Source organism: Glandiceps talaboti, chromosome 17 (assembly GCF_964340395.1).
Source record: "Glandiceps talaboti chromosome 17, keGlaTala1.1, whole genome shotgun sequence".
NCBI classification, from domain to species: Eukaryota; Metazoa; Hemichordata; class Enteropneusta; family Spengelidae; genus Glandiceps; species Glandiceps talaboti.
In genome coordinates, this window is record NC_135565.1 from 23,376,929 (window position 1) to 23,441,654 (window position 64,726).

At 36.1% G+C, this 64,726-nt stretch overlaps 6 protein-coding genes across 7 annotated transcripts in view; 1 reads left to right on the forward strand and 5 right to left on the reverse strand.

Moving 5' to 3' along the window:
• The window catches only part of LOC144448414 (1,25-dihydroxyvitamin D(3) 24-hydroxylase, mitochondrial-like), a 7,841-nt gene extending 2,308 nt beyond the window's left edge, over positions 1-5,533 (reverse strand). The window contains exons 1-6 of the mRNA XM_078138653.1: positions 5,085-5,533; positions 3,768-3,958; positions 2,228-2,437; positions 1,354-1,526; positions 912-1,078; positions 93-171 (exon numbers count right to left, since the gene is read on the reverse strand). Coding sequence (XP_077994779.1) covers positions 93-171; positions 912-1,078; positions 1,354-1,526; positions 2,228-2,437; positions 3,768-3,958; positions 5,085-5,533 — 1,269 coding nt within the window. The remainder of the gene's footprint in view (positions 1-92; positions 172-911; positions 1,079-1,353; positions 1,527-2,227; positions 2,438-3,767; positions 3,959-5,084) is intronic.
• Positions 5,534-7,845: 2,312 nt separating this feature from the next.
• On the reverse strand, positions 7,846-10,383 carry LOC144447930 (uncharacterized). Its single transcript, XM_078138031.1, has 3 exons — positions 10,310-10,383; positions 9,120-9,272; positions 7,846-8,327 (listed from the first exon to the last, which is right to left on the reverse strand). The coding sequence occupies exons 1-3, from the start codon at positions 10,361-10,363 to the stop codon at positions 8,124-8,126; spliced, it is 411 nt and encodes a 136-aa protein (XP_077994157.1). The 5' UTR covers positions 10,364-10,383; the 3' UTR covers positions 7,846-8,123.
• A 2,516-nt stretch (positions 10,384-12,899) lies between these two features.
• On the reverse strand, positions 12,900-24,298 carry LOC144447963 (1,25-dihydroxyvitamin D(3) 24-hydroxylase, mitochondrial-like). The gene is made up of 9 exons (XM_078138085.1): positions 23,820-24,298; positions 21,374-21,564; positions 20,183-20,386; positions 19,365-19,534; positions 17,953-18,119; positions 17,326-17,404; positions 16,021-16,177; positions 14,836-14,879; positions 12,900-14,185 (listed from the first exon to the last, which is right to left on the reverse strand). Exons 1-9 carry the CDS (start codon positions 24,245-24,247, stop codon positions 14,075-14,077), a joined length of 1,551 nt encoding a protein of 516 aa, XP_077994211.1. The 5' UTR covers positions 24,248-24,298; the 3' UTR covers positions 12,900-14,074.
• Positions 24,299-25,193: 895 nt separating this feature from the next.
• On the forward strand, positions 25,194-32,930 carry LOC144448215 (1,25-dihydroxyvitamin D(3) 24-hydroxylase, mitochondrial-like). The gene is made up of 9 exons (XM_078138369.1): positions 25,194-25,618; positions 26,482-26,672; positions 27,320-27,523; positions 27,999-28,171; positions 28,457-28,623; positions 30,191-30,269; positions 30,824-30,980; positions 32,081-32,124; positions 32,742-32,930. The coding sequence occupies exons 1-9, from the start codon at positions 25,194-25,196 to the stop codon at positions 32,850-32,852; spliced, it is 1,551 nt and encodes a 516-aa protein (XP_077994495.1). The 3' UTR covers positions 32,853-32,930.
• Positions 32,931-46,054: 13,124 nt separating this feature from the next.
• Positions 46,055-53,378, reverse strand: LOC144448408 (1,25-dihydroxyvitamin D(3) 24-hydroxylase, mitochondrial-like). Of its 2 annotated transcripts, none has more exons than XM_078138642.1 (9): positions 52,666-53,378; positions 51,843-52,033; positions 50,992-51,195; positions 49,624-49,793; positions 49,185-49,351; positions 48,574-48,652; positions 48,210-48,366; positions 47,538-47,581; positions 46,055-47,010 (listed from the first exon to the last, which is right to left on the reverse strand). In XM_078138642.1, exons 1-9 carry the CDS (start codon positions 53,115-53,117, stop codon positions 46,897-46,899), a joined length of 1,578 nt encoding a protein of 525 aa, XP_077994768.1. In that variant the 5' UTR covers positions 53,118-53,378; the 3' UTR covers positions 46,055-46,896. The 2 variants fall into 2 exon arrangements, with proteins under 2 accessions (XP_077994768.1, XP_077994769.1); XM_078138643.1 differs by having other exon boundaries at positions 47,538-47,577; positions 48,206-48,366.
• A 5,991-nt stretch (positions 53,379-59,369) lies between these two features.
• On the reverse strand, positions 59,370-62,011 carry LOC144448216 (melatonin receptor type 1B-like). The gene is made up of 2 exons (XM_078138370.1): positions 61,599-62,011; positions 59,370-60,138 (listed from the first exon to the last, which is right to left on the reverse strand). Exons 1-2 carry the CDS (start codon positions 62,009-62,011, stop codon positions 59,370-59,372), a joined length of 1,182 nt encoding a protein of 393 aa, XP_077994496.1.
• Between the last annotated feature and the right edge of the window lie 2,715 nt (positions 62,012-64,726).

Here is a 64,726-nt window from a genome sequence, read left to right on the forward strand (position 1 = left end):
ATACATACATACATAAATACATACATACATACATACATACATACATACATACATACATACATACATACATACATACATACATACTTACTTACTTTAGCTGGTATCTTATACCCACGAATAACGATGTCCTGGTCCAAAATACGACTGTTTCTGGTAATGACGGGGTACAGTCTGAAAACAAGGGAGACAAAATGAGAAGAAATGCATCTAGTCTATAGAGTGAAGTATTTCATAAAATATTCATAAAAATAAGTAGGCATTTTTTAAATTGATATATCGTGACTATTGTCCATCAAAGTCCAATATTCCCCATTGCACATGTCTCTATAAAGAAACTTTTATATGTTGACAAACACGATGTGTTGCCTAGTGACCAATGAATAAGTTTTTACCCATCCAAAATTCGGACCTCACATTGAATGTGCTTAATTATTTGTATAACAGCAGAGTTCATTTGGGGAAATTGTCTGATTTTAGTCCGATTATATACAGACATTAGACAGACAAAGAAACATTTAAGACTGAGCCATATCTTATCTTTAATTGCATAACTATCAACGTCAAAAATGGAGTTTTCAAGTTTGTGTTATTTATTCGAATACAGAGTTAACAGAAGTGTTCACACAGCTGAAATATGAAGTATAGCGATTGCACAGAGGAATACTGTGCAGTGTATAATGTTACACTAGTTGCACTCTAGTCTGTCTGTCTGTCTGTCTGTCTGTCTGTCTGTCTGTCTATCTATATATGTCTGTCTGTGTGTGTCTGTCTATATATGTCTATGTGTGTGTCTGTCTGTCTGTCTGTCTGTCTGTCTGTCTGTCTGTCTGTCTGTCTAGATCTGTGTTAAATAATAACTCACTTGGGTTCTAACACATTTAAATCATATACATATATACACACACACGAACCTCATTGATTCCTTCAATACTGCTCTAAGATACGGCATTTGGTTTATATGTTTACATGTTGGAGTTTCTCCTCTTGGGACAACACGACAAACTTCTTCATGAAGTAAGTTTTGTACATGTGGATGTTTCGCTAAATTATAGAGCGCCCAGAGGGTTGTGTTTGATGTCTGTTCGTAAATAAACAAGTTAAACATCGATTAATTTCACAAGGCCGACGGATACTTTGTTAACTGTATGGGGAAATAAAAACAAGATGTTAAATTCTCAAAGTACTTTCATTATTTAAAATAGGATCAGGAACAAGCTTTCACGTGGTGACTGCTGAGCTAAAACCTTGAATTTTGGTTTCCAGTGAAATGTGTTCTGGGCCCGAGGAGCTTTTTACCTTAAGTTATACGTTGAAGCGAAAAGAACAATTCAATAGGATATTATATTAACTTACGGTATCAATGGCAACTGCTAATAAATCAGTAACATTTCCGTAAATTTCTCCTGCATCCAATGTTGCCTGGGAAACCATGTAAGTGAGGAAATCAGAATCTTCTTCATCATTTTCTTGTTTTTCTAGCAATCGTTTAGTCATTTCATCCATCCTTCCATCTATCAGTTTCTTTGCTAAATGTTGATGACAGAACACACACCAATCAATATTTTGTGATTGAGAATATCTGACGCGTAGACTTTACCACGTGATCAGGCCAATCGTCCCAAGAACAACTGCCCAAGGACAATAGACGAACAGCAGAAAATAAATAAATGTAAACAATATTGTCCGTTGTCCACGGGTGGAGGTAGTTGCCCAAGAACCCTTTGACAGCATACAATATGCAGTCTATTTACGAATATATATTATTATGATATGATATATAATATATGATGTGAACACGACTATATGTTTTTTTTCAAAACTCTCTTACATGATTCATTCTGATGTAGCTCAAACCTGAACTTGAGTACAAATGACATACTCTCTGGTGTGCAAGGACCTATATGTATGTGTACTACTATGTTAGATGACCCATTGCAATCAGAATGATATCTACATATGTATGCCCATATTATGTAACTTGCATACATTTCATGTGAGTGTGCAGGTGTACTAGGTGAAGTTCTAAGTGTACGGGTCTGGTACACAACCAAGTTCCATCCCTGTAACTGCTGCTCAGCAATAAATACTTCTGCTTAAAATGCAATTTCACACAACTACGAAAGCATTATATTACCAAGAGCGTACGTTCGGCTAGAACGTCAAATCGAGTTGTTCACTCGCTGCCCATAGATGGCATAGTAACTCTGCTTAAATTAATAATATATACCTGTAGCAAACACTATGTCCCATTCTTTGACATGTTTCTTCCAAATCCAAGTGTTCAGTTTTTGTTGTATCGAGGCTGGAACCAAAGACATCCATAGCAGGTTCGTTGTCTCACCCAAATCATGGACAGCTTGGATGAATTCTTGTGCCTCTGGATGTGGTTTGTCATCTAAAAGATTCATCTTCTTATTAAGAATGATGGCACAGGCAGCTGTCAATTAAGATAATACAAGTATATGCTGTAATATTGCTATGGGAAACTGGATGTCAATGTGCATTTATTGTTATCAAAGCTGTTTGAAAAGTTGTTGTAATTTATGCAGTTGTTATACAAACATAAAACACGTGTTCATGAACATGTGATTTAGCAATACAAAAGGGGATTTCTGTAGGCAACGTAGACAAACCTGCAGTGTAAAGTATGTGGACCACCGTACAAAACAATCACACCAAATTACAAAAAAGTTTCAAGATCAATATTGGTACCATCCACACTCTATCATTGGACCTGACAATGTTATGAATACAAGCGATTTTGTAGTATTGATTGCTCACAAAAGTAAATTTGTGGAAATAGGCGTGTAGACCATGCTGGTTGCAAGAAGTCCTGGGATTTAAGGAACAGTAGTAAGTTAGCTAGCAAACAAACAAACAAGCAAACAAACAAACAAACACACACACAAACAAACAAACAATAATCATCCAACCACCCACGCATACATACATACATACATACATACATACATACATACATACATACATACATACGTATATATACATACATACATACATACATACATACATATTTACATCAATACATACATACATGCATACATACATGCATGCATGCATGCATACATACATACATACATACATACACACATACACACACACACATACATACATACATACATACATACATACATACACACACACATACATACATACATACATACATACATACATACACACACACATACATACATACATACATACATACATACATACATACATACATACATACATACATACATACATACATACATGGACCGAACAAATACAAGTAAACAAATATCTCTCAAACTATGCATACTGACTCTGAGTAAACTAAAGTTTATTTATAAGTTAGTAATATAAGAAAACTTAATGTATTATAGAAATATAGTAGTAGTAGTAGTAGTAGTAGTAGTAGTAGTAGTAGTAGTACTGTAGTAGTAGTAGTTGTAGTAGTAGTAGTAGTAGTAGTACTGTAGTAGTAGTAGTAGTAGTAGTAGTAGTAGTAATAGTAGTAGTAGTAGTAGTAGTAGTACTATAGTAGTAGTAGTAGTAGTAGTAGTAGTAGTAGTAGTAGTAGTAGTAGTAGTAGTAGTAGTACTGTAGTAGTAGTAGTAGTAGTAGTAGTAGTAGTAGTAGTAGTAGTAGTAGTTTACTATTTACTCGTTTGTTTGTTGGTTTGTTTGTTTTGGTAGCTTGTTTATTTTTCGTTTGTTAATTTTCAATGCTGTCCTGGGCTCCCTGAGTTTGAGTTAATGTATTCTTACATTCCAGTGACCAGGTGAACAGTATGTTTTCAATATCTGGTACAACATTATCAGACTGTCTGACTCTGACAACTTTGTTTAACATTTCAGTGACCACTTCATTGACTGTGTCGTTGTAAGATGCCACTTCTTTTGGTCGCATCATACGTTTGTTGAGGACAGTTCTGTGGCGATGCCAGTCAGCACCTTCACTGGAAGAGAACACCGATAAAAGCAACGATTACAACCGAACAGTATTCAGAATGTTCTATTAAACACGGCTAACTTTCATAGTAGAATGCATCCCCGGGACCAATTCCCCTGAAAAACAAAGTTCTTAAATTCTCTCTAAATTTTGCCATATGAAAACGTGATCCTGATCATTTGAAATAATAACAGAATTTGTGGATCCATCGTCAAGGATATCGATAGTCTTTCTCACACAGAGGTAACCCACGGTATTCGGTAGCCATATTGGATTCTAAAATATATTAACTTTGATGTCATCCTGACCGCTATTTTGAAAAATGTGTGTAGAGGGACATACATTTTTCTTGATTTTACACTAAGAATGAGATAAAGTTTTCTTGAACAAAGTGATAGTAAAAATTTAAGATTTTTATCTCCGAAGTTCATACAACTTTAACACAAATGTTACATATTAATTGTATTCTGGTGTCTTCTTTGAAGTGACGTCACATTATAATTTATGCTGGAACATTATTTCACGTTTAGCGGAATTTGAAATAAAACGAAAATGTTACATCGCATCTCCTAAATAAATGTTGCATTCTATTGAATGGCCTCAAATCGTTAGATGTACAATTAGACTATAGTCAGGCTAGACTTTGATAATGCCCTTGGAAATATGGAAATATCGGAATGTTCCATCTGGAGAATATAACGAAGGTCCTGAACATTTGGCATAAGCCGAATTCGTTGGATGGTGTGTGTGTGTGTGTGGGGGGGGGGGGTTGCGCGGCATACTCAGAAGTACTTGTAACATTCAACCATAGACGTTGTCTCTTTCCAACGTACATGATTCAACTTACTAACTGAGAAGAAATATATCATTGCTGTCAGCAGAATTTAAATCTTCTCTTCAACGATCTAACACACAATTGATTCAATGGTATAATTTAGAATACGTGAAGGCAACCCCTATTATGCCACAAGGTATGCTAACAACAGCACAAGGTGATTGTAATGTCATTGAGGGAATGCATCGCCTTGAACACTACAGAATAGTTTAATCGCGGTTTTATGAAAGCATTTTCACACGAGTTAAAAAACGCCATATCAACTCAGCTTGTGACATTTTCACATATGTTTACTTACTGCAATACAACACCACACGAATACCCACGATAATTTCTATATTGAATCCATGGCTGGATAGGTATTCTCATGGGATACTTTCCTTCATTCTGATAAACCTTCTCGAGATCTTTAGGATCACATAAAGTGACCAGAGCAAGGGAGCCAATTTTCTGTTTCCACATCGGTCCATATTCTTTCCTGAACTTGGCAAACTCTGGCCACGGTTTTCTTATTGACCCTGTTACAAAGGCAAGAATACTAGAGAACACTGTTTTGAGTTCGTTAGGCCCAGGTACTTCGTCAAAGGGTTTGATTTCCCCAATGTCTTGTTTTCCGACGGTTTTCTGATTAGTCGAACTTGGTGGAGTTGAAAATCGAACCGAAGAAAGCAGTCTGATGTTTTGTTTGGTGTATATCTGGAGCAAATCTCTGCTGGCCACTTCTAAGGTACATACATGACTCGCCATTTTGTGTATTGGAGGCTAACAGCCAGGTAACACCCACGCACCTTAAAAAACCTTTGAACTGCTTGTGAGTTATAACCTTTGTAAATCACGTGATCTACAAATTCATCTGATGGATATTTTGGTCTTACTTAATAGTTCGCGATAATTAATAGCAAAAACAAATTGCATGATTTGGCCACGCTTGTTGGTACAGATATTAGGGGGTTCGATTTAGTTAGCTTTGTAATGGCCGACCTTCAGGTTTGCCGGCCTATTCCGGCTATAATACCTGAATACCCCTACAAATCCCAATGCCCCCGGTGATGGCCTGAATCCGAACTTTAAAAGGTCGCGATGCCCTGGTTTCTTCAAGAGATGCGAAGTAGGGCATACCCCTGTGAAAAGGATTGCTAATTCAACTGGAGAATCACAAGAGAGCACCTTAAATAGTTCCACAGGTTGATAGCATCAAATAATTACACATCTTTCTGGTCTTATTGTCATGATTCGAAGTCCCGAGTAAATCATGTGTATAGGCCTCGCTGAAAAAACAACCTTACAATATGAAAATATATACTTCATTTGACACTAAGCCTGTTTGAATAATTTTTGAGATCAAATAACACCGCTAAACATTTTAGTTCATATTTTTTTAAAACCTGACAACATCTTTTCATTATTCATTATCGTTCTAGACACTTTTCAATCATATACGTCAAATCACATGTTTTTAGAACTTTGAGAAATAAATTTAAAGTACACTGTGTAAAAGGAAGGTAAACAAATACTTTAGCTGGACTGAAGAATTGTCATTTAAATCTTGATTAATTTTTGAATAGTATTCCAAATATATAGTTATTGGTGAAGACCATATGGAATTGTCCATAATGAGTTATCACTGTAGTCTATAAGCTAGACCTTGTCAGGGCGCCCTCACACATCGGTCAACCCCTCCGTTCAGGCCGGTGTGACATTAAGTAGTTTAGTTTAGGATGTATTCTTTTAAACTCATAGTCTTATTTCATCAATGTTATAAGACCAATGTTTCAAATATGGCATATTACATTGACATCGTTACGATTCAGTACGAAAGTATTGGGATAGTTACCAACTTATATTGATATACCATTGCTTGGATAGTTACCAACTTATATTGGTATACCATACAATTGATACCTTTCTAAACTTAAATATATTTCTATATCTATTTTATTCATTTGGATTCCAAAATGTTTTATTCTATAATGTAATTCGTTTTAATTTAAAGAAATTTAAGTATAATTTGTGAATAATTTGTGCAACCGCTTAAATAACTGTCGTGTAAAAAATCAACAGATATGCTGACATTTCTGATAAAGACACTTATTTATAAATTGAAAAAAAGGTGGAATATATGCTACGGTTTAAATTTATAAAGAATGTCATCACATTAATACATTTTGATACAGTGAATAAAGTAACACAAACGTCGAGTTATTTCGTTTTATCACATCACCAATTATAACATGTAAATATTTGGGTGACAAAAATTCATCCTTGTTCATTTAATTTTGTATCTGGTGATGAAAGAGTACAAAGTTGGCTAGCTGCGATATAGTATATCATAGTTCTTACCATTTCATTAGCTTCAAAACCGTAACAATTTGGCCTGGTGAAGGGACAAAAATGAAAAGTCAGTGTAGGTGCGGTCTAACAATAGAAATGAAAAGTTTATGTTTGCACTGAAATAATTTGAGGAAGATCCAAAATTAAAAGGACATGGTGTAAAACGTGTTTATATTTTTCGTCATTTTTTCTTTTGAAATAAAAATAGCTGTATTTTACTACTTACTAAAAATGCCTCTGCACAAGTAGTCACCGGGAATACTCACATTTATAGATCTGATAAAAGACTTTATTGGTGTGCCATATGTCAAATGTTACAAATAAACTGCTCAGACATAATATCGGAATCCATAGTAGTCACTCATCTCGATACACTATTTAAAATATAGTGAGTTGTGTGCATTGCATTGAGTGTAGGACCGCTATTATCTGTTGGTACCAAAGCAACAAAAAAGCATCACAAAAGCGTCCATAAACTATCACGATATGTTATATGTACGAATAATTGAAAACTGACCATTGCGGTGTCAATAAAGCTGTGATTTGCTACTGTGCGAAAGATACTCAGATGATCATGTACAATAAATTTGAGAGTAATCATTGTAGAGGCCGATAAAAAAGCATGCAGTGATATTATTCACCTTGATGGATTGAAAACTTTGTTTTCTATAAGCTTACTTAACAAGGAAAAAAACGTCATTTAGTTTTATCAGATTCACGATTACTATTGGCTATAGAAAGTAAACATCCCGAAATACAAGGCTTGGACATCATAAGCGTGACTTAGACTTAGAGTGTTTAGCTTTCGAGATACTCTTCGGCGATGAAAGTAAACGTGAAGGATCTTCTATTGTATTCCAGACGACACCTGCTACGATTCCTGCAACGGCACCACTCACAGCTCCTGTAAATAAATGAACGATCGGCCCAGCAGTATCAATCGCCATATCTGGAATGATAGAACGTACGGCTATTCCTGCTACTCCTCCGAATACTCCTCCAGTGATTACACCTTCCTGATGTTACCATATTGGTTGATCATAGTCACGTCGTCATGTCCTAATCTTTTGCTGCAGTGTAATGTGGGTTCACCAGATATTAGGTAAACCTTAAAAACGTTACGATTCTGGTGGCGCTTCTGATGATGGTGAGTATGAAAAGATACATGAATTAATTCACCAACAACTTCGACAATGGCGTTATTCATAACCTGAAATTGAATTGGATTTAATCGTGATTAGTGTATTTCATAAAGTCGCTCTAAATTTAATTCGAAAATTGGAAGTATTAAAAAGTTACAAGCGGTTGTATTTCGTTTACTCAAACGCATGCACACACATATACATTCATTGGCGTTGTGTGGTGCAGTCTGGTGTGGTGTGGTGTGGTGTGGTGTGGTGTGGCGTGACATGGCGGTGCAGTACAGTGCGGAAAAACAACCTCCCAGCACAACTGACTTATTATTTTATTGTAAAGTAATGTAACAACATCTGAGTGAATAAATTAAAACATTTACATGGCCCTTCAATTTACAGTGGTTTGCCGCCTTCCTACCATGTACACCCATATAGGTGACATACAGTGGCTGATCTCATTCAGAATATTTCATTTGTTCATTATATTTGACCCTGACCTTGACCTTTAGGTTCATTGACAAATGACAGTCATATTTGTCATTAATAAAACACACTATCTCCATACTTAGACACCAAATACTCGGACACGGTTTTTTGAGTGTCTACCTCTACATAAGCATATGATTTTTCTGTTAGTGTTATTATATTTTACTTCGACATTGACCTTTAGGGTAAAAATTTCAAAACCACGTCCGTGTTATTGATTAGTTACACAGAAATACAACAATGAAAGGGGTATATGTCTTCTATGAATACTTGCTAAATACTTCCATATTTATAGATTGCACATATTCGGAGTTGAATGTAGTTCACACTGTACAACAGTTGTCACTGTGAATTGAAATATATTAGCCTCGAGAACTTACCCCACGTCCTTCCTTCGATACCAAGGCAGCTGCTATTTGAAGCAATAACATATCGATGCCGTTTCTTTTTAACACAGATCTGTTTTCTTTAATAACTCGCATCACGTCCTTAGCTTTAATTTCGTCCTTACAGGGTATTTGTAACAAGTGCAACTACAGATACATAGGGAATAACTCTGTTAATAATACAAACAGACGAAATTGGAGAGATTTTATCTTTAATTGAAAATTATATTATTGTTTCCATTTTTACCTTCCGTAAGGGAACGTTATGTTATGCTTTTGTATGTATGTATGTATGTATGTATGTATGTATGTATGTATGTATGTATGTATGTATGTATGCATGTATGCATGTATGTGTGTGTGTGTGTGTGTGTGTGTGTATGTATGTACGTACGTACGTACGCACGCACGCACATACGTACGTATATATGTGTTGTGTCTGTGGACACGATATCTCATATAGTTTTTAGTTTCAGTGAGTGTGTTGCATAATTAATGATTTTCAGTAATTAGGCTATATTAAGAATGCAAGCTTTAAGAGAAACGTCCAATCAAATACGTTTGCACTTTTAGATGGATTTTCTTTGTGTATATTTAATCGATACATACGTGCATTTTAGAAAATGTCAAAAATTATGTGTGCAGCCATTTTGGGAAGCTTTGCCGCATAGGATACTGTTTAATGTAGTTTTGTCATTGTGAGATGTAATTTGCAAAATATTGATTTTTGATTATTGGGCAATATCTTGTTAATGCAAGCTTTAAATTAGTTTTAGTGCACGCATTGTAAAGATGTACATATGGCATTTAAAACTTGTTGATGTAGCTTACAATCGTAATAGTTCATTTATATAATCAATTATTTTTCGATAATTAGGTAATATCATAAGTGTGCAAGCCTTGAACTTCAAATTGGATGAAGTTTCAGATAATTATTTTTACAATTAAGGCGTACATCATGATGAATAGCTATAGTTCAGAATTTTGCATTCCAATGTGTGTCGGACCAAAAATCTATGGTTTTGCCCTTATGGGATGCATTCAGTTTACATCTGGTCAAATCACATAATCAAACAAAATAGGGCCTTTGTCGAACAGTGTCATTTAAAGGTAAGTTCTATTCAAATTCACTACAAAGATATTCCACAAAACAATTAAATTATAACAAAAAGAGTAATTGGTACCTTAGCCGCCTTTAGGATTTCCGGTCTGTCGACGGAGTCAACACCCAACTCCATGAGACTATTATTCGTTAACTGCTCTAGTCTCTTTTTTTCCACACCATTGCGAAGAAAGGAAATAGCATAATTTTTAGATGCTTCTTTAGATACCCCAAGTCTCCCGAAAAAAATCATCCATACTTTACCAGTCTTCATTATCGCTGCAATGCGCTTTCTGTCGTCCTCAGCAACATTTAAATTTGCCAATAACTTACTATAGTTGGCATCATCCTTGAGAAGAAGATCCTTTGCCGTAATGTTCTTAGCGATAAGGACGCGTTTGCACGATCTCGAGAAATATTGGCCTTGACAAACAATTCCGTCAGTTGCAGCAGTTTATCCATCATTCGCTTTTATCTGTATTTATAACCTGAAAATTGTGTAAACAAACCAATCACAAAAGGAAAGGATAAAACAACACAGTGTGAAATCATTGTTTTATGATATTCCATCTGTATGGAGTATGTATGACTATTTGTTGTATTGGATACATGTAAGAATTGAACATTGTATATCACCCGTGAGCATGATGCACTCCTATAAGGGAACCTTCAGCAATATACAAGGGGAAAAATCCGGGGGAATTGTGTGTGTGTGTGTGTGTGTGTGTGTGTGTGTGTGTGTGTGTGTGTGTGTGTGTGCGCGCGCGCGCGTGCGTGTGTGTGTGTGTGTGTGTGTGGGGGGGGGTGCTTTTTACAAATCAGTTCTTGAGGAGAGCCATATTATCTATAATAGGATGGATTATGTGAGGGTCACATTTTACTTTAACTAACTGTATTGTCTAGCTTAGCGTTATTTTGTGATTTTGGCATCCTATTGCTCCACATCGTATGCAAACTCCATGCAATATAGCCAGTAGGTGCACACTTGGTGACCCCTCAAACATTAAATATTATTTTGATTGTTGACACTGTACTTTGCATTGTTATGAGCCATTGGTATTAGGACTTCAATACATGTTTCACTTTTACTATAGCATTCTTGTAACCATGGTAATAAACAGTCCAAAGTTGAAAATATACGAAACAGTTGCTACAGTCAAATTATTGTGTACTGAATTGATGGCCCGATGCAAAAAGGGCGTACCACTAAATGTTTAACACAATGGTTACACACCCCCTATTGCACTCGCACTAAATAACGGCGGCCATCTTGAATAATACTTGACTGCTAAAGTGAACAACATTGCTTGAAATAATTAGCATACGAAATATGCATTTGCTAATGGTAATAATTGCATGATAATCTATGAAAGGTTGTGTCTCATAATAGAGTTATCAGCTTCAGTTCAATAATTATATGTTTTTGTAAAAAAAAATCCCATTATGTACTTCAATGTATAATTACCTGTACGATTACGTGTATGTCTGGGCGTATGTACAAAGGTGCCATTGGCGTTTCATTTATATGTAAACCGAACAAAATCTAAGTGCCCCATAGTGATTTGACATACGATTCCTGTAAAATGATCTTACCTTATCGTTTTTAAAGCTTTCCTTTTAAGTGATACTATGTATACACCCTGTGAAATACAATCGTCCAGTGTTTACAAGCTTAATTTGAACGATGCACAAATATTGGCACAATGATGGATTATATGTACTGACCCAGGGCAATGACAGCATTGCACGATTTACTGGCTTCGGCCATCAGTTCAGAACATGGCCGGCCATATAAGGTCGTCTCAATGACAATAGATTTATGAGATTAATTTTCAAACTCAAGAAGAGTCGTCTCAAGTGATGAATCTATCTGGATATCAAAAGTCGTTGTTTCATAATGCCTTAGGGAGCCTTCAGTAATTACAAGGGTACATTAGGAGGGGGTCACTTTTCACAACAACAACAACAACAACAACAACAACAACAACAACAACAACAACAACAACAACAGCAACAAAGATATTGGACGATATGATTCTAGGGTTTGAACGCCTGGAAATAGGGACACTAGTTGTACTAGCTGCAATAATTTTAGCGTTTAATGTGATTTTGAGGGCTTTTTCGTCTTTTTTGTGCCTTTTTTCGTTCCGAAGTTTAACCCGAATCAAACGCTGCAATTCCTCTAACGCAAACGCAAATAGATGGAACCGATTCAGATATGAATCGCAAAGTTGGGCGGATTTTTCTGCTAAATAGCGCCTTACATAGCAAAATATCGGACATTTCCAAGACCCAAGAAGTGTTCAGAGGTACCCCAATTCCGTCAAAATCGGTAAATGTAGCAACGCATACAGCATTTTGCAACCCACAGTGTTGCAGCTTTAATGTGAAGATTTCCAGATAAATTGTAAAATAGAATTGAATAGAAAGAGAGCATAGTTCATATTTTGTAATTATCAATGAGAACATGTTTCATTTACATATTTGATATACTTTTATGTGTTGGCTATCTGAGTTTACACCTTGCATTGTTGCAACTACTCACACTTGACTATTATTTTAGGAGTATATTACTTTGATGTTTGCTGCGTCACATCTCAAGCATTGTCCACAGAAAATGTAGGACACAAAACACCTCATTGTTACAGCTTTTAGTTCAATATCATTGTTGTATATATTTATTTCCACTCATAGTACATGTATATTACATTTCACTTATATTCTTATAACTCCATATATAAAGGTAAAACACAGTCCTTCTAATGTAACTGTGGCTAAATCAAAACATTGTACATTTTCCCTACATGTATTTATGATTCAATTGTGAACAGTATGAGTGCCTGACAGACTTACAAGAAAGCCTGGCTGGCTAATCACGTGGTTCAATACAGCTCAGTAGAGTAATTAAAAACAGAATCAATACACATGAAAAGGATAAAATTGAATGATAAGCCTATATAATTGATCAGACTGTAAGATAGTTGTGTTGTTAAAATCTATGATATAATGTTGACTTCAACCTTTCACCAACAACAGTGATGAGAAAAAGCTTTAAATATAGGACATATGTACCAAATTATATTGAATTTGAAGTACTAGTATGCATTCTTAAGATTTAACCTAATTACTAAAAACCATAAATTTTGCAAATGATAATGTTCACTGGTCCATCTGGCTAAGTAAAGATAATCATAAGGGGTCCAACTGGCTATGTTTCATCTTGAATAATCAAACCATCATGACTATGCTACCTATCTCTTCATCAACTGCCTTGAAGGACACTCATGGGGTGTATTGTTGTCTGTACTGTATTATTATTTCACAAATTCCACTACCCTAAAGTTGACCACAAACCTGTCCTTTCAATTCAGCTGAGAATATTTGCTTTGAATTTTATTGCTTTTGAAGATGTGTCAATATCTTTATGTCGAAGCACCTTTCAGCAATGTCAAAAGTTAATTTTGTTGATGGAGGCAGCCATATAAGCAATCAACATTGATAATATAAAAGGAACTCAGTGATTGGTCAATTTCTTTGATGATGACAGGTTGTAACCATTCAAGGGCGATCTAACATATGAGTTTCAATGACATTCCTTCTAGGCAGTTGACTGGATATAATCACAGTGTCATGAAACCTTGATTAATTGGAATTGATGTGTTACCATTGTATCACACATTACATGGTTCTGTTGATAAAACTACAACTTAAGGGGTCTATCAGGCTGTGTAATATCATGAACAGCGGCAGGGAAACCCCTGTCTATGCATGGTCATACATTACTCGCTTTTATTGATAAACATTCTGCTATGGGGTCTATCTGGTTGTAATATTGCTGTGTCAAGAATTACACGGCTCTGTTCATAAACTTCAGGTTAAGGGGTCTATCTGGCTGCGTAATGGTTGTGATCATTGGTTCAACATCAGTTGTTGCTTCCAAGGTGAATTGTTGTGAGATCTGGAAAAAAAGAAGTACTTATAACCAAAGTACATCTTGAACTCTGACATAGGATGTCTGAAGTACTTAAGTCCATGAACCGAACACTTTCGTTATGTGGAATTAAAGGAAATATATATCCAATAATTATGTTCTCTATCTGATCAGTTTGTGTAGAAATTTTGTTAAATTCAGATTTTGATTTTCAATAAATGTATTCACAAATATCTATTTATACTATTAAGTTGAGTTGTTAATTTAATTTAGATGTTTTTATTGAAGTTTATGTATATATACTAAATATGTTATCTTTATTTCTCTCAAACCACAGAATAAATATTAGGCAAGACCTGACAGCATGTCTTCAGAGAGAATCTAAACATCACTCCCTGAAATAGACATTTGTGTAAATTTGGCATGCTTGAGTCATTCTTGATGATTTTGCATCACTTACATTAAGTGTGATTGCTGAGATCAACTGTACTTAACACAAATGTTCTGTTATTCTCGGAGCCTTCAACTTGTAACTATTTAGGATTCACTAGATTTCTAATGGAAAGTGCCATTCTATGAATTGATTGATTGATTGATTGACTGATTGATTGACTGATTGATGAAAAATCATATAAAACATATTTCATCTGAAGAATCAATATTGTAAATATACTCACTCTGGCTAAAGCTAAATGAATCTCCAATTCTGCCAATCTTTTTCCTGTGAACAGACAATCAGAATTTGTTGTCAGTGACATTGCTATACAAAGGTACTGGTGCACAAATTAATAATGATAACTAAGATATACCTACGGATCATTTTGGTGTCAATTTAAAATGAGAAGACTAGATCTCAGTTATAATCTAAAACAATCTTCTCTGTAGTTGGACTGACCTTGGCAAGCTTCGTTTATTCAACAAACTGATAATGTTGTACCTAATATTGCAACTATACTGTTCATTTGATCATTGGAATGCGAAGATACATTTAAACTGTTACTTTCTAAATTTGGGAGGCCATATTTTATTCTATGATTCTCATGACCCGACCAACCCTCTGTTTCTTCAATTTGGTAAAATAATGTTAAAAATTGATGCTCTCTACGTCAGGATTAGAAAAGAATCACAAAGTCACTAATTTTATCTGGGTGAAAATTATCGTTTATTGCTGAAATTTGGGAACTTTAATGAAACAAAGTGTCCTTCTGATCATTACAGAATCAAGAAGTGGGGTCTCTTATCTTTCTTATCACTGAATAATGTTTAATGTTTATTGGCAATATTTAAAAATGTGATAAAGCAGTGTTACATAACACATCAGGCCAAGCTAAGCTCAATATCTAAGTGTGAAGCCCCTAATGTCATATCAGTTGTTATCAGTTTTACTGACCCATTATCAGTGACATTGCAAATAGCTTTAGAGATGCAAACAATTTTTATGACACCCATCTTGCTGGCTCACCATGTTGGGAAAGTCGCACTTGAACCGCTAATGCAAAAATCCGTCATATTGACTGTAATTTCTAAGTCATTCAGATTAGTAAAGTACAATAGTATCACCAACATTTGCTCATACTTTTGTTTTTTTTATTAATTTTAAAAAATATTTGAACCGACTGACTGCCTCAATATTTACGATGAGAAACATAGAATATGATACACATACACATATGGATACTTTGTTACAATGAGAAACTTAGAATATGGTACACATACACATATGGATACTTTGTTACAATGAGAAACTTAGAATATGGTACACATACACATATGGATACTTTGTTACAATGAGAAACTTAGAATATGGTACACATACACATATGGATACTCCATACATTTCTTTTAAACAGTATCAGACTTACCAATACACATTCTTGGTCCAAATCCAAATGGTAAGAATCTGAATCCATCAAAATGTTCATTTTCATCTCTTATCCATCTCTCTGGTTTGAATTCTAATGGATCCTCAAATAACACTGGATCTCTTCCCATCAACCAATTTGATCCAATTAGACCTGTCTAAATTTGGGAAACACCACAATTTAATTAAAGACTTTTGCTTATTAAATGAGTTTTATGTGCGAGTACAAAGAATTTGAAAGGGTCATTGTTTATTGACAAGTGTTTTGCCCCTAAAGTGGCCATATGGATGAGAATTCGGTATTTATTTTGGATTTTTATTTGATAAAAGAGCTTCACCATGTTTTTCTACTTGAAAAAATAATGTGAAATAACATACCAAGTCCATGTTCATAACTCAATACATTGCAAAAAGATGCACAAAGTGTAAAAAGTTTGTTATTGTACGTACAATAACAAACATTTTACACATTGTTTAATGTTTTGCCGTTTATTGAAATGTGACCATGGACTTGGTATATGTTATTTCACATTATTTTTTAAAGTAGAAAAACATGGTGAAGCTGTTTTATCAAATAAAAATCCAAAATAAATACCAAATTCTCATCCATATGGCCACTTTAATCATTCCAGTATATAACCCTTTAGGGTTAACACAAAACAAAACAAATCATAAGGGATGGTTTATACACAGGCAACATCAACCAATTAATAATGTTCATTAATTTTTTCATGGACTTAAGTTGTCTGCAGTAATAGTGTGATGTATGTGTGTGACATATGTGTGCATGGGTGTGTGTGTGTGTGTGTGTGTGCCTCTGCATATGTATATGAACATGTGTGTTGTATTATTAGGGGTTAGAACAAAGCACCAGAACACAAATGATCCTTTTCAGGTTCTTTCACTCTTTGCTATCTTTACAATATAGAAATTCTTTAACTGGCATTCACACTAACACAAACACCATGTCATCTATGTCAAAGGACATATTTTCATTCTTACCTTGGTTCATGTAATGGTTTCACTGACTAAGTCCATTACACAAGGTCTTTACAATATGTATGTGCACACATATTATTGTTTATGATTTGCCAAATTATATGAACAAATAATGACAATAGCTACTTTTATCACTTGATATATTTCAAGGTTCAGTATATTGCAAGATTTAACATTGCATAATAATAAGTACTGCCAGTATTTTTATTATCTTATAAAGTACATATCATCTCAGTTGGGAAGGTAAATAATCCTAAATTTGTGTTGAGTATTCAGATAAAATCACACATTATTATTGACTACTCACTTTGGCTGGTATATTATATCCACGAATGACAATATCATTTTCCAAAATGCGACCATTATTGACAACAGTCGGGTACATTCTACAAGGAAAATATTAAAATCATTACTACTTTATAAGCAATAGTCTATTTAGTATCATTGAAATACCTCCAAAATCTTTTTCTTTCTTTTACAACTAAAAATCACACTAAAAATCAAATTAAAAAAAAAATCAACACTGCACATTTATGATACAATCATTTGGCTTTCAAGAAACCAGCTACTTATGGTGTAGATGTCGTGCGATACCTCCTGACCCCATCCTGAGCCACTCCTCAAAATATACATTGTGATGTAATGAAACTTCATTTAAGTTATCTTGACACACAGTTTCATTCGATTTTACATAAATAACAGACAAGGAATAATACTTATCGACTGAAGCAACAGAATAAAGTCAGAACAAAACTGCAAATATGTTATGCTACGATGGGACCAAGATCAGGAGGCTTTCAGGACAGAACATGTCCACAAAGCACATAGGATGAAGTCAGGAGGGTTTCAGTTTCAAGCCTGGTTCAGTACATGTTTGTGTCTACATGGGCTTCAAAATTATCCTGAATCCTGGGTCAAAGTTCATATAACATACCTCATAGATTCTTTCAATATTGCTTTCAGATATGGCATTTGGTTGACATGTTTGTGTGTTGGTATTTCTCCTCTTGGGACGACACGACTGACTTCTTCATGAAGTGACTTCTGGACCTCTGGATGTTTTGCTAAACAGTACAGAGACCAGATAATGGTATTGGATGTCTGTGTATCAAAATACATACAATTTGTATTAATTTTATTGAACATCACTCTTCATTCTGGATTTTTTCAAGAAATAATTGGAGAGAAATGCAGATTGCTTCCTCCAATATTTGTGTTGATTAGAGGACGGAATTTACTTTCCTTCCAAAATGTACGTATGTATGTACATACATACATACATACATACATACATACATACATACATACATACACACACACACACACTCATACATACATACATACATACATACATACATACATACATACACACACACTCATACATACATGCATGCATGCATGCATGCATACATACATACATACATACATACATATATACATACATACATACATACATACATACATACATACATACATTATACATACACACACATACATACATACATACATACATACATACATGTACATACATAGTCTGAGTCATAATAATACATACATACATACATACATACATACATACACATATACATACATACATACATACATACATACATACACACACACACACATACATACATACATACATACATACATACATACATACATTCATACATACATACATACATACATACATACATACATACATACACACACACACACTCATACATACATACATACATACATACATACATACATACATACATGCATACATTATACATACATACACACACACACACACACACACATACATACATACATACATACATACATACATACATACATACATACATACATACATACATACATACATACATTATTATTATTATTATTATTAACTTTATTGCCATAAGTATAAAAGTATACAATGGAATTCGCTTTGGTTATACGTAGCTCGGTTAAAACACAAACGGTGTGGATATGAATAACTATTAAAAGTGGTAAATATGTACATATACGCTAAAACACATACATACATACATACATACATACATACATACATACCTACCTACATACATACATACATTATACATACACACATACATACATACATACACATACATACATACATACACACACACATACATACATACATACATACATACACACACACATACATACATACATACATGCACATACATACACATACATACATACATACGTACGTACGTACGTACATACATACATACATACATACATACATACATACATATATTATATATACATGAACATGCAATGAATTTAGAAGAAATTTTTCAAGAGTAGAATAAATTCAATGTCTTTATTTACCGTGTCCACTGCAGCTGCTAACAAATCAGTAACATTGCCATAGATTTCTGCTGTTTCTAATGTTCCCTGGGATACCATGTATGTAATAAAATCAGTCTCCTCTTCACTCTCTCCATCCTCCGGTAGCTTATGAGTAATTTCGTTCATCTTTTCATCAATAAGTTTCTTTGCTGAAATGTCAAGTACAAAATGGCATCTTTTGATTATGTTGAAACTACATCACCCAACAAGCATTACATCATTTTGTGCAAATGAGTTGATCCTACGTCTATAAGAAATAATTTCATTCCATAATGTGGCTTTGCAATTTTTCTCCCAGTAATAATGTCAATAAAAGGTCCCCTGATGCACAAGACCCAGTGCAGGTACTAGCTCCAGTGTATTTTGCACTTGTGCTTGAGGTGTTTTCTGTTGCACTTTTATTGGTTCCACTTGTGAAAGTATAGCTGTAGAGAATACAACAAACATTTGTGGAAATACTTCCAGTATGCCACACTTACACTCCTCAGGCCTCAAGGGGTTCTGTCATGTACTGTATATCACAATATTAGATGCATATTTATTTTCACGCAAACAGACTCTTTAAGCTTTTTACTCACACTGACAAGAAGATGTGTATCAAATTTCATTTGAACTGAGTCAGCCTTTTTTGAGAAAACTATGAGGCAGACAGACAGAGACTGACAAACATACTGACAGACAGACAGAAAGACAGACATCCCATTACTAAATATAACCTTCCCTTATGGAAGGTAAAAATATTTTTAAAATCAGTTATCTTAAGTAGTCAGTATTCAGTTCTTATCAATTTTTCTCACCTGTAGCAAATATGGTGTCCCAAGCTTTCACATGTTTTTTCCATATCCTTGTGTTCAACTTTTTCTGTAATGGTGCTGGTATTAAAAACAACCAAATAGTTGTGCCAAACATATCATGGACAGCTTGGATGAATTCTTGTGCCTCGGGATGTGGTTTGTCATCTAAAAGATTCATCTTCTTATCAAGAATGATGGCACAGGCAGCTGTCAATTAAGATAATAAATGTATGATTCCTAATTTACATCAAACTACATCATTTGGCAAGTTACAACTGCACTAGCTGTAATGGAAGTTGAATTATTTTTTGATATGCAGAAAAATGACAATACATTTATTCATTGGAAATAAATGTCAAGAACCCATAGTTTCTGAAATTGCCTTTCAAGTGGCATTCACCTTTTAACTGAACAGTTGTGGGTAAAACGTTGACTTGTAGTATTTAATAACATTGATTACATTACTCAAATGCTAAATGCAAAACTTTAAAAGGATTTCACACTGTGGAATGATTAATATAGAATGGATTTCAAAATACCATTCAGTGGCTCTGTCTGATACAACAACGCAGATATCAAGCTCATGCTGCACTTTAATAGCAAGATTGCAATTTATTGCTGTATTTAATCTTAAAAGATATAAACCATTTAAATAAACGTACTCATTAAAGAATCAAGCCATTAGCTAAGGAAGTAGGGTTTCTTATCTTTCTTATCACTAAATAATGTCTGTTGGCAATACATTTTGTATTTACAAATGTGATAAAGCACTATTACATAACACATCAGGCAAAGCTAAGCTCAATATCTGTGAAGCCCCTAATGTCATATCAGTTGTTATCAGTTTTACTGACCCATTATCAGTGACATTGCAAATAGTTTTAGAGATGCAAGCAATTTTTATGACACCCGACTTGCTGGCTCACCAAGTCGGGAAAGTTGCACTTGAACTGCTAATGCAAATAATCTGTCATGTGCAACAAGACACAGACATGTGGATGCCAATGCTTTGACATCTGTATTTGATGTCTACATGGTGGTACATCAGTTCATTTCATTTTGACAAAATGTAGCAAGAAATTGTATCCAATCAATCTTACTATGTTACATTGTAGCATGTGTAGTTTCTTACTAATGTCTGTGTGATTTTATCAAACTCAGCCACTGAGGTCCATTGCATTCATTCATACTTACATTCCAATGCCCATGAGAAGATAATGTTTTCAATATCTGGTACAACATTATCAGACTGTCTGACTCTGATAACTTTATTTAACATATCAGTGACCACTTCATTGACTGTGTCGTTGTATGATACAACTTCTTTGGGTCGCATCATACGTTTACTAAGTGTACTTCTATGACGATGCCAGTCAGCTCCTTCCCTGGAAGTAAAAACTGAACTTAATTTTTCATTTTAATGTTGTCAGCATATATATTTTAGCTATACCTACACTTATTCAATTTTTGTCTTATTTTACAAATTATATACTCCACTGTAATTTTATTTCAGATTCCTGAGGAATGTCTTCTGTGAACGACTGAAACATCAAATAAAGTGGGTTTTTTTATTCACCAAATTGAGTTGTGACTTGCATTTCCATGTTTTACCAAACTATAAAACTCATCTCTCATCTCTCTCTCTCTCTCTCTCTCTCTCTCTCTCTCTCTCTCTCTCTCTCTCTCTCTCTCTCTCGCTTCTCTCTCTTCTCTCTCTCTCATCTCTCTCATTCTCTATCTCTCTCTCTCTCTCTCTCTCTCTCTCTCTCTCTCTCTCTCTCTCTCTCTCTCTCTCTCTCTCTCTCTCTCTCTCTCTCTCTCTCTCTCATATAATGATGCTTGAATGGGTACATTTATCATGTCATATATTTCACATACATGTACATCTAACTATAAAGTTGCCTTTTTAGGCCAAAAAAAATAAATTGTTTCTGCTGAGGACAGTTTGCGTAAAATGGTGCAATGATTTGAATTTTTTTCTTCTTTTAATTCTCAACAAACCTGTCACTCAGTCTAAGGCTATTTATGACAGTTAATGTTCTTTTTATTTAGTAGTACTTTAGAGCAAGTGTGTATGTGGGGCAGATATATCATTTGCTTGTTCATGATTGGCTCTGCAGTTATCTTCACTGAAGAATGGAGGGTTATTTTTGTGTTTCCCCACAGATCTGCAGACTGCATGGGTTGGACAAACACACACTAAAAAAGACTGACATGGGGGTATTTAAGTGATGCACGCACTGACCAGAAACAATTATTTTGTTTGGCCTTACAGCCAGCAGTGGTAAAGCTAAGGTGATATGTAACCGCATTCCACAGTTTCGGTTACCACAAGGATCCTGGTAACCAAGACAACATTCCAATGGTCAGAAATATGACAGAGTATATGTGTCTCAATAATTCCTTTGTCCAGGTCAAAGGTCAAGTCAAAGTACTTAAAATAACAAAGTCACTTATTAGCAACATGAACAAGGCATAGATAATGTGCATAAACTTGGGCTCAGATTCAGAATCGGATTCAGATCGGAGGACAATGAGACTAATCTCATATTGAGTCTCAGATTCAGCCTCATACATATGTATAGTCTCATTACTACATTATACTATGAGACTATGAGGCTGAATCTGAAGCTGATGCTGAAACTAACTTTATACATATTTTGATAGATAAAGAATGGAGTACAGTGCCCTGGCTTTATCTATATACAATGACAATGCAGATATTTAGCACATTTGCATAATGACAAGTTGTGCAATCTTTACCAAAGTATCTCTGGTGCTGGTATGTACTGACGGCCACTAAAAAATAAGTTTGAACTGCTTTCAATCAGTCCTATGTATATGGTTTACAATGCACTTTGTATAACCTACATTACATTTTTTGATAATTTAACATTTTAAACCAAATAAAATTTGCATCAGTAGCAATAATGATCGACCCTGGTGATTCACCTCACCTGTTATTGGCACTAATTAATGTGTCTTACTATAACAGTTCTCATTTGACATCAGAGAACTAATGGAGCTAGTAACCATGGTAACACATCAGTACTGAAAATAAGCTATAATTGACCAGTCTAGATGCTATCTGTTGGGTTTGAATATTATGAGGTAAAGAGATTTTTAGATTCAAATCCATATAGACTAAGTGACCAGCGGACTGTCGACATGAACATTTTATTTCAGTTGGTAAGAAGTCTATTCACACACCAAAAATTTAAATCCAGTGTTTAGCATAGACCACAGTTGGTGAAGGGTCTATGGTAAAATCTACCTGGTTTCCCAAATCACTATACTGGGGATTCCCACATTGTTAACAAGGTATAGAAAATTGCCATTTTTACGAGATTTCCCCCTTCTATTATTTACCAGCGTTCCCAGCCATTATTGAATTTGATGAAAGCAAAAATACTGAAGAATTAAAGGGCTGTAAGTATACGTTTTTATGGATGTGGATTATTTGCACATATTTCCATCTACTCTTCATTATGTCTCACATGCCAGTGTCAAACTATTTTTTTAAATGTATTTTTAAATCCATGAAATCAAGAAACAAACCGACATGTTACATGGTCAGTATAACTGTGTACTTACTGTAGTAGAACGCCAAAGGCATGACCACGGTGATTTCTATACTTACTGTAGTAGAACGCCAAAGGCATGACCACGGTGATTTCTATATTCAACCCAAGGCTGAAATGGTAACCTCATCGGATATTTGCCGTCGTTTCTGAACGCCTTCTCTACATCGACAGGGTCTGTCATAGTAACCAGAGTAAACGAACCAAATCCCTGTTTCCAAATAGGTCCATATTCTTGTCGAAACTTTGCTAGCATCGACCAAGGCTTTTTCAGGTCACCCCTTGCTACCATTTGCAAACTAAGAATGATTGTTCTGAAGAACCCTGTGTCAGGTCCTGGTACTTCTTCAAACGGCTTCACTTTGGTTTCGTCTATGTCATGTTTGCCGACTTGTGCTTGTGCCGTCGATGTTGAGCTGACCCGTGCCAAGGCAAGTTGAATGTAATTTTGCTTTGCAACTTTGCCAATTAAAGTCCTGCTCGCCATTGTTGTTATCAGGGACAAGACTCAGCTATGAGGTCGTGCGACCTTTTAACTTGCGTCTGACCATTAAAATCTGCTTGTCATGCGAGGGCGGTATTTTGTGGCTAGATACAGATCACTCAAGAATGACATTGTAGAATTCATACAGTCCATTTGCCTGGACTAAACTCTTTGCTCCTCTCACCCACCAACCCACCCATCCACCCACCCACTCACACTCACTCACTCACGCACGCACGCACGCACGCACGCACTCACTCACTCACTCACTCACTCACTCACTCACCCACTCCAGAACATATATAACACTAACTTGCTCATTCCCAGATGTAACACTTTGTTATGCAATAAGTAGTTATTTTGGGGTTTTCACAAATGACACACTGCATCAAATAATATTTGTATTTATATCCATGATTTGTTGAAAAGAATGCGCATCACGTGATATTTTAAATCTAGAGACAAACATTTGACATTGTAATGGTTGTTGAATCGGTAGGGACTACCCTGGTTAAATATTTTTTAGAAATACTTCTTTATCAATGATGGAATAATTTTCGAAATATTTCACCTCAAGTTATGTTACAGCTCTGTCTGTTTGTCTGTCTGTCTGTCTGTCTGTCTGTCTGCCTGCCTGCCTGCCTGCCTGTCTGTCTGTCTGTCCATCCCCATTATTCCCTCCATTGTCACGGGTTGGATGTTGAAGAAAGACAATTATGGTCAGTGTATCGATGGGCGAATCCGAATATTGTGTAGATTGTAGTTTAACTCTTTCAACACATTGTAACCATGGTAATAGTAATACTCCTATAAGAAACCAATACAAACCTTGATCATATTTACAGTGTGGTTTATGTACAACACGTACGGCTGGCTATAAATTATAATGTGCTTGTGAATGCATTAACTCAGGCACGACCTTGAGATAAACAGGTCACTATTTTAAAACATGGCGTATCGTGTCTCCATATTTCAAGGTTTCGCTAAACGACATTGCAGACTTCTTCCCACCGCTCATTTCAGTTCAGCTTCGCAAGAACCTGTCAATAAAGCCGACAGTGGACAAGTTAAATCGTTCGATGAATTACCAGGACCGGGAACTGGATTCTTCGGCGCCCTTGTCTTTGTAGTTCGCATCTTCACGTCGGGAATGAAGACAATTAAAGATCCCTCGGAGATGATGAAAGAAATCAAGAAAAAGTACGGTCCAATTTGGAAGCAAAGTATTGGAGCTCTCGTAACAGTAAACTTAAGTGACCCGAAAGATTTTGAAATGGTGCTGAGGAACGAAGGCAAATACCCAACTAGAATACCATTTCAGCCATGGATTCAATATCGCAATTATCGAGGTCACCCACTTGGTGTACTGTTACAGTAAGTATGTCTGTTAACGTACTTTTGCTGCTGGTTACATAGCAACGGACATGTACAGATATCACTGAATTACAAACTGTGCAATTTATATATTCCGACACTAATTATACATACGAGTTACATTCATCGGTTATTCGAATCGTTTCTTTCCGATGACGTCATTAGCTGTGTTATGTTTTGATGCTTGCATGACAAGTACTTACATTTGTCTAGTAAAAGAACTGTCAACATTTAAGGCTAGCAGGGGGGAGAGGCGGGAAGCGCCTAGCAGAATATACTTTGGCCAAATATTCTTTCGCACAACTTAATGCTCTCGCGTTTATGTCCCCAATGAACTAAGTGATGTTAGTAGCTCCAATTCCCCTTCCCCATTTTGGAACGCCACAGAGACTTTTATAAGGACAATTGTACAATACCCCACCACATACGCTGAAGATGTAAAATTATGCGGTACAATGCATTCCATTAAGAGTTACTATACTTACAGAAATCTCGAAATGAGTTTAAAGGTATGTTTTGAGATATTTAGTGAACGGACATTTCCCCTTCAATCGATCGAGGAGTGATATCAGCATGATGCCTACTCTGTGTGTGTGTGTGTGTGTGTGTGTGTGTGTGTGTGTGTGTGTGTGTGTGTGTGTAAGGGGGTGGGTTGGGGTGGTTAGGTTGTTGAGCTGAAGGGATATCCCCATAAATTCTTCAGTACATGGTTGATTTTTCAACTCTTCTTGGTCCCTAACAAAAACATAGTTCTTTCAAGCCTTTAATGTTTCAAACGGTGGTAAGATTATTCACAAAATTAAATATTTGGATGTTGATGATTAAATACTATATTTGTTGTCTTGTGTCTAATCTGTTTACAGTGAAGGTGAAGACTGGCACCGTAATAGAGCTGCACTCAGTAAACGTATGTTACGACCCAGAGAAGTGTCATCGTATAACGATGCAGTTACTGACGTCATCAACGACACGTTAGCCAAAGTTATCAGAGACCGGAAATCAAACAAAATCGTACAAAATCTTGAAGATATAGTGTTCAAATGGTCCCTAGAGTGTAAGCATGGTACAATCTTGCTAGAGTACATGCACATAGCATATGTGTCAAAATGACAACTTCTGAAAGTGGCTCAAGCCGAGTTTATAAGCTTTATACACAAGTAAAAATACTTACTAAAGACTTGGCATGATTAAACTATCCACAGACAAACTATCCTAGTATAATAATAATAATGATAATGCCGACACATGCCTCTGTGGCATTATTACAGTTTATGTTCTGACATTGTTAGACCTGTTGATTGCATACAATTAGTTCCTCTACATTTTCAATAGGTATTGTTCATAAGTTATATCCTAATACCAGATGTGAGTTCAATCAATTGCAAGTGATCAATAGTAGAATAATGTGAGTACCTTTTAATATGCAGAAGAAAAAAACTCAACTCGGAATGAATTATATTAAAAGAATATTTGCTGCTGCTTTGTTCAAGAAAAGTCAACCCTATGTTTAGTTAAAATCAAGGAACAAAAAACCCCGAGATTACTGCATACTTTAAAAATTTGTAAGGTCAAAATGATATAATACTAGTAATTGAGCCATTTCAGAATCCAATATGGCTGTCGAATACTGTATTAAATACACAGAAATAATGTGTTCTGCGAACACTTGTTTATGTTTTCATTCATGTTATGTTTTCACAGCTGCCTGTGCCATCATCCTTAATAAAAAGATGAATCTTTTAGATGACAAGCCACATCCAGAGGCACAAGAATTCATCCAAGCCGTCCATGATATGTTCAATACAACGACATGGTTATTTGTTATTCCATCAGCATTTCAACAAAAGGTGAACAGCCCAATTTGGAGGAAACATGTCAGAGCCTGGGATGTCATCTTCACTACAGGTAACAATTCAAGACTGAGCTTTATATCTTAAGAAAAGCGCTTTTGAAATATGCCCCCTGAATATTTCATATTAACAAAATGTATTTGCGTTGAAATGCTTCCACAAATTGACAAAGTAATGTGTATAAGCTTGTCAGGCCCTGACTGTAAAACCCATACATTTTAAAGATATACATCATTTTTAGTTGTTCAAGGAAAATAATGAAAGTTGATTCTCTTGTTATTCCTAGCTGCATCCTTTTCGGCTTAGTGGACCAAGAAAGGTCATTGTCACTAACCCTGTGACCTCATTAAAATATAGTTCGGAAATTGCCAAATCTGGCTTAGGAGAGACGTGCTGTACAGGGGTGAGGCCAATAGGAGCTTCGTTTTGTTATCACAGCAGGCTTCAGGAACAAATCGCCTATAATTGTTGTAAAGTTTTTATCCACCAAAATAATCATTTAACTAATTTCATTTTCTTTAAACCGACAGCAAAGAAACTGATAGATGAGAAAATGGGGGAAGTCACACAAAGAACATCTGAAGGTGAAGACATTGATGAAGAAGAGACAGATTTCATCACCTACATGGCTTCTCAAGGAACCTTAAAACCAGGGGAAATTTATGCAAACGCTACTGATTTATTAGCAGCTGCTGTTGATACGGTATGCACATTTTATTGGTTGTTGTTATGTATCTGAAAATATTTGCTTCAATTCGTTTTTTTAAATGCTTTTTATGTACCTCTTTTATGTTACTGTCATCTTATAAAGTGCTGAAATCTTTTGAACAATGTTTTATTATGGAAGAAGTGTTTTATAAATTAAATAAATATCAAAAGTTAAAATAAAATTGAAAGTCCCAGTGTTAAAAACAAACATACCACGGACAAAAGTGATTACCAGAAATAGTCAAAGTAATTCCATGTATTAATTTTCTTGATTTTACAGACATCAAATACATTCTTATGGACTCTATACTGTGTAGCTAAACACCCAGAAGTCCAAAACTCACTGTATGAAGAAATCAGTCGCGTTGTTCCAACGGGAAAGACACCAACATACAAGGATATAAACCAAATGCCATATTTGAAAGCTGTACTACGAGAAACTGTAAGGTAATGTTAGATTCCCCTCCGCCGGGGGTAGGTGGTTATACCTTAAATTTTCAGATGGGATCGCGATGCCCAAGATGAAAATATCTACCCATGTATAATGCATAGGTTCTTTGTTAGAGATTTCCAGGAGTCATCCAGTCAATTACCTGGGGTCATCCAGTCAATTACCAGGAGTCATCCATCAATTACCAGGAATCATCCAGTCAATTACCTGGGGTCATCCAGTCAATTACCTGGGGTCATCCAGTCAATTACCTGGGGTCATCCAGTCAATTACCAGGAATCATCCAGTCAATTACCTGGGGTCATCCAGTCAATTAACAGGTGTCATCCAGTCAATTACCTGGGGTCATCCAGTCAATTACCAGGGGTCATCCAGTCAATTACCAGGAGTCATCCAGTCAATACCAGGGGTCATCCAGTCAATTACCAGGAGTCATCCAGTCAATTACCTGGGGTCATCCAGTCAATTACCAGGAGTCATCCAGTCAATTACCAGGGGTCATCCAGTCAAATACCAGGGGTAATCCAGTCAATTACCAGGGGTCATCCAGTCAATACCAGGGGTCATCCAGTCAATTACCTGGGGTCATCCAGTCAATTACCAGGGGTCATCCATTCAATTACCAGGGGTCATCCAGTCAAATACCAGGGGTCATCCAGTCAATACCAGGGGTCATCCAGTCAATTACCTGGGGTCATCCAGTCAATTACCAGGGGTCATCCAGTCAATTACCAGGGGTCATCCAGTCAATTACCTGGGGTCATCCAGTCAATTACCAGGGGTCATCCACTCAATTACCAGGGGTCATCTAGTCAATTACCAGGAGTCATCCAGTCAATTACCAGGAGTCATCCAGTCAAATACCAGGGGTAATCCAGTCAATTACCAGGGGTCATCCAGTCAATACCAGGGGTCATCAAGTCAATTACCTGGGGTCATCCAGTCAGTTACCAGGGGTCATCCAGTCAAATACCAGGGGTCATCCAGTCAATACCAGGGGTCATCCAGTCAATTACCTGGGGTCATCCAGTCAATTACCAGGGGTCATCCAGTCAATTACCAGGGGTCATCCAGTCAATTACCAGGGGTCATCCACTCAATTACCAGGGGTCATCTAGTCAATTACCAGGAGTCATCCAGTCAATTACCAGGAGTCATCCAGTCAATTACCAGGGGTCATCCAGTCAATTACCAGGTGTCATCCAGTCAATTACCAGGTGTCATCCAGTCAATTACCTTTATTTCTAAAGCATGAAGACGTTAGATTTCCATAGTGTCTAACCCATGATTAGGGAATTTTGAGATCAGCAGTCGACCCAGGTTTAGTGATTTTTTTCATGGAAAATGTGTCCACATGGCGGCACGCACCAGTATACCTTTCTAGGGGACACCCCCCTGTTATATCTTACTTTTACTTTTGTATAAATATTAACATATTTCCAGAACTCACAGCTACAGCTCCTTGACGTGGGACAGCTGTGAGTGTACTCTATTGACAAATGTTATAGTAAATGTGTGTGTGTTGACATTATCACCATACCAATGGTTTTGTTTTCTGTACAGGTTATATCCACCTATCGCAACTATTTCTCGCATCTTAGACGACGATATTATTATCCGTTGTTACAACATACCAGCTAAAGTAAGTCTTGATATTCAAATTGGAACAAAGACGCTTGCATTCCACGCCATTGAAATTGATACAGTTTATCAATGACAAGTCAGCTATTGCTCAATTTTTATCAAGTATCTATCTGACTAACAAATGGAGAACTGGTATATGAATGATGAAAACACCTTTTACATCTGGGCAATAGTATTCAACATGCAAATCACATAGTGTTTTTATACCCTGGAGCACAGGAACTGTGTTTCAAACAAACAAACAAACAAACAAACAAACAAACAATACATACATGCATGCATGCATACATACATACATACATACATACATACATACATACATAGACAAACTGACCAACAAACAAATAAATAAACAACAACAACAACACCACCAACATAATTTATAAACATACACATATGTACTAAAGTATGTGTGTTTATCCTTTGTCAATCTCTATGCTCTGTTGTACGTTCTTATCAATACAATGGGTTATGTGAGGTCAATGTCAATTAGCTGATCAGTTACTCCGAGCATTTCGATATTTGCAATTGTCATTCCTTTACCTTTCATAGACTTGCATAGTTGGTTGGACAGTACTAACGGGAAGAGATCCAGAGTTGTTTAAAGACCCATCGGAATTCAGACCAGAGAGGTGGCTTCGGGAAGAAAAAGAACATTTTTATGGATTTAAATCATTGCCGTTTGGTTATGGACCAAGGATGTGTATGGGTAGGACTTTACAGCATTTTCAAAACAATTATTATGTCACTGCTAACATATACCATGTTATGTCACTGCTAACATATACCATGTTGCAAGTTTTCATTAAAAACAGACTGATATAACCAAGACACACACTTAATTCAGTCCTGCCTGTCATTTTTCTCACAATATCAAGTATTTTCACAAAATCAATCAATCAATCAATCAATCAATCAATCAATCAATCAATCAATCAATCAATCAATCAATCAATCAATCAATCAATCAATCAATCAATCAATCAATCAATCAATCAATCAATCAATCAATCAATCAATCAATCAAACAAACAAACAAACAAACAAACAAACAAACAAACAAACAAACAAACAAACAAACAAACAAACAAACAAACAAACAAACAAACAAACAAACAAACAAACAAACACACACACACACACACACACACACACACACACACACACACACACACACACACACACACACACACACACACACAGTCAGTCAATCAATCAAACAATCGATCAATCAATCAATCAATCAATCAATCAATCAAACAAACAAACAAACAAACAAACAATCAAACAAACACACAGACACACAGACACACACACACACACACACAAACAAACACAAACAAACAAACAACAATCCATGCATCTATCTATCCATCAATTTAAACTATTGTGTTCCGTGCCTTTGACATCACCCAAATGAATCATAACATGGTCCACTTACTTTTGTACCACACCTTGTCCATTACCCTTGTTTTGATTTGCCAATACAAGGTCACTTGGTATTGACCATATTGACACACTTGAACTCAAAATGACGTCATTGGTCAACAATTTTCATGATATACCATACAGTCATTGTTACAAAACTGACTGATTTGAATGATGGCATCAGTGCGTACATGAATCTCACAGGAGAAGAATATGACATTGTTTGAAGATAGAGTACACATTAGCATTCTTGTAAACGTTGTGATTTATACTAGTTTCTGAAAGCAAACTTGCCACTATTGTGTTAGACAAAGAGTTCATAATAATACATTAATGTAATTATAATTACAAAATAATAATAATAATAATGTTTACCTGCAGGGAAAAGATTGGCAGAATTGGAAATACATTTATCCTTGGCGAGGGTAAGTATCTCTCACAGATTATCTCATAGATAATCCAGCAATTTGTGATATTTGAAAAGAAGACACCATTATATGTGATATTTGACAACAGAATTAAGTGGGATAGTTGGCCACCTAAAGATGCATGTACAATTGTAGTATGTCTGACTTTAATTTGATATTTGTTTCAGAATATAGCTATACATATAAAGTGAAAACTGGCTAACAGCAGTCGCAATATATATATATATATATATATATATATATATATATATATATATATATATATATATATATATATATATATATATATATATATATATATATATATATATATATATATATATATATATATATATAATCAAAGTAGGTTGGTTGGAACTTGGTTGTAACTCTGAGTTTCACGCTCAATGCGTTCATCAGACAATATATATTTACAATATGTTCAATATATATATATATATATATATATATATATATATATATATATATATATATATATATATATATATATATATATATATATATATATATATATATATATATATATATATATATATATATCTATGCTGGTCCACACCATCCAAACGAATCTTTATAACCACATGGATTTTGATTATCACATGGCTTTTTTCCAGATTTCTCAACAATTCATACTTGAGGCCACGACAGATGTTTTTGTGAAGCCAACGACAATCTTGCAACCGGATAGACCCTTGAATTTGAAATTTATTGATAGAATTCCTTGATGTATTCTTATATCTATATGCTTTCAATTTATGTTATTATTATAATAACTGAGGTTCAGAAGTGCTGTGAACATAATGAATGGGTGGGTGGGTGGGTGGGAGGGTGGGGGTGTGTGTATACTGTATGTATGTATGTATGTATGTATGTATGTATGTAAGTATGTATGTATGTATGTATGTATGTATGTAAGTATGTATGTATGTATGTATGTATGTATGTATGTATGTGTTTGTGTGTGTGTGTGTGTGTGTATGTATGTATGTATGTATGTATGCAGGCACACAGGGAATGTATTCTTAGGATTATGTTTACAAGTATCTACTGTGCATGTAATTAGGGAAAAGGTGTTCATTTCCATCACATGTAACTTAAAGGGCATTGTTACGTTCAAAGACAATATCCTTGTATATGAGCATTTTACGGTATGAAGAAGAAAGAATATTAGGGAATAAAATGATTTTACTTCCACGAGCATCATTTATGAAAACCCGGGAAAATAATGACATAGAACCAATGACGTAGGCAGACGCTGTTTGTCGTGATGTAAAACGATCTAGGTGTAAATTCCATATTGTTTGTTCGAAAGTGTTCAATAGATATGAATCAGTTGTTTCCCTATGCCTATATTGATACACACATTTGGAGGTGTGGAGACAGAGGGTGTTAAATGCAACATCTTGTAGTATAAAAATCATTGAGCCATTGAGAAGTTTTCGCTGGTTGATTTCAAATTCTGTAGACTATACTAAATCAACACTTTTTGTTTACTGCTATTCAAAAGTGCCTTTCGTCAGACTGATCTGTTAATAACTATATTGTACAATATCAATAAAGAAAATTACAAGAAAGGAAGTGTTAGAATCTACGTTTTCTGCTAGATAGTTTTATAATATGGGGACTTGACCCTTTCTCTTGTGTAAGACATTATTTTATAACTTTCCCCTATTTAATATGAACTTTGTAGTTCAGTTGCTTTCTGGTGTAATTATTTTTGTATATGCAATGCAAATGTGAACAATAGCATTGCCTGGCAGACTAACAAGAAAGCCTGGAGTAATTATTTTTGTATATGCAATGCAAATGTGAACAATAGCATTGCCTGGCAGACTAACAAGAAAGCCTAGAGTAATTATTTTTGAATATGCAATGCAAATGTGAACAGTAGCATTGCCAGGCAGACTAACAAGAAAGCCTGGTGTAATTATTTGTGTATATGCAATGCAAATGTGAACAATAGCATTGCCAGGCAGACTAACAAGAAAGCCTGGAGTAATTATTTGTGTATATGCAATGCAAATGTGAACAATAGCATTGCCTGGCAGACTATTAAACAAGAAAGCCTGGAGTAATTATTTTTGTATATGCAATGCAAATGTGAACAGTAGCATTGTCAGGCAGACTAACAAGAAAGCCTGGTGTAATTATTTGTGTATATGCAATGCAAATGTGAACAATAGCATTGCCAGGCAGACTAACAAGAAAGCCTGGAGTAATTATTTGTGTATATGCAATGCAAATGTGAACAATAGCATTGCCAGGCAGACTAACAAGAAAGCCTGGTGTAATTATTTTTGTATATGCAATGCAAATGTGAACAGTAGCATTGTCAGGCAGACTAACAAGAAAGCCTGGAGTAATTATTTGTGTATATGCAATGCAAATGTGAACAATAGCATTGCCTGGCAGACTATTAAACAAGAAAGCCTGGAGTAATTATTTTTGTATATGCAATGCAAATGTGAACAGTAGCATTGTCAGGCAGACTAACAAGAAAGCCTGGTGTAATTATTTGTGTATATGCAATGCAAATGTGAACAATAGCATTGCCAGGCAGACTAACAAGAAAGCCTGGAGTAATTATTTGTGTATATGCAATGCAAATGTGAACAATAGCATTGCCAGGCAGACTAACAAGAAAGCCTGGTGTAATTATTTTTGTATATGCAATGCAAATGTGAACAATAGCATTGCCTGGCAGACTAACAAGAAAGCCTGGTGTAATTATTTTTGTATATGCAATGCAAATGTGAACAATAGCATTGCCTGGCAGACTAACAAGAAAGCCTGGTGTAATTATTTTCCTTGAGTTCCTGTTGAGCACCTGTGAACAGCTTTTGGATATATGGTGCCATATAAATTATTATATGGATGGACGGACGGATGGATGGATGGATGGATGGACGGACGGATGGATGGATGGATGGATGGATGGACGGATGGTGGAAAAATATAAATATAAACAATGAACATACATAATTGCATTGTGTATATTCTTTTTAATTACGATATGCATAATTTCCAAATGTTAGTGACAGGTATGATTGACTTGCACTGTAGACGTAGAAGAATTTATCAATTCAAAGTAAATTCAATGATATCATCTACAGAGTATTTCACTAAGATCATGGCCTGGTGAAATGCTTCCATTGATGACATGATTACCTGAAAAATTGATACAATACAAAAAACATTGTAATTCATTGGGGCACAGATTTTTGGCTGCGGACCCAAAAATCAATTTGTACTTCTACTCAAATGTGAAGTCGGTATATCTAACAAACCAGTGCAGTTTTAAGAACACCTCCCAAAGTCTACACACACACACACACACACACACACACACACACACACACACTTGAAGCTTACTCTAAAGAAATACAAGACAAGAAATTGTAATATACATTTAAAAATATCAACAACGTTTAATATATATATATATATATATGAATAAAATATACACTCTACAAGTACATATAATTTATTTGTGATTCATAGTTCTTTCATTGACAACATATTGTTCATGGTTCCAAGAGTCAGCAGGATGGCAAAATATCATAACTTTGGTTTACAATGTACCGCTTCAAAGTAACTATATTTTACTGTCCTAATTATATCATGTTCCGGATATATAACAAATAAAAAATACATCAAAGCAATTTGGAAGTACAATGTAGTTATTTTGAACGGTAAATTGGAAACGAATGTGACAGGCCATATGATGTGTCCTGGGATAACACCAAGGTTCTATCCTGGTTAAAACGTAGAGTAAAGGAAGCAATCCAGATCAGACAGAGGAGATCCATCATGAACCAGACCAAGGATACCAACTACGAACATTAACGCTAAATAATTAAATTATTGCCAGATCGAGGTCCGTAGTAGACGAATGGAAACGTCACATTCGTTTCCAATTTACCGTTCCAAAGCAAGTGTATGATACTCTCCTATTGATTCTTGGAACCATGAACAATATATTCTCCATCAAAGCAATTAATCTGTATCCTAGCCTAAATTCAGGAAAGTGAAATGATCTCACTTGGAAAAATAGAAATACATTGTGAATAGATTATTTTCACAATATAGGTTACATATTGAAACTGTGTCTTTAACTTGCACTATACTAAGTCAAAATGACAAAATATTTGTATTTGTAAGGTAGCTAAAAATCTAACAGTGTTATATCTTTAGATATTAATCATAATACATGCAACCGTTTATAGAATTAATTTTATAGATTTTTTAAATTTTATTTTGTCCTTCAACTTTAAAAGCTTTTTGCCACTAGCCAACTCGACCAAATTGTTACAAATTTCAATCACAAAAAAGCAGACTACACGCCATAAACTGCAATGTAGTATACAGTACAGGTTACATACAGTTCTGATCAGACTTCAAGTTACGTCGTTTACACATTCGCTATCTAATCGCGCATGTTGCTGCAACATGGATTCATTACTTCTGAAAATCAAAGCACTGCACGACGACTTTGAAACCTTTTGTAGTACTATGTGTACTGGGACTACCTCCTAGTGAATTTTTAAAACATACATGTACACATACATACCGGTAATATGTGTACTGGGACTACCTGCTAGTCAATTTTTAAACATACATGTACACATACATACCGGTAATATGTGTACTGGGACTACCTCCTAGTGAATTTCCATACATGTACACATACATACAGTAATATGTGTACTGGGACTACCTCCTAGTCAATTTCCATACATGTACACATACATACCAGTAATATGTGTACCGGGACTACCTCCTAGTCAATTTTAACACTTACAGGTACACATTCATACATACATACATACATACATACATACATACATACATACATACCAGTAATATGTGTACTGGGATTACCTCCTAGTCAATTTGCATACATGTACACATACATACATACATACATACATACCAGTAATATGTGTACTGAGACTACCTCCTAGTGAATTTTAACACTTACATGTACACATATATACCAGTAATATGTGTACTGGGACTACCTCCTAGTGAATTTTAACACTTACATGTACACATATATACCAGTAATATGTGTACTGGGACTACCTCCTAGTCAATTTTTAAAACATACACTGCACTCCACTCCACTGCACTACGCTGCACTGCACTACACTACAATATATTACACTACACAAGACGGCACTACACTACATTATATTACACTGCACTGCACTGCATTATATTACACTACACGAGATGGCACTACACTACATTATACTACACTTCACTACACTACGCTGAACTACACTACATTATATTACACTACACGAGATGGCACTACACTACATAATACTACTCTACTCTACACTGCACTGCATTACACTACACTGCACTCCACCCCACCCCACCCCACCCCACCCCACCCCACTGCACTGCACTGCACTGCACTGCACTGAACTACATGTAGTACACTACATGGTTGAATAGTTAGAGTGGCTAAATTGAAATTTGTAGATTCCCATTTCGATTTTCGCCACTATTTGTTTCTAAATGGCTAGTCTTTGAGCAAGATTTGAATCAGCGCTATGTCTCAGTCACACCCATATGTATAAACGGGGACCTGGTAGGACAGAGGTTTTTTTTTAAGGATTTAAGCACTGTACTACCTGTTTCGTTTATCTAAAATGGAAACAGGTGACTTGACTGTGATGGTTTAGATGAAATACAACGGTCAGAAATAAAGTCGCAATGTGTGTGAAGTAAACACACAAACACCACACAACACACCGACCTTATGACTTCAATAGAATTGGCAGTCTTTATGTGTCCAAGACAACCCTGGGTTGCTTGTTTCCAAATCGACATAAAACGACATAAATAATATTTACGACAAGATACAAATCGGACAATACAGGTATTCTCTAGCCCTAAACAGATCTGAAAAGATCAAACCCCAGGTTTATACACACTCTATAGCAGAACAAAACAACTTGAATGGGTATTCTCTAGTCCTAATCAGACCTGAAAAGATCAAACCCCAGGTTTATACACATTCTATAGCAGAACAAAACAACTTGAATGGGTATTCTCTAGCCCTAATCAGACCTGAAAGATCAAACCCCAGGTTTATACACATTCTATAGCAGAACAAAACAACTTGAATGGGTATTCTCTAGTCCTAATCAGACCTGAAAAGATCAAACCCCAGGTTTATACACATTCTATAGCAGAACAAAACAACTTGAATGGGTATTCTCTAGCCCTAATCAGACCTGAAAGATCAAACCCCAGGTTTATACACATTCTATAGCAGAACAAAGCAACTTGAATGGGTATTCTCTAGCCCTAATCAGACCTGAAAGATCAAACCCCAGGTTTATACACATTCTATAGCAGAACAAAACAACTTGAATGGGTATTCTCTAGCCCTAATCAGACCTGAAAGATCAAACCCCAGGTTTATACACATTCTATAGCAGAACAAAACAACTTGAATGGGTATTCTCTAGCCCTAAACACTGTGACCTGAAAGATCAAACCCCAGCTTTATACACATTCTATAGCAGAACAAAACAACTTGAATGGGTATTCTCTAGCCCTAATCAGACCTGAGAGATCAAACCCCATGCCAAAAAATCACCAAAAGATATATTTACAGATATCGAATGAACAATCACTTAAAATGCAGGAAGATTGGTTAGCCGAGGCACATTCTACCATAACCGATGCTGTGCTATTAATAATAATCAGTTTATTTACCCCAAAATAAATATAACAGTGGGTAAATGGGGAGTCAAGAAATAGCTTACAGCAAGTCTGGGCCTGTTCCCTTACATATGCATATACAGAAATTCACAGCAAGGTACTCAAGACAATATAGTTTATTAGGTACACGCGATTAAAATTACTAATATACAGTTGATCAGTTATACTGCGCCTGGCCCAGTAGATGTTGCTCGGAGATTTTTTTGAAACAATATAAAGAGTTAACACACGTTGACAGGGATGTCATTCCAAATTTTTGCACTAGAAAAAGAAATAGAAAATTGACCTGGGTTTGATCTGGTATGATATGGATATATACTTCGAATCATACAAAGAATGTGGTGATTATTACGAAACAGCAGAAGTTAAAATATATCATATGATTGTGAACGAGTTGCTTTGATGTACATTTCCCAAATCTATGATCCATGACCATGATGAGATCCATTTGTAGCACAACAAACCGATCTGAGTTGTCGATCTGCCATGAAAGCTAAGAAGATGAAAGTTCCTTGTAAGGAATTTAAAACGATAACGAAGGCGCTTAACACTGTATTATCAACAAAGCTTTCTACCAAAGCAAGGGACCACGAGAGTCCTATCACAATGAATATCTTAATGCCTAGAGTAAGCTGTTTTTTCCATCCATGAACACTACCTCCAATTGCTACACTCGAAGAATTCATGACTGATTTAAAGACAAGAACGCCACAGATTGTGTTAAATGCAAGGATGGCAGCGATAGGGGCAATGAAAAATGATAGCAGTGCCGTTCGATTACGAATCCAGCAGATGTTGTCGGCACCATACCCTACGGTCAGACCTGTGCACTCACAGAGATCAAGTGCGGCTAGCACACCTACAACAACAGCAGGTAGAACCCAACCACAAACACAATATGCCACGTATATCTTCATCCCTTGATACACCGTTACAGAGCCATTGCTGATAGCAGTAAATGTACGACACATGTCAAACATCACTATAGCCATCCAAACAAAGCCAGTCAACCAAGAATAATGCAGCAACGCTGCCAAAGGAAAGCAAAGCTGTGGGAACTCATTCAGTCCCATTCCTGAGAGGAATAAAACATGTGCTGATAACTTAGATATCACCAGATGTAACATGACTTTAGCAGGGAAACTGTGTAGTGTTTTTTTGGCTCTGTATATAATTACATGTATGATCAGACAAAACACTGACAAAGAAGAACAAGCTATATTTAACCATATTAACCACTCTTCAATGTTAGTTGAGGAACTAAACAATAAATTGGATATGCAAACAATAACCCCTCGATCCATGATAATGAAGCGTTTTGTCGTGACTTCGAAATCGTTAAAACGACAAACAAGTATACCTTTATCAATATGACAGTCTCTGATATTCAGCCATAGTAAATCTGCTTGTTCACACAGCAATGTTTTGTTGCCTGTGGTTGTGTTTTCCGTAAGAGAATAGTTCCGGGGGATAAATAGACCGGTTTCATTAGCATGAGAGGTTTTGTTTAATACGAGTCTTACATCCACCAGGGTGTGTGCTGCAGAGAGACGACTACATGTCATACGAAAAGGATCAAATATGTAATTGTTTGGGCAAGTAACATTACCTGATACATCAAAGTTATCACTATAATGCATGGCGTGTAAACGTATGTGCTTAAATGTAGGCATATCAAAGAGGATGGAAAGAGACACAGGGTTTCTCGCTCCACTATCAAAAGAGCTAGCTCCACAATTCATAACATTTATACCATTACAAATTGCACATTGAGTGTTTTTGAAAATAACAGGTCTCCTATGTTGGAAACCCCTAACACGTGAAAGGTACGACTGACAGAGTTGTGTTGCATTTACAAACTCTTCATCACTTTGATAATGAGAACGCTGACATGTTTCAACATAGGAATCACTACAGACCCTTCTATGGGCAGTTGAATTTTCTCTTTCAATAATTTCGAAGTTAGACCCACTTTGATGAAAGTTAGAGTTCATATACTCGATGAGTTGCCAAAAGTCGAGGTTCAAGCTATTAGGGTATGGCTTTTCACAACGCCAATTAATCATCCAAATCTCCACTTTAGAAGATTGTATGCCATTACATTCGGCACAGAATACATTACGGAAAACTGACCCATCAAGTGCTGTCACTGGTACAACTCTCAGGGATATTTCTGTTGAGTAAAGGAAAGTTTCAATGAATATTATTATCCTAAATCACGTTTTACAAGGTGTTTGTTCTTAGAGAGGTTTAGATACACTTTAGAACGCATACGTGTACGTGTGTGTTATCATACAGGCGTACATGTAATGACGTGTGCGTGTGTGTTATCATACAGGAGTACACGTAATGACGTGTACGGGTGCGTTATCATACAGGAGTACACGTAATGACGTGTACGGGTGCGTTATCATACAGGTGTACACGTAACATTGACGCGTACGCATACAAAGTTGTGTTCAGTTACACGTTCAGAACACAAACGTAAAAGACTGTGGAATGTGCACGCGCGTACGTGTTGACGTAAGTATTCTGTCCGAAGAGCCACACACATGACTTTGTTTTCTAAACATGTTGGTATTTTTGCCATTTTCCCGCAAATATCCAAACGAAAACTGAACTTTGATATAAAAAATACGAAGAAAAAATGACAAAAACTTATAGTTACGTGTAGAGCGTGGCTGATCGTCTGATATAGAAGGCGTAGGTTGCTTCGAGTCACGTGACTATGACGCTGCCCGTATAGAACACACGTAAATTCGCTCATCGAAACCTCTCTAATTCTGTTCATACAGCCACAATAATGATTTACATATATTACATGTTTTGATTTGGACAGTTCCAACAATATCTCGAACTATACATAATTTTACCACTATCTTTAAAGTTGCCGGCCCCTCAGTATCATGAGTTCACGTTTTGACCATCTTTGTTGCACAAATGAAATTTAAAAAATATATTTAAAAAAAATTCTAAATACGGTGAACAAAATGAGCTAAAATGTATCCTTAACAATCACCAGATGTAACAAGAATGACTTCCGTTCCTAAGTCTTTTGTTATCGTTAACATACCTACAGCATGCATTGCTAAGATGAAGGATGTTTAGATATAGTAAATATATGCACCAAGTCAGGTGACAGTTGAAGCATTTATTATGCAAATGAATTAAGTAAACTAAAAACTACATTCATGTGATATCGAATATGAATACTTTGTTATCATCTATGAATTGAAACTATGTGAAATTTGAAACTTGCTTGTTAAAATATTGCCTAAGTACCAAAAAATCATTAATTATGCAAATAACTCAATGAAACGCATTTTAGATCGATGTTGTTGCATATTAATGATCAGGTAGGTCCAGTGATACGCAAGCGTGGCATGGGTGGTTATGTTTTGGTTATATTTGGTGTTTTGGCAATCCTTTTGGATCGATGAAAAAAGATGTCACCGTTTTGGTAATGGCTTGGTTTCCGAACTTATGTTGTATGTACGTAGGACAGGGGTATGACATCGCTACCGATTTTGTAAGAATATCGCCAATCCCTATAATAACGTCATTGTTCTGTATTAGGACCGTCATAGACAAGAATAAAACCATTTAGGAAAGGAATAACAGTTTACAAGCGACTGTGATACAAACTACATGAAATGAAGCGTACATCCTTGATTGATACCTAAAAATTATTGGTTATGCAAATGACTCATTAAAACTATAAATCAAGTCAATATTTATTAGGATACGTGCGTTTGGTTGTCGGTTGACATTGGTGTCTGTAGCAAATTGTATTAGAGAGAGAGAGAGAGAGAGAGAGAGAGAGAGAGAGAGAGAGAGAGAGAGAGAGAGAGAGAGAGAGAGAGAGAGAGAGAGAGAGAGAGAGAGAGAGAGAGAGAGAGAGAGAGAGAGAGAGAGAGAGAGAGAGAGAGAGAGAGAGAGAGAGAGAGAGAGAGAGATTTTATTACTCTTCCTTATGGAGGGTAAAAGTAGTGATCTCCCTATTAGCTCTTTAGGAAAATATATTGATTGATATGCTGTATATGATTGTTCTCAATCATCCAGGCATGAAGTTAAGATTAACGAATCTATCACGCTAGACGTGTTGTTGTTCTAAATGACAACAGTTTCACGTCCTAGATCGGACAGGGATAGGATATGAACATGAACATGTTATTACTTATTTGTTGTTTTCCTGACGACAAGATGGTAATAACCAACTTTCTTCAATCAAGATGGAAAGTAGCAAGCTTTCAAGTAGCACAGTTTTGATTGATTCGAATCATTTTGTCTACAGAAATGATTTATTAAAGTAAACTTTACTTTACATCTGTTGTATTCCCGTGATAATTAGTTAAAAAACAATTTCACATCACACTTTTCTTAAAAAATCAATTAGAACGCTAACACTTGATAATGTCAAAGAAATTTTGATTGATATTCAAATATAACCAAATAAAGATTATCACTTACCGTCATCCTTGATAGGGTCGACACATAAGTCGTAGATGGGGTCATTCCTCATTCTAAGTGGACAGCTTTGTTTCATTGTTATTTTACCGGATCGGGTAGGCACACAAACATAGAAGGAATCGTCCTCTTTCTCAACTCTAGAAGTGGATGCAGTTGTCATAGCAGCACTACAAACTTCTTCATAGTCGAAACAACAGTCTCCAAGCTGCACACACAGAGAGTCGCAATGACAGCTCCATCTTTGTTGAGCTCCATGAGTTATAGTACCATTGCACATGGCTTGGCCAGACGCAGTCACACACGAGTCTAATCGACGGTTTGTGACCGGATCAGTACATACGTCGTGTCTACTGGCTACACCAGAAGTAAGCGCACTATGTAATAAATACGTGGTGACAATTACAGTCAAACCAAACATGTTTGATGAAATTACACCAATCAGTAACTGTAATTGAAATAAGAGATACTTAGGTATAAGAATTACTTTGACATATTTACACTGCTGTCTGATTTAGGGCGAACTTCTGATCAGTTTATTACAGATCAAATGGAATCGTTTGAGTTCCTAAATGGGGAAATTAAACATTCCGAAATATTTGTTTTGTCTTTACCTATTTCAACTCAAAATATACTCTTTAAGAGAAGATTGTGTTATAATACAACTGTACAAGTTGTGGTCAGTTTTAAGACATCTTTATCCATATCAATCCATCCTTGTTGTCACCCATGAACATACACCCGACAGGTGAATGCACAGACGATTGGTCATTTTGGAGTGATATAAAGATTTGTATAAAGGGTTTTGAGAATAGGCTGCTTATCATAGCATCTAGAGTTGTTTATTAGTTGATTAATCATACCTAAGGTAATAAAAATCTTCTTCATTTATACCTGTCATGCCAAGTTATGTCTGAGCAAGCTTTGTGTTGTGTTTTTCGAAATTCTTTCTGTGTCCCAAGAAAAATGTTTAGTTTTCAATGAATATGATAAATATGATGTGTCTAAGTGACAATAAAAGTAAGAAATTCATTCTTAACTTACCAACAGAAGAAATACTAGAACTGTATTAGTGCTGCAGTCTTCAGATGTAATATGATGTCCAAAGAGTAATATAGTTATACAGTTTTGTTTCCTAATTTATCCAACCTTACACACCATCATATCAACCAATGAGATTCTTTCAAATGAGCCTTGTTTTTTAGATTGACAGTTCTAAAGTTGTTATAAATCTACTGCATAATATGTGACATGCAAATATTCAAAGGTCAATTACGAAAGCAAACACACAGACACGCGCGCACACACACACACACAGACACACACAGAGAGACATATACATACATACATACATACAGACAGACACACAGACACACACACAGACAGACAGACAGACAGACAGACACACACACACAGACACACACACAGACATTGTTGCCAAATAATCACATATGCACAAGGAATCTGCATGATAGACATAACCTTGTTTAAATGATTTTGAATCCCTGAGTGAGGTTGAAATCTGTCCCGTTCTTTAACAAATGTAAAAATAGCGCCAACGGCTTTGTAGCACAACTGTAGTTTTTTAAGAATGTTTATCCACATGCTGATCTATGCTAGACATAGGTGTTCATTTGCTGAATGACTACCCAATTGCCTATCCAACCCTGTTGTCATCTTTGCAATATACGCGATCATTTAGCTGTTGCTATGGGCGCGGTCATTTTCCTAGACATATTTGCAAAACAAAAAGACAAATGTTCAGCCCTAATAGCATGGAATCATCATGTCATGAACAATTCTTAATTTAACCCCCCCCCCCAGAATGTTCCCACCAACTTTCAGAACGATTAATCTACCCAGTAATTTTTTAGTTACTTTTTAAAAGTTTTTTGACCAAAAATCACATTTTTTTACTCAAATCACACACCGGTGATAAGATCATTTTGATTTGAACAATTTCCCAACTAGACACTCAAGGTAAGGCACCCACCAAATATCATGGCAATCAGTATGGGGCGTTATTTACTTTAAGTTGTTTACACACACACACAAAACACAGACAGACAGACAGACAGACAGACAGACAGACAGACAGACAGACAGACAGACAGACAGACAGACAGAAAATGGGACGAGATGGGATGATGGACATTGGAGTATTTATGAAGTGTATGATTCAAATTGTTGCATGTTATCCATTATATTGGTGTGAAAGTGTGTGTTGACAAAATAATTAGTTAGACTTTATATTATCATCTCTCTCTACTATTCTCTTTAGGAAACGAAATATTCCAGACAATATAGAGATTGACTGGTGGATCGACTCAAATCAGGTACATCTCTCTTTAGTACTGTCTTCAGCAAACGAAATATGACAGACGAGATAGAGATTGACTCGTGGACTCGATTCAGATGCATCTGTGATAACGGGTACATTGTATGGAGAAACAAGAACAGTTATGGTTGTGAAGCGAAAGTGACAAGAAGTTTTCATAAATCAACACGTCTTTTTATCGTACAATGAGAGTTGAAATACATCATTTGTACTTTCAGAGAATAGGTCATAAAAACTGAAACCTGTGAAAACAACCCACAAAACACATGTCAAGTATTTAACACGTGTACATTTACATTGAACTGGAACCAAGAATCTACTAATGTATAATCAGCACTTTTTATTATTTGCTCAGACTGATTATCATCATGCCAGTTGTTTAACATAACAGGTGAAATGTTCTTAAGTGAAGAAAAAACCAAATGAAATTGTTGCAAGCACACTCTGCTTTACAGTTTCATTTATTAATACACTGATATACACTGGCAACTGTAACGTCCTTCCAAGTCAATAAAATTGGGTTCTCTGTTCAAGCTGACCGTATGCACAGGGATCAGCGAGCATGTAATTGATTGATTGATCGATCGAGTGTGTGATATTGATCAACTGACTCATTGATTTTTGTGATGATATACAACTTTTTTTCTTCTTTCCGTGGCTACTTTTCTCTCTTTCAGCTGTATATAATTCTCTCTTTATTGACTAAATAAAGACACCAAAATGTGTTTACTTCGAAGATCTAGCAAATTAAAGTAGAAAGTAGTGCTCTCCAAAGTGGAAAAGAATTTAACGTTAAAATAAGTGAAATAGATGATATGTACTGACATAATAAGTTACTAATGAATTAATTAATTGAACAAATGGCATAGACATCAGTGTGGTAATAAAGCCATTCATCTAACAAAGGCGTAGCACTATAAGAAATGTAATACATGGATCACTTTTATAACTTATAATCACTGTCTTCGAATAGCGGTTTTTCAAATATATTTTCTGTTCTTTCGTTACTTTTGATTTTCTCATTTTAGTAATATTGAAAAGTAGGTAAGTAAAGATGACAAAGAAAATAGTATTAGGCCTTTGTTCTATTCTAAAAAACTATATTTTCAACTAACGCCTCTGTGTTTTTACGTCTTCACTATTATATAGACATGTGAAACATTATTTATATTGCTATCAACATTCAGCTTACAGCAAGTAACTAGCTTTTCTTAAATTGTTTATGACATCACACGGTCAATGAACTTCAAGTTGAGTGGTCTGTCTGGTGTCAAAACTGTAGACAGTATAGGTGATGTGTCAGTTGTACTTTCCAGGATGAAGTCTCGCGAGATCTAGGTATGAAATCAAAGTGTGAACTTATGGTCATAAAAATGTTCTGTTGTCACATATTCAAACAGAAAGCAAAGAACACATATATGTATGTATGTATGTATGTATGTATGTATGTATGTATGTATGTATTGTATTGTATTGTATGGTATGGTATGGTATGGTACTGTACTGTATTGTATTGTATTGCATTGCATTCCCTCGTATTATATTGTAATGTAGATTGATAGAATGGATGGATGATGGAGGGATGATTGGGAGGAAGGGGGGAAATTGGTCTTGAACTCATTCATTCAGCCGGATGGTAGACTTACCATCAAATCTATATAGGATCCCTTAAACAAGGAAATTCTTTATTTACTTATACACAAGTATAGATAATTGTAAATACTTATTCCTCCATATGCTGAAATTGAAACTTAAGGTATAATAAATTGTGTTATCACGGTGTCCACCGATATTTTGCATTTTTGTGTATTACAGATTAAGCTTGACAAAGGTTGAGAGGCATCACACTAATAAAACTTACCCTTGCCAATGCTAAATGCATTTCAAGTTCTGCCAATCTTCTTCCTATAATATATAATAAAATAATATTTGAAAGCCATTAAACCAGCATATTATATCCAGGACAAGATGTTATTATTATTTGATTATAGCCCTTAGTTGATATCTAATCACAAGGTTACAGGAGACAAATAAACAATTTTTTGGATATCAGCCTAAATCCATATCAACTCACTTACCTATACACATCCTTGGTCCAAATCAATTCACTTACCTATACACATCCTTGGTCCAAATGAATTCACTTACCTATACGAATCCTTGGTCCAAATCAATTCACTTACCTATACACACCCTTGGTCCAAATCAACTCACTTACCTATACACATCCTTGGTCCAAATGAATTCACTTACCTATACGAATCCTTGGTCCAAATCAACTCACTTACCTATACACATCCTTGGTCCAAATCAACTCACTTACCTATACACATCCTTGGTCCAAATCAATTCACTTACCTATACACATCCTTGGTCCAAATCAATTCACTTACCTATACGAATCCTTGGCCCATATCAATTCACTGACCTATACACATCCTTGGTCCAAATCAATTCACTTACCTATACGAATCCTTGGTCCATATCAATTCACTTACCTATACACATCCTTGGCCCATATAAACTCACTTACCTATACACATCCTTGGCCCAAATCCAAATGGCAAGGACCGAAATCCATCGAAGTGTTCATGTTCATTACGTAACCATCTCTCTGGTTTGAATTGCAAAGGATCTTCAAAGTATCTTGGATCTCTACTCATTCCCCAAATGGGAATAAGAATCGCCGTCTGTTTGAAGAAATTAGTATAATTAATTAAATAAATTTTACATGAAAATAACTCTTTATGTAGGAGCCCCCTGCTGAAATGTTAGTCATGTTTTCACTCAACAAGGCCTGGATGTCGCATTAAATGGAGGTCTGTACATTGAATTGATATCTGTATCTGCTTCAATCGTTTAAAGAGAAATTGGTAGAAGAAAAAAGGAAAGCTTACCTCTGCTGGAATGTTATAACCTTGTACAACGATGTCCTGACTGAGAATACGAATCAAATTGATTGCAGGTGGAAACAACCTATGACATGTATAGTATAGTATAGACACAGCATATATTAGATGTTAATCAATGTATGTAAGTATGTATGGATGGATGCATGCATGCGCACGTGTGTGCGTGTGTGCATGCACGCGTGCGTGCGTGCGTGTGCATACATGCATGCATATGTATGTATGTATGTATGTATGTATGTATGTATGTATGTATGTATGTATGTGTGTGTGTGTGTATGTATGTATGTATGGATGTATGTATGTATGTATGTATGTGTGTGTGTGTGTGTGTGTGTGTGTATGTATGTATGTATGTATGTATGTATGTATGTATGTATGTATGTATGTATGTATGTATGTATGTATAAATCTAAACTACAAATAATAATGAAGCACTCAATTGTGCGTTGATGGCAGCCAACCAGGTTATAACTGATTGGGATGTGCTAACATACATATATACAACATCAAATGGAGTTCAATGGATGGTGACCAAAGATATTCTCTTTAGAATTCCTTCAATATTCAATACGTATTCTATCATGATAGGCGCTCACCTTATTGTTTCCTTGACAACGGCTTTGAGGTAGGGCATCTGATTCACATGTTGATATGTCGGCAGCTCTCCTTGAGGAACAACTTTGCTGACTTCCCGGAATAATTTGTCTTGTACGTCAGGACGTTTGGAAACACAATCCAACACCCACAAGAACGCATTTGATGTCTGTGAGATAGCAAGATACGTGTTTTATTAGTTAATCGATTGAAAATATAATCTAATTGTATTGGTTAAATAAATGTGGCATTGGGGTCGTAGGTTTACTTCTTTTATCCTTGAAAAAATCACATGTGTGAGGGGTCGAAAGTTTTAAGAATATTTTCGTCGTTATATCTTATATATTTACCTTATTTCATCATCATATTAGGGCGTTACAGTATATATTATGAGCTTTGCTACTGTTTCAGTAAAGCAGGACTTTATAAATGTACACTTACTGTATCGACAGCTGCTGCTAACAACTCTGTACAGTTTGAATATATCTCATCTGTTTCTAATTTTGACTTTGCCACAAGGAAAGTTAAGAAGTCAACCTCCTCTTCATCCATATTCTCTGAAGACGATATCTTGACAACTTCGTTCATTCTTTCATCTATCAGTAACTTAGCTTAGGGTAAAGGTAAGAAAGAAATGAAATTTATCAGATTATCTGTAATATATATTGTTGTTATCAGGAAATTATTTTCTGTCTTTTATTTAACGATTTCAAAGTTTGTACTTGTTTCTAACCCATACATATTAAAGTGTGTACAAACTCATGATTTACTACACTTAAACATGTCTGCATGGCTATGAATACTTTACCTTTTGTAAGGGAAGGTTATGTTGTGTGTGTATGTATGTATGTATGTATGTATGTATGTATGTGCATGTTATGTGTGTTATGTGTGTGTGTTATAAGTGTGTGTTACATATTGTGTGTGTGTGTGTGTGTGTGTGTGTGTGTGTGTGTGTGTGTGTGCGTGCTAATTGCAAGAGCTGAATAGTTTTTGATAAACATACTGTAAATAAATAACCTGTATTTCATTATCCTTCCTTATGGGAGGTAAAATGAGTTGCAACACAAAGATTCAAATTGGGCCGACCTGAAAGCATTGCATGTTCTGAATATAATATACATACATACATACATACATACATACATACATACATACATACATACATACATACATTCTAAACAAGCCTTCATTGAAAACTTAGTCCCCAATTGGTATGTTATGTAGCTAAGTTATTGTGCCACTTTGAATGGTGTCTCTAGATACAAAACTTCATAAATATTAACCTGTTTGTGACCTTGAATATTACAATCAAATTCAATATGCCCCCTCATAGTGAAACCCATGTCGTGATTAAAATATCATCAGTGAAATGTTTGATTTAAAAACAATGGAGACAAGCCAAATTTGCCTGTTTGACCTCGAAGAAGACTTTCAAAGTCAAAGGTCAAGGTCTTAAAAGAAAGCTCATATGTGATATGTGGGAGTAGGCACTTGAAAACTATATACCTCCAAAGTTATGATGCATATTGTGAAATTTAACAACAAATATGGCTGCCATTTGGCCACATTTGATTCGGTCATAAAAGAAAGTGACGATCATATTTCTCACATAGTATGTTACCTTTGTGCCAGGTTTGGGTGAAATCACTTAGCGCATGCCAAAGATATGAGGGTGAAGGCACACGTGGACCGACGCACGCACGCACGGACGGGCGGACGGACGGGCGGACGGATGGATGGATGGACAGAACACAATGAGGTATAAATCCCCTCCTGGCGGTGCCCGTTGGGGGCGATGTACCTTACCTGTATCAAATATAACATCCCAGGATTTGACATGAGTTCTCCATGCTTTTGTATTTATTTTCTTTTGAATTGACACTGGGACAACGAATAGATCCACAGTTGTTCTAAACATGTCGTGTACAGCCTCAATAAAAGCTTGTGCCTGTGGATTGGGTTTATCATCTAGAAGATTCAGTTTCTTGCTGAGGATGACGGAACACGCCGCTAAATAACCAAGGAGGAGAGTATAATAATTAGAATTGTTTAGTTATGGGGAAATTCTAATTCTACATGGACCATTAAAACTAATTTTGTAAAAGTAAAGTTATTCCTGAAATCTTATAATTCTATATTCGTAAGTATTCTATAGTGTATTTTGGTTTTCTGCTCTAGTCCTCTAATGAGAAATGTTATCTCAGCACTTGTATGTCAAGCTTATACAACATACAGGTCTTTTATCACTTGGCCGTGGTTGGGGAACACAGAGTGGGGTGGGGTCGGGTCGGGTGTGGTGTGGGTGTTAATGTATATAGCCAAGTCCATGTGATGTGAGTTGAGCAAACTGCATATGTTTTATTATAGACTTATTTCAAGCTGTATTTGAAGCAATAGATGAACAGGTCATATATTGAAATAAAATACATTTTAATATTTAATATTAATTATACGAAATCGATGAAACACGCATTTGTCTTCGCTGAAACATAGTCTCAACATTTAACGATAACTTATATTGACTCAATTTCAGTGATATGTAAGCAATAATTCCGTCTGTCTGTCTGTCTGTCTGTCTGTCTGTCTGTCTGTCTGTCTGTCTGTCTGTCTGTCTCTCCTTGAACCGTCCATGGCCATATATTCATCGTGATACTTACAGTCAAGGGCCCAGGCAAACAAACTATTTTCCAAGCCGGGTACTATGTTGTCAGATCGCCGCAATCTCCTTACTTTCTGCAACAAATCTGTGATTACGTCATTGACAGGTGTCGTGTACGTCAACACTTCTCGTGGTCTTAGTATACGCTTACTGAGTGCTGTTCTGTTACGTTGCCAATCTGCACCATCTCTGTAACGACAGACATAGTATGCAAGTTTTAACAAATACGACTGCATAACTACACCACATAAGCACATACATATTTATGAAGTAATTTGGAATTCGTCACTTTCTACTGACAGACACATAACAAGACGACCAGCAAGATGACTAGATTAGATTAGATTATCTAGATTAGATAAGATTAGATTAGATTAGATTAGCTTAGCTTAGATTAGATTAGATCAGATCAGACTGAGAGAGATAGATAGATAGATAGATAGATAGATAGATAGATAGATAGATAGATAGATAGATAGATAGATAGATAGATAGATAGATAGATAGATAGATAGATAGATAGAAACAGACAGACAGACAGACAGACAGACAGACAGACAGACAGACAGACAGACAGACAGATAGATAGATAGATAGATAGATAGAAATCGGCACCATAGAAATTTGGTTGGTTGGTTGATACCGAGAAAAGTAGTATTATGAACCAAAACTAAACATTATTCGTACATACCAATATGATATCCAATTAATTACAGTCATACTAAACTTCAACATCCCATCCCACCCACACCCCCACCCCACCCCACCCCACGCTGAAAATGACAGGCTCCTTATTAGGAACTAGTAATGTAATTACTCACAATGTCAGAATTCCGTATTTGTAATTTCGTAAATCCCTGTAGTCTTTCCAAGGCATATCGACACGCCGTGGGTACTTCCCCTCTCGTCTCAACACAAACTCGACGTCCTCAGGAATATTGACAACAACTGTTTGAAGTGCTCCAATCTTGTATTTATATATATCGCCAAATAGTTGTCGTTGCTCATCGTAGAATATCCACGGTCGTTTCAAATTTCCACTTCTGATGACCTTGATCGTGCGAATTATAGTGGCGAAAATGTTCCCTTTAAAACCAGGCATATCTTCAAAAGATTTAACTGGCGTTGTTTTGACATTCTCGACGTCTAACTTAGGCACTGTTGACTGACAACGCGTCTGTGCTAGTCTCGGAGAAGCCATGGTATACAGTTGACGCCATGTTAAGAGCCTCTTGTGTAAAACACCGCTGTTGACAAGTCGAGCGGCAGCCATTTTCAGAAATAATATAGGGCATACAAACAAAGCCCAGTGAGTTAACACAACACTTGTGATCAAGGTATCTTGTGACGTCAGTTCGTGTCTTTTGGCCGTTTAGTTTTTACGTTGACCCAAATATACTTGTCATGGTTACATTATCAAATATGCAAATCAACCACGTTGCTGTACATAGTTTTTCTACACACTTCACATATTTAAGTCGCAAAATCATATTGGGTCAGTACACTTTATGTTTCGAATAAAGTGTGGCGTGACCTCACTCGGGGGACCTCACTGAATGCATTTGTTTTAAACAAGTTTCTACCTATTCTGTGAGTTGTGTATGGGTACGGGGGTGGGGGGTGGGGGTTGGGGGTTGGGACTAGACAGAGCGACATCGACAAACGGAGACACAGAAACTGAAACACAGAGAAATAGAATGTAATCCAGTCATGGGGGAATTTTAGTTTTTCGGTTTTGCCCTACTCTAGGGGTGAGGTAGTCCTAGCAGCCCCCCCCCCCCTAGCAGATCTGGAGATGTTCTGGCTCTATTAAGGCAATATTAGGTTATCCATAGCCTGCACATATAAGATAATATTTCACAACTTCGAAAAGATTGAGTTAATGTCAGTTGTCAATTTATTATTTTTGCATGATACATAAAACTGGACCAGATAGTGTCCGTAACATTGGTATAGTGGCATTACTATTGCAGATATAGTAAACTCACTGGTATGTTAGAGACTATGAGGTCCTTACACCTACTACATGTATTATGTATAATACTAATTGGACTAATATGAGATGTAGTGATTTGTAGTGTCTATAAGTGTCCGAAATATAAAGTATACAATGTGTATGCGTATAATTAGATTAACTTCTTTCAATTTATAAATTACTCATATACCATTACGGAACTTTCAACTTTTGCCCCAAAGTGCAATATGTGAAGCATATTCGCCATTGATTGTGAAATACCGAAGATTTTGCATATGTTTTGTAACTAGCGTGATAGGTCATACATTGTATATGTATATGTACAGTAGCTGCAATAATTGTAGCGTCTCGTTGCGGTTTTGAGGTTTTTTCGTCTGTTTTGGTGACTTTTTAAGATTTAGTGTTTAACCCGCTCCTAACGCTACAATTCCTAGTGCAGGGATTCCAATCAGCTGATGCGATGCGGATCGGTATCGCACGTATCAATCCCTATTTTCGCCAAAATATCGACCTACCTACGGAAACTCTGACATTTCCTAACCGCAACACTTCTTAGGAATCCCCGCAGCACAATCGACGCCCCGATCTGCCCTCTCCCCCGTCAAAAACAGCCGCCGAAAATGCGAAACTAGACAATTTCGAAAAACATTCGCGGCTACGAGATCTCGGCAAATGTACCGCGTGATCAACGACCTTCGTTTTCAAAATTTACAATAATTTTCCAAATAGCTATAAGGGGGAAATGTACTGTCGATGATATGTAGTGTCCGAAATAAAAAGTATACAATGCGTATTAATCCGTTCATACTGAAGAGTAGAACAATTAGATTAATAACTTCTTTCAATTTATAAACTACTCATATACCATTACGGAACTTTCAACTTTTGCCCCAAAGTGCAATATGTGAAGCATATTCGCCATTGATTGTGAAATGCCGAAGATTTTGCATATGTTCTGTAACTAGTGTGATAGGTCATACATTGTATACGTATATGTACAGTTCAGACAGACAGACAGATGCACGCGCTCGCGCGCGCAATCGGGATGGACAGATTGAGTGAGTAGATGGGTGGGTGGGTGGGCGGTGGTGGTGGTGATGTTGTTGGTGGTTGTGGTTGTGGTTGTTGTTGTTGTTGTTGTTGTTGTTGTTGTTGTTGTTATTGTTGTTGTTCTCCAAAGAGTGTACCCATTCTCGTAGATAGCATCTTTTACAATAATTTTCCAAATAGCTTTAGGGGGGAAATAACCAGTTACACAGAATATCATCGGAAAAACAAAGCAATCCGTATTTAGAAAGGACATTCACAATATCTGGCTTCAAACCCAAATATGTCTTTACTGACGACAGTTTAAATTCAAAACGACGTCGTAAAAATAGACGTTTTCTGGCGGAGAAATTATCACAACTACAGAGAGTTCAAATAAATCGCAGTTTGCAATTTCAGTTTCGGTAGGAATTCAAAGTTCACATATATGAAAGGCTGCTGGAAGACACATGCGTTTCCAAATGTCAGTAGTGGTCATTGGATTGAGACTATATGTCACATTTTACAAATCTGTTCGGGGGGGGGCATATTTTGCATTATAATGTTTTGGGGAGGGTCACATTTTACAATCCATAGTTTTGTGTCCAATTTGAAGATTCAATGATTGTCAATTTGTTTTGTGTGTTTTGAGATGAAAAAGTGAGATGAGCACTCAACATTTATTTCTCTTCTCCCTTCTGTAAATATTGAAGGCTCCCTTAGAGAAAAATCATGACTACAGAAATAGACGCTGTACCACGTATTATTTTGGTGCATTCACATAATAATTTATTCAGAAGTGCAAGATATGATTACATGTATTGTAACATAAAATCACATATATGATAGATGGACCCTTTTTATATTCGCATTGCCAGAACCAGTTTCACATTCATCATACAATATCATGGCACTAGATACCATAATCCAAACACAGTATCACATATCCAAACACTTAGTATCAAATATCCAAACATTTAGTATCACATATCCAAACACTTACTAGCAAATGTTAAAACACTTAGTATCAAATATTAAAACACTTAGTATCAAATATCCAAACACTAGGTATGAAATATCCAAATACTTAGTATCAAATATCCAAACACTAGGTATGAAATATCCAAATACTTAGTATCAAATATCCAAACACTAGGTATGAAATATCCAAATACTGGGTATCAAATATCCAAACACTAGGTATCAAATATCCAAATACTTAGTATCAAATATCCAAATACTAGGTATCAAATATCCAAATACTTAGTATCAAATATCCAAATACTAGGTATCAAATATCCAAATACTTGGTATCAAATATCCAAACACTTGGTATCAAATATACAAACATTTAGTATTAAATATCCAAATACTAGGTATCAAATATCCAAATACTTAGTATCAAATATACAAACATTTAGTATCAAATATCCAAACACTAGGTATCAAATATCCAAATACTTAGTATCAAATATCCAAACACTAGGTATCAAATATCCAAACACAAGGTATGAAATATCCAAATATTTAGTATCAAATATCCAAATACTCTGTATCAAATATCCAAACATTTAGTATTAAATATCCAAATACTAGGTATCAAATATCCAAATACTAGGTATCAAATATCCAAATACTTGGTATCAAATATCCAAATACTTGGTATCAAATATCCAAACATTCAGTATTAAATATCCAAATACTTAGTATCAAATATCCAAATACTTAGTATCAAATATCCAAATACTTGGTATCAAATATCCAAATACTTAGTATCAAATATCCAAATACTTAGTATCAAATGTCCAAATACTTGGTATCAAATATCCAAATACTAGGTATCAAATATCCAAATACTAGGTATCAAATATCCAAATACTAGGTATCAAATATCCAAATACTAGGTATTAAATATCCAAATACTTGTTTGGATATTACTACCACTACCACCACCACCACCACCACCACCACCACCACCACCACTACTACTACTACTACTACTGCTATTACTGCTATTATTACGACTACTACTACTACTACTACTACTACTACTACTACTACTACTACTACTACTACTACCACCACCACCACCACCACCACCACCACCACTACTACTACTGCCACAACCACCACCACTACGACTACAACTACTACGACTACTACTACTACTACCACCACCACCACCACCACCACCACCACTACTACTACTACCACAACCACCACCACTACGACTACAACTACTACTACTACCACCACCATCACCACAACTACTACTACTACTACTACCTCCACCACCACCACCACCGCCACCACTACTACTACTACCACTACTACTACCACTACTACTACTGCTATTACTGCTATTACCACTACTATCACGACTACTACTACTACTACTACTACTACTACCACTACCACTACTACCACCACCACCACCACCACCACCACTACCACCACCACCACTACTACTACCACTACTACTACTGCTATTACTGCTATTACCACTACTATCACTACTACTACTACTACTACTACTACTACTACTACTACTACTACTACTACTACTACTACCACTACTACTACTACTACCACCACTACTACTGCTACTGCTGCTGCTACTACTACTACTGTTGTTGTTTGTTTGTTTGTTTGTTTTATTTATTTACGTGTCCTATATGGGCTTACCAAGTGAACATTTCGTTCTATACAAATACATGTACCGTATAAATTAAAGAGTTACCACATCCAGCCCACTGGGCTTATAAGACACAAGAGAACAATATAAATATACATATTGAAAATAAATACTGGAGAAAAGTAATCATACAGTATGCTTTTTCTCTTTCCGAAAGCCTTATAAATAAAGTCAGCAGAAAAATTCCAGAACTTAGTCATGAGTAAAGACAGTTTATCTTGTATACTTAAATTGTTAAAGTTTGGTACAAGTGCTTGTATTTTATTCAGAAATGGGCCCTGTATGTCATTGTATAAGGAACAGTGAAGTAAATAATGTATTTCATCTTCAATAGAGGTTGCACAAAAACTACAGAGCCTGTACTACTACTATCACCACCACCACTACCACTACTACTACAACTACTATCACTACTACTACTACTACTACTACTACTACTACTACTACTACTACTACTACCACCACCACCACCACCACCACTACCATTACCATTACTACTTCCACTACTACTACTACTACTACTACCACCACCACCACCACCACTACTACTACCACCACTACCACCACCACTGCTATTACTGCTACTACTACTACTACTACTACTATTACCACAACCACCACCACTACTACCATCACTTTTACTACTACTACTACTACTACTACTTCTACTACAACAACTACTACTACTACTACAACAACAACTACTACTACTACCAACACCAACACCACTACTACTACCACTACTACTACTACCACCACCACCACCACCACCACTACTACTACTACCACTACTACTACTACCACCACCACCATCAATACTACTACTACTACTACTGTTACTACTACCACCACCACCACCATTTCCACTACTACTACTACTGCTGCTATTACTGCTACTACTACATCTATGACTACTACTACTACTACTACTACCAACACCACTACCACCACCACCACCACCACTACTACTAATACTGCTATTATTACTACTACTACTACTACTACTACTACTACTACTACTACTACTACTACCACCACCACCACCACCACTACCGCAACCACCACCACCACCACTACTACTACTACTACTACTACCACCACTACTACGACGACTACTACTACTACTACTATTACTACCATCACCATCACCACTAATACTACCTCCACCACCACAACCACCACCACCACCATCATCACATAAGGTCAATCTAAACACCCACCACCACTGTCGTTAGAACCTTCCAGTTATAGTCCCTGGTGGACTAATTTAGGAAGTGAAGACTACAAGGTACAAGGATTAATACATTGAATCATCTTGTTCTCATAGGTAAAGAAACACATGTAAGTTACACCATTTTGTGCAGTTTAGATCTGACTCGTGCACTAGAAGTCACCAGTCAAATATTTATGGAATATGGTCTTATCTGAATATGGTCTTATCTGACTATGGTCTCATCTGACTATGGTCTCATCTGAATATGGTCTTATCTGAATATGGTCTTATTTGAATATGTAACAAATTGTCAGCTGATGTGGTATCATCATCAACGGTATAAAAGATGTTTGAAAGTTGTCTTAATAAACCAACTATTGTACTATGATTATAATGAAACATATAGGCATTTTGTAGAGACCGTAGTACACAGGAAGCTAACATAGATGAGCACAGAGCTGAGAATAGAGGCCAGAGATGACTCAAGTCAGAATGAATTGATAAATGCATGCAAATACATGCATGCCAGTGTCATGAGATTGGAGGAAATATTGACATCAATTCGTACAGTGTGTACGGTGTAGATAAGACATGGTCTTCAACATGATTTTCAGTCTTACATTGCATTCATTATTTGAGGTTCACGTGGCTGCATTCGGATGACTTGTAACGATTGCTTGGATCCTTCTAAAGTGTCTTTGATGACTTCAAGAGATAACTCAGCAATGTAAGTGCCTGGTCCAGCTAATTTCTTTCCAGTGACACTTGTTATGCTATGATTCTCATTCGCGTTCTTTGAACGAGATTTGAAACAGTTCATAGCAGATAGAAGACGCCAGTAGCTCTCCCTAAACCGTTTGTTCAGGAGTCCGTACAGAATACTATTGACACTGCTATTAGCGTGAGCCATTGTGATGATAAGCACGTGTACAACCTGTGGCCAGTCGTCTCGAAAATCAGCTAACACGACTACGACATATGGACCCCAGCATATGAAGAACACCATAAAGATTGTGAATAAGGTTTTCATGAGCTGGATGTCCTTCTTTTTCACCTGGTATTCTTTAGCAGCCGACTGGATCTGTTCCGAGGTGATACGTTGCCTTTGTCGACGTACGAAGAGGTAGATATTCAAGTAACAAACGCACACCACTATTTGCGGTATGAAGATGGCCAAGGTGGTGAAGAAAAGCGTGTAGGAGTAGCTTGCTGTTCTTTCGTACGTGCATACCATTGTCTTGTGGTCGTAGACGTGTCCTCCCCAGCCTAAAAAGTTTGGTAGATCCATTAGGACGCAACAAAGCCATATTCCAGCTACCATGAAACTGGTGTTGCGTTTAGTGTACACCTTCTTGTACAGGGAGTTCTTACAAATGTAGATGTACCTTTTGCAAATTAATGGGAATATGAAAAAAGTAATGTCAAAAGAATTTCGTGCCACAATAGAATAGAATAGATTAGATTAGATTAGATTAGATTAGATTAGATTAGATTAGATTAGATTAGATTAGATTAGATTAGATTACAACTGCAATGTAAACCAAAAAGTAAACCGTCAAGACAGACAAACAGACTAAAACTGATACAAAGTGTTGAATTATTAGCATAACCAACATAATCGTAGACTTGTTTCCAGTAGGGTACATATACAGTGGTATGGTATAGTGTCAAGATTAAGGCCTAACTCGACATGTACATTTTACAACCATTGCACTGCCTAGAGTAAAATTAACTATGTTTTGGTCAAACAACCATTTCATAACATAGGTAACATTTGCTCCTATCTCAACAACAGTTTAGAACCGTTTGCTGAAATGACGTGGTGTTTGCTTGTATCTAAAATTGGTCACCATTGGCCTTTATATTCGCCAATTATGGTAATGTTACTGAATGGTGAAGCGGTTTTACTCATTATGGAGCATGATACGATAATGCAAATTGGTAAATGTTATGTCACAGAATGATTCATATTTGATCAGTGACAGTTTAAACAAATAGTCAGCACTATTAGACATTTGATACATTTACAGCGCCTTTCATATTAATGTTTGATATGATACAATCACGACGAAATCAATCAGAAATATAAACTGTACATAGGCGCTGGAACTAGTTACAGACACGCGGGCGCCAATATTTTGACGTTTGCATTTGATGCGTGCGCGCGTAAATGTATGCGGGTTTCTATATAAAAAAATTTTTTTAAAAAAAGAGTCAGTTTAAATTTCTTATTGGTATATGCGGGGTTGTATAAAAAAGAGCCAGTTTCTTCTTGACCAAAAACATTCTGATCTTGTTAAATATCACTACTTGGTGCACACTGCCAAGTAATACAGCATCACTGATTTCTTTTGGTAGTCTAAGAATACATTAAAGTCACGCAACTGGTAAACTTTTGTCACTATAATAGGCTTCATGGTTGTATCTGTTTTCTATATCCCCCTCTGTCTAGCCTCATCTTTCCCTTCATCCCTAACTCCCTCCAGGTAGATACAAATACAATACCACTCACAATGTACACTTGTTTGGTGTTTTTTAGCTACACTCTTCTTACGTACATGCACATGTATCACTCATAATGTAATCTTTGTCTAAAGGATACCAACGCGGTTTAGGTTTTTAATTGCGTGAATCTGTTGATTTTCTCGATTAGCACATACTTACAATGGTTGAGAGAGAGAGAGAGAGAGAGAGAGAGAGAGAGAGAGAGAGAGAGAGAGAGAGAGAGAGAGAGAGAGAGAGAGAGAGAGAGAGAGAGAGAGAGAGAGAGAGAGAGAGAGAGAGAGAGAGAGAGAGAGAGAGAGAGAGAGAGAGAGAGAGAGAGAGAGAGAGAGAGATGTCTTACCTATTTATTCCGATTGCCATGATGTTCCATAGTGATGCAATGCAGGCTATAAGACAGCTGCTGGCTATCACCTCACATAGCAGAGACTTGTCGACAAAGAAGTGGTGCTTTCGAATGATCCCAATGATACTGAATGTATCAACAAAGGCTGTCACCCATAGGTCTGCAATGGCCAGGTTCATGATGAAGATGTTGCCAGCCGTGTATAGTTTACCACTTACAAGAACAGCTCCAATGACCATAATGTTACCAATATCACCAACTATCATAATGATAACTTGAGTAATAAGATAAATAATCTGCAGTACGTCCATTCCGTCGTCGGAATTATCCAAAAGTCCTGTCACCATACTTCCATTTGTACCATTGGTGTGCAGAAGAACATCGCTCAAATTTGAACTGTAATTGGCCATTTTTGTCGGGAGACCAACTTTTTCGATTTTAAGTAGCAGTCCCTTACCACAAGTCCCTTTCTCGTCAATGCATACCTCTATTGCTGCATAAGGGCAAGACAATTTCTGCTCAAGACAAATATCTTTCTTGTGGAGAAAAGACCAATTCTTGTAAAGACAACTTTCTTTATGCTCAAGACAAGTCCCTTTCTACTCAAGACAAATGTAAATTCGACTAACCGGACAGCAATGCTCGTACGGTCGATATCAAATATCGTCTTGGATTGATTTCCAAAGAAGTTAGAACACCACGACCAACTGTTGAACGTGGATGAGTATCTTGTGGTATTAACGTTTACACGTTAGCGCCAAACGTGCAGGTGTTTTCTGATCGGCTGAGTTTGGCTTTATGAATTAAAATGTAACGGATTAAATGACGTTCTTGCTAATCATAAGCGAGGAAATCACGTGACATGAAGTTGATGACGACTTGATCATAACGAGTAGTATTGTCAGAGTTTAAAAACTCTTCCGATCGAGTGAATGGTACACTGACTGACGTAGACTACGTTTCGAATAGGTTATTACTTACCATTGTAGAAAACTTGCTGAAGTGCAGAAGTAGGAACAGGAACATTGGGGAAAGCTAACTAGCACCGGCCGGGGGCGTAAACATGGGATATGATAACTTTGTTTCACTCAAACAAAACGAATAACAACAAACATCACTTTCATAACCCTTAAGTTGTTGGCTTAGATAATTTCACGTGGTATGGTTAAATGTGACATGTGGCTTAAATTTGTATACAGCGGGAACTTTTCGTTTCCTACTCGTCATTGGAAATTACATGACCAAACAACGCCACTTTCATAAATAACATGAAGATAAAACCTGGTAAAGTGACCATGACATTGTAGTCTCACATGCTTCTATCAAGCCAAAAAATGTAAAGTGTACTTATACCACAAAGCTGAATTTAATCAAATATCTAATGAACTGTAAATGTATACATGTATACTCACTTGTATTGCTTGTAAACAACTGGAACACATCATACATAGTGACATAATGAAATATCTAATGAAATGTAAATCTGAGAAAATATTCCCCAATTTTAAGATGTTTAACCACTTGTAATGACGTTTTTAAAGCAAATCCAAACATAGATTTATTTAGTCCTGTTTCCGCCTTTCGGCGTGTGCATCAGGCTGCGTGTTTTTAATATTTTTACCTGTTTTGTTGATTTTATTTCTGAGTTTGCCTTTTATGTCATGTCACTTCTTTCTGTTATTGCTACCCCTTGTTTTTATCTTTTTAATGCTTGTTTTTCCATATTTGTTTCTAAAGGTGCCTGTAAATAGGCTTTATGCCCATTGGTTTACCTGAATAAATAAATAAAATAAAAACTATATGCTCTCAACAATAACCTCACTGAAGACATCCTAGATCAGTTAGATATAGATGAACTCTGCAATCAGTTCTCAGACACCATACATTCAACAATGAACAACAATATACCTTCCAAAATAACTTCATCTAAACCAAATCTACCATGGATAAATACTATCCTAAAAAGAAATATTAGGGAAAAACGCAAGCTGTATGACAAAGCACGCAAGACTAGGAACTTTATGTTATGGGACAAGTTCAAAGAACTAAGAAGACAAAATGGCAGACATTTGAAAAAACTGCGACAAGAACATGTAAATAGCATCTGTCAAAGTGTCCAAACAGATAACACCTAGCCATTCTGGAACTAAGCATTGTCCAGTATGGGCCGAATAGCATCTAATGCAAAGGAAAAGGCAGAAGTACTCAATAAGCAATTTTGTTCCATATTTACGAACGAAGATCTCACTTCTATCCCAAACCTAGGAAACGGCAAGATCCCAAGAATGCCATCACAATCACAACTACAGGACTGGAAAAATTACTTACAAAATTGAAAGTCAGCAAAGCATCAGGACCTGATAACATACCTGAAGACTACTTAAAGAGTGTGCAACAAGTATTGCACCCATATTTACTTACGAAAAAATACCAGAAATCAATATCAACGGGAACTCTACCCAAAGACTGGTTGAATGGAAATATTTCACCAATTTTCAAAAAGGGGATAGATCTCTTCGAAGTAACTCTAGACCCGTATACTCACTTGTATTGCTTGTAAACAATTGGAACACATCATACATAGTAACAGATAATGAACCATTTTGAAAAGTACTCCCTACTCTACGATAGACAACATGGATTTAGAAGTGGACGGTCATGTGAAACCCAACTCACGGGCTTGATGATGACCTAGCAACAATTTTAGACCGACGTGGGCAAATAGATCTGTGTATCATGCATGGACTTTAGCAAAGCCTTTGATATGGTGCCCCACCAACGCCTACTTGCTAAAATTGACCATCTTGGAGTAAGGAACAACATAAAGCTATGGATCGAAAACTTTTTAACCAATCGTCATCAAAGAGTTGTTATCGACGGACAGTCTTCATCACAAACTGTCATCTCCGGTGTTCAGTGCTCGGCCCTCTTTTATTCCTCACATACATAAATGACTTACCTGAATATGTTACTTCACATGTAAGACTGTTCGCAGATGACCTGATTGTATACAGAGAAATCAACATAGCCTTCAATACCAGCAAACGCATACATCTTCATGGAATATTGAGTGTATTGATGCCAACCTTCAAAAGTTTGGTAAAGGACGTTGATAGAATGGGCCA

Bases quoted from the DNA above. Each gene is read 5' to 3' on its own strand.
- LOC144447930 (XM_078138031.1), bottom strand. From the start codon at position 10,363: ATGGAGTTGGGTGTTGACTCCGTCGACAGACCGGAAATCCTAAAGGCG. The intron at 9,273-10,309 runs GTACCAATTACT...ATGTATCTGTAG, and splicing joins AAATCCTAAAGGCGGCTAAG to TTGCACTTGTTACAAATACC. The intron at 8,328-9,119 runs GTAAGTTCTCGA...ATTCAATTTCAG, and splicing joins TATCGAAGGAAGGACGTGGG to GTTATGAATAACGCCATTGT.
- LOC144447963 (XM_078138085.1), bottom strand. From the start codon at position 24,247: ATGGCGAGCAGGACTTTAATTGGCAAAGTTGCAAAGCAAAATTACATT. The intron at 20,387-21,373 runs GTAAGTATGAAT...CTTAATTGACAG, and splicing joins CTTCTCATGGGCATTGGAAT to CTGCCTGTGCCATCATTCTT. The intron at 14,880-16,020 runs GTAAGTCTGATA...GTCTGTTCACAG, and splicing joins TGGACCAAGAATGTGTATTG to GAAAAAGATTGGCAGAATTG.
- LOC144448215 (XM_078138369.1), top strand. From the start codon at position 25,194: ATGGCGTATCGTGTCTCCATATTTCAAGGTTTCGCTAAACGACATTGC. The intron at 27,524-27,998 runs GTAACAATTCAA...TTAAACCGACAG, and splicing joins GGATGTCATCTTCACTACAG to CAAAGAAACTGATAGATGAG. The intron at 28,172-28,456 runs GTATGCACATTT...TTGATTTTACAG, and splicing joins TAGCAGCTGCTGTTGATACG to ACATCAAATACATTCTTATG.
- LOC144448408 (XM_078138642.1), bottom strand. From the start codon at position 53,117: ATGGCTGCCGCTCGACTTGTCAACAGCGGTGTTTTACACAAGAGGCTC. The intron at 51,196-51,842 runs GTAAGTATCACG...TTGGTTATTTAG, and splicing joins GTTTGCCTGGGCCCTTGACT to CGGCGTGTTCCGTCATCCTC. The intron at 49,352-49,623 runs GTAAGTGTACAT...GCTATCTCACAG, and splicing joins TAGCAGCAGCTGTCGATACA to ACATCAAATGCGTTCTTGTG.
- LOC144448216 (XM_078138370.1), bottom strand. From the start codon at position 62,011: ATGGCCAATTACAGTTCAAATTTGAGCGATGTTCTTCTGCACACCAAT. The intron at 60,139-61,598 runs GTAAGACATCTC...AATTTGCAAAAG, and splicing joins ATGGCAATCGGAATAAATAG to GTACATCTACATTTGTAAGA.